Source organism: Theropithecus gelada, chromosome 5, assembly GCF_003255815.1.
Source record: "Theropithecus gelada isolate Dixy chromosome 5, Tgel_1.0, whole genome shotgun sequence".
NCBI classification, from domain to species: Eukaryota; Metazoa; Chordata; class Mammalia; order Primates; family Cercopithecidae; genus Theropithecus; species Theropithecus gelada.
Window position 1 is genome coordinate 137,721,340 of NC_037672.1, and position 72,089 is coordinate 137,793,428.

The 72,089-nt window shown below is 37.6% G+C and overlaps 1 protein-coding gene across 1 annotated transcript; it reads right to left on the bottom strand.

Moving 5' to 3' along the window:
• Positions 1 to 355: 355 nt before the first annotated feature.
• MGAT4D (MGAT4 family member D) lies at positions 356 to 57,380 on the bottom strand. Its single transcript, XM_025386188.1, has 11 exons — positions 56,231 to 57,380; positions 41,428 to 41,586; positions 38,605 to 38,742; positions 33,942 to 34,075; positions 30,915 to 30,961; positions 24,163 to 24,276; positions 21,208 to 21,283; positions 18,716 to 18,830; positions 15,052 to 15,182; positions 9,883 to 9,990; positions 356 to 1,544 (listed from the first exon to the last, which is right to left on the bottom strand). Exons 1-11 carry the CDS (start codon positions 56,322 to 56,324, stop codon positions 1,536 to 1,538), a joined length of 1,125 nt encoding a protein of 374 aa, XP_025241973.1. The 5' UTR covers positions 56,325 to 57,380; the 3' UTR covers positions 356 to 1,535.
• Positions 57,381 to 72,089: the final 14,709 nt, after the last annotated feature.

Consider the following 72,089-nt stretch of genomic DNA (forward strand, 5'->3'; position numbering starts at 1 on the left):
GCAGCATTCCCTTGGAATCATCTCAGCTTTCTCTTGACATTCAGCAGAATGTTGGAAAGGCTTTTTATATATTTATCCTAGCTTATGGTGCCATCGTTTAGGTATTTTGTTCTAGTCTTCAACAGGATAAGAAGTCCAAGTAAGCACCTTTTCAAGGAATGTTGCTCTTTTCAAGAAATACTATTCTGGGACTTTGTTTCAATTCTTCATATTATCTGGGACTATGCTCTGGCAGATTTAATTTCCAAAGTTCAAAATTTAAGTCAAATTTAAAATCTTTGTAACATACATACAATATCTTATTTTCTTCTCAAAAGTGAGAATGAAATGGAGACACAGAAGTAGTTCATCTTTCATATTCTCTTTATAAATTGGTATCTGATACAGTTCACACCAAGGCGAATGTGTGAGATCTTGGCACTCAAGAATAAGGCAACAATGTGAAATGAAGAATTTCACAATATTTGATTAAAGGATAACAAATATCGCTTATTATTGCTCAAAATAAATAATATCTTATAAAATAACATCAAGAAGAAAAATAGATTTTAATGGGCCCCTGTAAGAAACTGATGGATCAACCATGTATAAATTAGTAAGGAGTGAAAAGATTTCAACGACCAAATTAAAAAACCTGATATAAGAGAATCTTGCACTCAATAGATAGGAATATTTTTAAAAGATATTTTTAAAGCACAAAACCAACACTTTTAAAAACAAATGAATATAACATGTTTAAAAGGGAGTATACAGAAACTATACATTCTTTCCAAAGTCATGTGGAACATAAGGATTCACAACATTTCTCAAAATTTTATCACATAGGTAAAGTTCTATAACCACTATGCAAGTAATTTAGAAATTAACAATAAAAGATGGAGAAACCAATATATTTGGGAAAAAAACTCCCAAATAATCTGTGTGTTAAGAAGGCAATAATGAGAGAAACTATGAAATCTTTAGAACTAAATGACTATCAAAATACATATGTATCAAGATGTTTGATAATCAGTTCAAATGGCACATAGGGATAAGTGTGTAGTTTTAAATGCATTTATTAAAAGATAAGAAGACATTGTGGCATTGTCAGATCCAGGCTTGTTTAAATTTGTGCTTTCTATTTCTTTATTTTCTTTGTGTCTTAACAAAACGGGTAACAGCATATACCAGTTCACCCAAAACTTCTCCGCGACAATAGCAAGCTTTTGAACTTTTAACTGTTCATTGAAATTATGTGATGGTCTCACTATTGGAGTCAATAAAGTATGGTTCTTAATTTAAAAAAAAATCTCCCCTGCCTTTAGTATTTTTAAATTAAATTGCGATAGGGTAAAAGCAATATAAATCAATGTTCTATTTTTTTCTTGACGTAAGAAGTCATTTAGTACTTTCAAGTCTACTAGTTTATTGATTGTTTACTTATCTGCTAGATAATTATGTATTTTTATTACTACAATTTCTGAAACATGCCATTAGAAATCAAGGTTATCTGAGGTTCCAGGTATTATGGAGTTTCTTCTTATGCTTCTTTATCTTCATATTTTCTGAAATAAAAATAAAAAATATAACATATAGAAATAATATATTAATTCATAAAGATGAAATTATTTTCACAATTTCTTAATCATATTATCTCCTTGTTGTATCCTCTTTGACACCACCCACCCGTTTAATATAGGGAAGATAACTTTATATTAGGAGAAGATAAGATTCTTAAGATATATTAGACAATGCCAATTTTAATACTCTCATGCTGTTAAAATGATTGAAAACAGATTTCCATCTGTGGGATTCTAGGGAAATCTGTATAGTCAGACTATCATTGCAGCCAACAAAGCATTGTAGGTAATGTACAAATAGTTTAACTCATTTATTTGATTTTTATAACATAAAATAAAAATATAGAAAAGATTTAGGGTAATTTAAAGTGAAAACACAATAATCCTTTAATAATAATATATAAGAGAAAGCCAGAATTAAATATAAAATGAGGACTGAAGAAATTCTGGTTTTAATATAAGATTATATGGATACTACATATCATATGAAATGAGTTTTGAATTTCTTGTTACTAAAAGGGGAAAAAACCCCACACAAAACCAAATAAATCATGACAGTTTTTTGAGAAATATCTTTTCCTAGCATCAAATTCTAAAAGAGAATTGTTCCATGTATTTTCACACAAAAGAGAATCATAAAAATTTAAATAACAGTTTTGAAGAAAACGCAAAAATGTCATACAGTATTAACATATCATCCTTTAATAAAAGTCAAGGTCAGCCGGGCATGGTGGCTCACGCCTGTAATCCCAGCACTTTGGGAGGCCGAGGCGGGTGGATCACGAGGTCAGGAGATCGAGATCACCCTGGCTAACATGGTGTTACCCTGTCTCTACTGAAAATACAAAAAAAATTAGCCGGGTGGGGTGGCGGACGCCTGTAGTCCCAGCTACTCGGGAGGCTGAGACAGGAGAACGGCGTGAACCCGGGAGACGGAGCTTGCAATGAGGCGAGATCACAGCACTACACTCCAGCCTGGGCAACTGAGCAAGGCTCCATCTCAAAAAAATAAAGAAATAAAAATAAAATAAAAATAAAAGTCAAGGGCATGACCTTAAGTAGTAATTCAGTTAAAACATTTTTTTTTTAAACTTTTATTTTAGGCTCAGGGGTACATGTGTAGGTTTGTTATATAGGTAAATTTTTGTCACGGGGGTTTGGTGTACAGCTTATTTTGCTACCCAGGTACTAACCATAGTACCTCATAGTTATTTTTCCTGATCCTTTCCTTCTTCCTACCATCCTCCCTCAAGTAAGCCCCAGTATCTGTTGTTCACCTCTCTGTGTCCATGTGATTCTCATAATTTAGCTCCTATTTATAGGTGAGAACATGCAGTATTTGGATTTCTCTTCCTGTGTCAGTTTACTAACAATAATGGCCTCTAGTGGCATCCATGTGCCTGCAAAGGACATGATCTCATTCTTTTTTATGGCTATGCGGTATTTTGTGGTGCATGTGTACCACATTTTCCTTACCCACTCTATCGCTGATGGGCATTTAGGTTGATTCTGTGTCTTTGCTATTGTGAATAGAGGAACATATGTGCGCATGTGTGTTTATGGTAGAACAATTTGTATTCCTTTGGGTATATACCCAGCAATGGGATTGTTGGGTCAAATGATAGTTCTGTTTTTAGTTCTTTGAGGAATTGCCACCCTGCTTTCCATGATGGTTGAACTAATTTACACTCTGCACTGTGTAAGTGTTCTCTTTTCTCTGCAACCTCACCAGCATCTTTGACTTTTTGCCTTTTTTTTTTTTTTTAAATTGATATGGAGTTCTGCTTGCCTAGGCTGGAGTACAATTGTGCAATCTTGGCCCACTGCAACCTCTGCCTCCCAGGTTCAAGCAATTCCCCTGCCTTGGCCTCCAGAGTAGCTGGAATTACAGGCACCTGCCACCACACCCAGCTAATGTTTGTAGTTTTTTTAGTAGAGACGGGGTTTCACCATGTTGGTCAGGGTGGTCTTGAACTCCTGACCTCAGGTGATTCGCCCACCTCGGCCTCCCAAAGTGCTGGGATTACAGGCATAAGCCACCGTGCCCAACCCTATTTTTTAACTTTTTAAAGATAGCCATTCTGACTGGTGTGAGATGGTATCTCACTGTGGTTTGGGTTTGGTTTGCATTTCTGTAATACTTAGTGATACTGAGCATTTTTTTTCATATGCTTCTTGGCTGCATGTATGTCTTCTTCTAAAAATCATCTGTTTGTGTTTTTTTGTTGTTTGTTTTTTGTTTGTAACTTTGAGTTCTTTACAGATCCTGGATATTAGACCTTTATCAAATACATAGTTTTTAAAAATATTTTCTCCCATTCTGTAGGTTGTCTGTTTACTCTGTTGATAGTTTGTTTTGCTATATAGAAGCTCTTTAGTTTAATTAGATCTGATTTGTCAATTTTTGTTTTTATTGCAATTCTTTTTGGAATCTTCATCATAAGATCTTTATCAGTTCCTGTGTCCAGAATGGTATTTCCTAGATTATCTTTCAGGGTTTTTATAGTTTCAGGTTTTACATTTAAAGCTTTAATCCAACTTGAGTTGATTTTTATATATGGTGTAAGGAAGGGGTCCAGTTTCAATCTTCTGCGTGGGCCAGTCAGTTATCCCAGCACCATTTATTGAATAGGAAGTCTTTTCCCCCATTGCTTGCTTTTGTCAGCTTTGTTAAAGATCAGATGATGTAGATGTGTGGCATTATTTCTGGGCTCTCTATTTTGTTTAATTGGTTTATGTGTCTGTTTTTGTTCCAGTACCACTGAAAGCCTATCATGTGGTTTTTGTCTTTAGTTTTGTTTATGTGACAAATCACATTTATTGATTTACGTGTATTGAACCAATCTTGCATACCAGGGATAAAGCTTACTTGATTGTGGTGAGTTAGCTTTTCGATGTGCTGCTGGATTTGGTTTGCTGGGTTTTTGTTGAGGATTTTTGCGTTGATGCTCATTGAGGATATGGGCCTGAAGTTTTTTTTGTTGTTGTTTTGTCTCTGCCAGGTTTTAGTATCAGGATGATGCTAGCCTCACAGAATGACTTAGGGAGGAGTCCCTACTTTTCAATTTTTTGGAATAGTTTCTGTCGGAATGGTACCAGGTCTTCTTTGCACACCTAATAGAATTTGGCTGTGAATCTGTATGGGCTTTTTTGGTTCAGTGGGCTATTTATTACTGATTCAGTTTTGGAGTTTGTTATTGGTCTATTCAGGGATTCACTTTCTTCCTGGTTCAGTCTTGGGAGGGTGTATGTGTCCAGGAATTCATCCACTTCTAGATTTTCTAGTTTGTGTGCATAGAGGTGTTCATAGTAGTCTCTTATGATTATTTGTATTTCTGTAGAGTCAGTGGTAATGTCTCCTCTGTCATTTCTAATTGTGTTTATTTGAATCTTTTCTCTTTTCTTCATTATTACAATTAAGCTAGTGGTCCATATGTCTTATTAATTTCTTCAAAGAACCAACTCCTGGACTCACTGATCTTTTGAATGGTTTTTCATGTCTCAGTCTCCTTCAGTTCAGCTCTGATTTTGGTTACTTCTTGTATTCTGCTAGCTTTGGAGTTGGTTTGCTCTGAATTGTCTAGGTTTTTTTTTTGTTTGTTTGTTTTTTTAAGCTGTGATGTTAGATTGTTAATTTGAGATCTTTCTAGCTTTTTGATGTGGGTATATAGTGTTGTAAATTTCCCTCTTAACACTGCCTTAGCTGTGTCCCAGAAATTCTGGAATGTTTACCTTTGTCCTCATTAGTTTAAAAGAACTACTTAATTTCTGCTTCCATTATTTACCCAAAAGTCATTCAGAAGTAGGTTAATTTCCATGTAATTGTTTGGTTTTGAGCAATTTTCTTAGTTTTCATTTCTATTTTTATTGTACTTGGTCTGAGAGCATGGTTGGTATGATTTTGAGGTTTTGTTTTGCATTTGCTGAGGATTGTTTTATGTCCAATTTTGTGGTCAATTTTAGAGTATGTGCCATGTGGTTATGAGAAGAATGTATATCCTGTTGTTTTGGGGCAGAGAGTTCTGTAGGTGTATGTTAGGTTCATTTGGTCGAGTGTTGAGTTTAGGTCCTAAATATCTTTTGTTAATTTTCTGCTGTGATGATCTGTGTAATACTGTCAGTGGGGTATTAAAGTCTCCCACTATTATGTGTGGCAGTCTACGTCTCTTTGTAGGTCTCTGAGAGCTTCCTTTATGAATCTGGGTGCTCCTGAGTTGGGTGCATATATATTTAGGATAGTTAGCTCTTCTTGTTGAATTGAACCCCTTACCATTATGTAATCCCTTCTTTGTCTTCTTTGATGTTGTTTTAAAGTCTGTTTGGTCTCAAATTACGATTGCAATCCCTGCCTTTTATCTGATTTCCATTTGTTGGTAGATTTTTCTCCATCCCTTTATTTTGAGCTTTTAAGAGTCACTGCATGTGAGATGGATTTCTTGAAGACAGCATACCAATCTCTTGAAGACTTGCTTTTTTATCCAGCTTGCCACTCTGTCTTTTAAGTGAGGCATTTAGCCTATTTACATTCAAGATTAGTATTAATATGTGTGCATTTGAGCTTGTCATTGTGTTGTTAGCTGCTTATTACACAAACCTGTTTGTGTGGTTGCTTTATAATGTCACTGGTCTGTGTACTTAAATGTGTTTTTGCATTGGCCAGTAATAGTCCTTCCTTTCCATATTTAGTGCTCCTTTCAGGAGCTTTTGTAAGGCAGGTCTGGTGGTAATGAATTCTCTCGGCATTTGCTTGTCTGAAAAGGATCTTATTTCTCCTTTGCTTAGGAAGCTTAGTTTGGCTGGATATGAAATTCTTGGTTGAAGATTTTTTTCTTTTAGAATGCTGAATATAGGCCTCCAATCTCTTCTGGCTTGCAGGGTTTCAACTGAGAGGTCTACTGCTAGCCTAATGGGGTTCCCTTTACAGGTTATCTGCCCTTTCTCTCTGGCTGCCTTTAACATTCTTTCTTTCATTTTGACCTCTGTAAATCAGATAATTATGTGTCTTGCAGATGATCTTCTAGTATCTTGCAGGGATTCTCTGCATTTCCTGAATTTGAATGTTGTCCTCTCTAGCAAGGGTGGAGAAGCTTTCATTGGCAATATTCTGAAATAAATTTTCCAAGTTGTCAGCTTTCCAACCCTGTCTTATTCAGTGATGCTAGTGATTCATAGATTTGGCCTGTTTCCGTAATCTCATATTTCTGGGAGATTTGTTTATTCTTTTTCACTCTTTTTGTTTATTTTGACTATCTTATTTCAGGAAGGCAGGCTTCAAGCTCTGAGATTCTTTCCTCAACTTGGTCTATTCTACTGTTAATACTTGCAAGTGCATTAGGATATTCTTGTAGAGTGTTTTTCAGCTCTATCAGGTCAGATTATTTGTTATACTGGCTATTTTATCTGTCAGTTCCTGTATTGTTATATTTTGATTCTTAGATTCATTGGATCAAGTATCTGCCAGTTCCTGTATTGTTATATTTTGATTCTTAGATTCATTGGATCAAGTATCTGTCAGTTCCTGTATTGTTATATTTTGATTCTTAGATTCATTGGATCAAGTATTAACGTTCTCCTGAATCTTGAAGATCTTAATTTCTATCCATATCCTGAATTTTATTTCTGTCATTTCAGCCATCTCAGCCTGATTAAGAGCTTTTGTTAGAGAACCAGTGTGGTCATTTGCAGGACAGAAGACACTCTGATCATTTGAGTTGCTGGAGTTCTTGTGCTGATCCTTTCTTCTCTGTGTGTGGTATTCTTTTCAGTTAAAGCATTTTTATGGGCAGTATCCTTCTACTCCCTGTCCCTTCATCACCTCCAACTAGGCTTGTCAGATTTAGCAACAACTACTACAACAACAAAACAAATGAGACATACATGAAAAAAAAATCGTTATTTAACTGAAATTCAAAGTCAATTGGGTGTCCTGTATTTTATCTGGCAACCTTAATTGCAGTACATTTAAACAATTGGCCCTATGCCCAGTGCACTGTAATAAATGGAAAATGACTTTTTGAATACAATGGAGAAGTAGAAAATTATAGAATACACAATATTAGCTTATCAACTAAGAAAAATCTTTCTTTTAAGTATTTTATTTGAATTTTCAGAAAGTATGGTTTTGTTAACCAATGTGGAAATATGTTAGTTGTTTCCAAAAGAAATTTTTATGTTTATCATAGACCTAGAATATGAAATGATAAACAGCATTTAAACTGACAATCTAGGCAAATTTCAAAAAATTTAAAAACTAAGAAAATTCATCACTAAAAGGGCATATTTTTGTTTTATTAAATTATTATTTTTTGAACTACAAGCTGGATGACTAGAGATAAATAAAATTATTTTTCCGCTTAATAAAACTGTAGAAAATTTATCTTACAATTTAAAAAGTTTTACCATGGCTGGGCACGGTGGCTCACTCCTGTAATCCCAGCACTTTGGAAGGCCGAGGCAGGCGGATCACAAGGTAAGAGACCATCCTGGCTAACATGGTGAAACCCCATCTCTACTAAAAATACCAAAAAATTAGCTGGGCGTGGTGGCGGGCACCTGTAGTCCCAGCTACTCTGGAGGCTGAGGCAGGAGAATGGCGTGAACCTGGGAGGCGCAGCTTGCAGTGAGCCGAGATCGCGCCACTGCACTCCAGCCTGGGCGACAGAGCGAGACTACTTCTCAAAAAAACAAGTTTTATCATAAGGGTAAAACAAAATTTAACTGGTTAAAGAACACATTTTATCTAAAAGTTTTTAAAAAAGACTTAAAGAAATGAATATTAAGGGAAACACAGTAATAAAAGTTGAACATTCATAGAATGTAATTTAAAATAAAATTAATAAATATCTGATGTCTATATATCAATTTTCTTATACTTACCACTTTATTGAAGGATTAGTATTTTAAGTATTTATGATGTAGTCTCTTAAGAAATTTGAGAAATAGTCTAATCCTTATTATGCCATTATTTCCAAAGAATGATTTTGATACTTTTTAAAGAAGCTTTAGAAGCATGAAACTCCTAATAATAAACATCCTGTTAAAAATTTTAAAAATAATTTGAATATAAACACATTTGACATATTTTTAAATTGTTATTGACTTCTATTTTGTGTGGTATCAAGTATAAAAAAGGAAAAAAGCCAGCATTATAACATCAAAATATGAATGTTTGTGTCTACATTTCCTTAATATGCCATGAATTTACAAAAGTGAGGTTAAAATATCATATCTGGCCAAAAAGTATAATGAAAGAATCGCATTATAATAGCGTCGAAAAAGAGAATGGTATAGACCAATTTATTTCTGCATCATATCTACAGCTATGTATTCTGATGGTGTGATTTTTTGCACAAAGATTCACAACAGTTACGTTTTCATTATTCCAGGCACATATTTGTCTTGTTTGGCACATTTTCTTTGTTGGATTCCACCTTGCTTGATAGCCAACAGCTAACATTTACTGACTTCACATTATGTTCTAGGCATGGTTCCAAATCATGCATTACAATACACAAAGCAGAAAAAGCAGAAAGAGGGTGAGTCATGAATGATGGGAAGATGTATATGTCTATTTCTCATTCAGTTGTCAAAGGATTAAAGCAAGCATTTCTTTCATAGTGTAAAGACACTAAAGGTAGAGGTGTCGAGGGTGGAAGAAATCTTAAGGATCATTTAAACTCTTTGAAGCTTTTATAGATGAAGAAAGCTCAGAGGAGTGTTAGAACTTGCCCAGTATCATATATGTACTCCCTAGTTCACCAGGACTGAAAACTAGGTGCTTTGACCTTGAAATCTTTGTTTCTTCTACTACACTAGGGGGCTGAGTCAATTATCAATAATATTGTATCTGAAAATGATGCAAAATTTTAAGAATGACTAAAAACCAAGCAATGCTAAATTTTTCTTCATCTGGTAAAACAAACAGAGATCTGAAATAAAAATTCTGATACATTTAAATTAAATAGTAGAAGGATTTTATTTTTGAAATATTATAGTATAATTTTGAATTTTAGACTAAAATAGTGAATTTTATTATAATTTTCAAAACACTTTTTTAGTCTTCTTTGAATTGCACGACTGGGAACAGTAAGGCAAAATAGTTTATGTAGGCTGAATTCTTCTTACCATGATAGATAACTTGGGGCTTTAAAAGATGATTGCTTAATTTACAAATGTTCTTCACAACATACAGTTCTACCATAAGATGAATTCTGCTTAAGCAACCATATTTTATAGTCTCTTATGTCACCACTCTTTTTCTAAATCGTATTTTATAAGTTTATAAAATATCGTATGTTACTAAAGTTACATTTCAAAATCTTACTTTTTCATATCGTTCTTTTCCAGGGAATGATGAATGTATACCCACATGCTGGAAAAGAGAAGGTTTATACCGAATACGTATTTGCTTCTTTCTTTTTATACAGTTTCCCTGTGGAAAAAGAGAAACAACAATCTTCTGTAAAAACCCAGATATTGCTTTGTATTGCGTTTACTGATAGTAGAATTTTTATATATTAGTTTTTGCTAGAGTTCTATTTTCATATTTAAAAATATAAACAAAATATTTAATTCTTAGCTTTTTCTTCATAAGAATAGAGCAAAGGAGTTGGGGTAAAAAAGATTTTTGTTACAACGTGTATTTGCATGAACTCTGTCTTAGAAAACCAGCTTAGTGTTGTACCAACTATATTTCCTCTCTTTCTTTTAATTATAATAACTCAAATAAAATGCTTGGTATTTTTCTATCTATATCTGTCAGACTACAGTATTCTTTCACTTCCCATATTCATTGACTAATTTCTGTATTGAATTATAGCACCTCAATTTCTTCTTAGAGAGTAAAAATGTGATATTAAAACAAAGAACCAATTTATAGTCAATGAAGAATAATCTGGATAATTTTCTCAAAAATGAAAATAAGAAGGATGACCTATAGAACCACTCCTATTAAAAACAAACATTTGAAGCCTGGGCACAGTGGCTCATGCCTGTAATCCCAGCACTTTGGGAGGCTGAGGTGGGAGGATTGCTCAGGAGTTTGAGACCAGCTTGGGCAATATAGTGAGACTCCATTTTTAAAAAACAAAAACAAAACAAACAATAAAAACCCCACAAACATTTGGAATAATTATGATCGCTGAGAATTATTTTATAGGTTTTTATACATAGAAGATTCAGAAAAATAAATCTAAAATTTATATATATAGTGATTTTTTACATAACAGGTTTATTTAGATGCATTTCTACCCAGTACTAACACATAGGAAATATTAACAGTTTCTCTTTTAACTGTAAAGTAATTTAATGGTTTAGAGTTAATTTAATTTGAAATTAAATTAGCATCAGATAAAATTGGTTGAGGAGTTACAGTTTAGCATATAAAATAATGGCTTGGTAAATACACCCTCAAAACAAACTGTTGATAAAGCTGAGCTTATTTCATATTGCTGTAAGGACAATCATTACTTTTATGGAGTCTGGATAGTGTCTGTTCAAATCTTTTGCCCTTTTTAAAATTGAGTTGTTTGTTTTGAGAGTTCTATACATATACTGAATACATGTCCTTTGTTGGATATGAAATTTACAAATATTTTCTCCTAGTCTGTGGTGTCTTATCATCCTCTTAACGGTACCTTTTTGCAGCACAAAAATTTTTAATTTTGATGAGGTCCAATTTATCAATTTTTTAAAATGCTTTCAGTGTCATTTAAAAAAAATTTCACCCAGCCCTAGGTCCTGAACATTTTTTCTATATTTTCTTCCAAGAGTTTTAGTGTTTAGATAGATGATTTTTTGTATTTAGATAGATGATTTATTTTGAAATAATGTTTGTGTAAAGTGTGAGGTTTAGGTTGCAGTCTGGTTGAGAGATAGGGCACCAATTGATCCAGTAAACATTTGTGATAAGATTATTCTTTCTCCATTGAATTGCATACACTTCTTTGTAAAATATCAGTTGGTTATATTTTGTGGGCCTATTTCCGGACTCTATTCTGCTCCATGGACCTTTATGTTTCTCGTTTTGCCAATAAAGGTGGTTTGTCTTGAATACTGTAGCTTTATCGTAAGCTTTCAGATTGAATAATGTGATTTTCCCAACTTTATTCTGCTTTTTCAAAATTATTTTAGTTGATTTATTTCCTTTGTCTTCTCTTAAAAATTCTAGAGTCAGTTTTGGTAGAATACCTACCAAAAAATTTCTGCTGGGATTTTGATTAGAATTGTATTAAATCCATAGACCAATTTGGGGAACATTCATACCTTTACTAGGTTGAGCTTCCCAATCTATGATCATGGTATGTCTCTCTATCCCTTTCATTAGCATTTTAAGGTGTCCAGCATATAGACAATGTACATATTTTGTTAAATGTATACACATACAGATACATAAATATTTTATATATAATGTTTTTAAATATTGTAAGTAATTTTGAAATGTTGGTGAGACCATTTTTCTCTTTGTCCCCACCCAAAATTTCATGTCAAATTGTAATTCTTATGTTTCAGGGGAGGGAGTTGGTGGGAGGTGATTGGATCATGTGGGTAAATTTCCCCCATGCTGTTCCCATGATGGTGAGTGACTTCTCATGAGATCTAATGGTTTGTGTGTGGCAATTACCCCCTGGCTTTCTCTCACCTGCTGCTATATAAGACGTCCCTTGTCTCCCTTCACCTTCTGTCATGATTGTAAGTTTTCTAAGGCCTCCCTAGTCATGTAGAACTGTGAGTCAAGTAAGCCTCTTTTCATTATAAATGACCCAGTCTCAGGTAGTTCTTTATAGCAGTGTGAAAATGGACTAATACATTTGGTTTTCAACGTTTCATTGCTATTTTGAGGAAAAATGATGGATTTTTGTGTGTATAGACCTTGTATCTTGCAACTTTGCTCAAAGTCATTTATCAGTTCTAGGGTGTGTGTGTGTGTGTGTGTGTGTGTGTGTATTCTTTGTGATTTGCTGCATAGACAATCATGGCATTTGCTTTTCAATTCATGTGCCTTTATTTTTCCCTTTATTGCACTACTTTGAACTTCCAGTAAAAGGTTGAATAGGAGTGGTGAGGATGGATATGGTTACTTTTTTCTTAATCTTAGAGAGAAAGCATCCAGTTTTCAACAATTAAACATGAAGTTGGCTATGGGATTTCCCTAGATGCTCTTTAACATGTCAGAGAAGTTTCTTTCTATTCCTAATTGGCTGGGAGTTTTTATCATGTATGAATTTTGAATTTCATCAAATGATTTTTCTGCATCAATTGATATTATCATGTGGCTTTTCTTCTTTAGAATCTTAAATTGATGGGTTACACTGTATGATTTTTAAACATTAAACCAGTTTTGTGTTCATAGGATAAATACCAATTAGTATGGTGTATTTTTCTTTTTAATATGGCTAGATTCAATTCACTGTTACTTGGAAGATTTTTCTGTCTATATATTTGGGGGATATTTGGTCTTGGTTTCCTTTTTCGCTCTGTTTTTGTCTGGTTTTCATGTCATGATAATGCCGGCCTCATGAAAAGAATTGGGATGTACCTTTTCCTCTTCTATTTTGGAGAAGATATTATATACAATTGTTATTATTTCATCTCCATTTAGTAGAATACACCTTTAAACCCTTTGGATGTAGAAATTTCCTTTTGAGGATTTAAAATAATAATTTAATTTCTTTAGTAGATATAGGACTACTCAGGTTACCAATTTCAGTTTGGATGAGTTTTGGTAATTTACAATTTTTGATGGATTTCATTTTCAAGTTGCTCTTTGAATATGCAAGGAAGTGCCTGCAGTATTCCCTTATTATCCTTTTGGTATCTGTGGAGTATGTTGTGGAACTCCCACTTTCTTTCTAATGTTGATAAGCTGTATTTTTTTTGTCACTCTTATTAGAAACTTAGCAGTTTTATTGCTCTTTTTAAAAAAATTATCTTTGGGTTTTATTGGTTTTCTCTGTTATTTTTATGCTTTTAATTTTCTGTTTTCTTTTATTATTATTATTTTCTTCCCTCTCTTCCTTTACCTTTTGTTTTGCCCTTTTTTTTCTAGTTTGTTAATGTAGAAGTTGAGATTATGCATGTGAGATCTTTCTTCTCTTCTGAGATATAGATTTAAGTCTATAAGCTTTCTCTCTAAGCAGTGCTTTAGCTGCATTCCAGAAATGTTGAAACATTGTATTTTCATTCATTTCAAAGAGTTGTCTAATTTCCTTTAAAACTTCTTCCTTCATCTAGGGCTTATTGAGAAGTGTGTTGTTTAATTATCAAGTGCTTGAGATTTTTCAGTTATCTTTATGTTGCTGATTTCTAATTTGATTCCATTGTGGTACAAGAACATACATTTAAAAATTATTTCAATTTAAATTTGTTAAGCTTTGTTTTATGATTCCAGATGTGGCTATTTTGGTGAATGTTGTATCTGTTTTTTTTAGAGAATGTATTTCTTACTGTTATTGGATGTAGTGGTTTTTAACTGCCAATTAAATCCAGTTGACAGATGGTGATGTTCAGTTCTTTTATCTCCTTGCTGGTTTTCTGCCTATCAGTTCTGCTGATTACTGAGAGAGAGAAGAGTTGAAATCTCCAACTGTAATTGTAGATCAATGTATTTTTTCTTTTAGTTCTGTCAGTTTTTGCTTCACGTATTTCAAGACTCTGTTGTCTTCTTTGTAAATTAACCCTTTTATTATATATAATATCTTTCTTGATACCTAGACTGTTTTTTTTCTTTGCTTTTAAGTTTATTCTGATATTAATATAGCTACTATAAGCTGGGCATTGTGGCTCACCCCTGTAATCCCAGCACTTTTGGAGGACAAGGTGTGATGGTTTGAGCCTAGGAGCCTGAGACCAGCCTGGGCAACATGGCAAAAGCCTGTCTCTGCATAAAATACAAAAATTAGCTGGGCATGGTGGCATGCACCTATAGTCCCAGTTACTGGGGAGGCTGAGGTGGGAGGATCACCTGAGCCCAGGGAGGTTGAGGTTGCAGTGAGCTGTGATTGTGCCACTGCAATCCAGCCTGGGCTACAGAATGAGTCTCAATAAATAACTAAATAGCTACTACTGCAAATCTCCTTTGATTTGTGTTTGTATGGTGTATATTTTTTTCATCCACAGTTTTGACCTATCTATAATATTTGAACTGAATATTGACTTTAGTGGTGGCATCATTTAAAAAATTGACTCTGACAAACTCTTAATAGTGTACTTTAATCATTTATATTAATGTAAGTATTGGCATGTTTGAATTTATGTCTACCATTTTTTTCTGTTTGTTCACTCTGTTTTTGATCCTCTGTTTCAACTTTTCACTACATTTTAGGGGTCTCTCATTACTTCATTTAACAGGTAGAAAGATCAAAATTGGGGATATTAGAAATTTAAAAAATTGATGTATTTATCAGATTTGGTTTGGTAAACACATTTTAGGTAATTACATTAGATAATATTTTTCCTAAAATATTTTTTATTCGTAAAGTAAATGAATACTCACAAGATCTTCTCCTGTGTCACACACCTTTACCTGAAAAATGTCATTCAGGAGCCAGTCTATGGGTTTCTCTTTGTAGAACATTAAAAAAAACCGTACAAAGTGAGTTAAGTCCTCAGATCTAAACAGCTTTCCTATGGGAAAAAATATAATTAGATGCAAATAATTCATATATAGTTGTTCATTCCTTTAACATGGGAAAAAAGCAAAAGTTATTAAAATTTAAATATGTCCCATTCCTTAGCACTAAAGATTAAAGCACTACTGAAGTTGGACAATGATAAAATTGAACACTCTATCTGCTTAAGTATCAAGAATTACCACATCTGAAGGAGAATATAAGCAGGTTTAGAATAGTCAATACTCTCAGGAAATCAATTGTGATAACTAATGCGAATCGATTGCCTAAATCAAGTGAAAGATAAGTGAATAGAATGAAACATATAGGCGCTGTAATCTTTTACTTAATTTTGTACAAACTGTATTTTTTACCTGATTTTTGTAGCACTTTATTAATCTACCACATTTTTCATTTTTACTACTTAATTTTATTAAAGTACTCTCTTATTTCAATATTTGAGAATTATTTTAACAGGATGCTTTTTTCTTTATATATATTTATATTTATATAATATATATAAATATATATATTTTATATAATATATATAAATATATATATATTTATATTTATATATAAATATATTAAATATATAAAATATTTATATATTATATATATATTTATAAAAAAATATATATATATATATATTTTTTGAGACGGAGTCTCGCTCTGTCCCCCAGGCTGGGGTGTAGTGGCCAGATCTCCGCTCACTGCAAGCTCCGCCTCCCGAGTTTACGCCATTCTCCTGCCTCAGCCTCCCGAGTAGCTGGGACTACAGGCGCCCGCCACCTCGCCCGGCTAGTTTTTTGTATTTTTTTTTAGTAGAGACGGGGTTTCACCATGTTAGCCAGGATGGTCTCAATCTCCTGACCTCGTGATCTGCCCGTCTCGGCCTCCCAAAGTGCTGGGATTACAGGCTGGAGCCACCGCGCCTGGCCTATATTTGTTATTCTTAAAGATTTACTATATTTTAAAATATTATTCCATTAGGTCTAATAATTTTTTTCTAATATGCTGCATCTTTAATTTTAAAATGAAGTTGAAGGGATAAGATTCAGGTACATATTCACTTCAAAGTAAATAATGTAAAATACATCTAATGATTTGATAAATATGAAAGTAGGATGTAAGCATGCTTCATTCTTCACTAGGACTTGAGTTTATACGGGTCACTTACTAAAATGTATAATTGTATTTTAATGTTTTGCACCCATTTGTATAGTGACCAAAGCAAGTGATTTAATGATGTATAAAATAGCTGATTCAATTCCTAACCTGCTGTCACCATGCTGTAAAATTCTAGTTGGCAAGCTCATATTTTTAGCAAATAATGAATAACCGAATTATGATAACTAAAAGCAAAACTTTTGTAAGTTTAAGCTTGAATAAGATTTGGCATCCTGTAAATAGTGCACCTTGTTCAATGTGCTCTTGTGATCAGAATGTAAGTATTCTCTGTGTGTCTCCTACTTGACTTCGCTGAGAAAGTAAATTTTTTTGAGAATTTTAAGTTCTCAGACTAATCCATCAGCAAGATTATTTTGTCTCCATGCTTTTCATTGGGTATTATTGTTAACAAAAATTTTCCTTCTTATTTTAAAAAAGGCTGAGGAAAAACCTTTGGGCCCTTAAAATTTTACAGAAAACATGAAACACAAAAGTCATCGAGTGAGTATATGAAAAACAGATGGACCTTACCAGCAATCCCAGAAATGCTTTATACTGAGAATGGCAAATATATGCATATAATAATAGATAAAACCAAGTGTTGTCAAGCATATGGGGAAGCACGAACTTTTATGCACTGCTTATGAAAGCATAAACCGCTGGGCGCAGTGGCTCCCAGCACTTTGGGAGGCCGAGGTGGGCGGATCACAAGGTCAGGAGATTGAGACCACGGTGAAACCCCGTCTCTACTAAAAATACAAAAAAAAAAAAAAAAATAGCTGGGCGCGGTGGTGGGCGCCTGTAGTCCCAGCTACTCAGAAGGCTGAGGCAGGAGAATGGCCTGAACCCGGGAGGCGGAGCTTGCAGTGAGCCAAGATCGCGCCACTGCACTCCAGCCTGGGCGACAGAGCGAGACTCCGTCTCAAAAAAAAAAAAAAGAAAGCATAAACCATATAACCAATCTGTAAAGCAATCGGCAGTACTTAAAGCTATGTGAATCCTCAGCGGTCCACTCCAGGGGACATATACGTCACTTCATTTTTTCATAGTAGCAGAACATTGGAAGCAATTAAAGTCTGCCACTCAGGAAATAGATAAACCAAATGTGAGTGATAAGTGATAAGTCACTTCTTTCAAAGTTTTTTGGTGAGTGGTCACTGTGCATCCAGTATTCAGTCCACTTGTAGACAGCAAAACGTGTGGTTGTCTTGCCTTGCCTTCCGGTGATAAATCCACATGACATTTAACAAAAGTAGGTCATCAAAAGAAGGGACTGGATGACAGATGAAAGCACAGAAAGTGAACGCTGGAAGTGAATTTGGATGTGACTATAAGACAGCTGATCGTGGGATTGTTGACGTAAAGAAATTAAAAGCAAGTTACAGTTTTATATGCATGACCTCTATGTGCAAAACAGGTAGTCCTCACTGCACAATTCTGAATGCAGAAATTTCAGTGGCTATCATTATGCAGCACTTATGCAACGGTAAAAAACCAATAAACTACATGAACATAAAAAAACATGCTGATAGTTTAGAAATCAAGTTTTGAGGACAAAAATGTAAGGAATAGGAATATACAAATATGAAAAGCATCAAACATTTTACATGGATATTGTGTATTTATAAGTGTATTTTGAACATATTAGAGTGAACAATATATTGAAGAATGGCAGGAAGTGGGTGTAGGGATTGGGAATAAAAGAAAAGAATAAATAAGGAAGAGTTCCTGCATGAATCAATAATATCATGCACCATAAAATGAGGAGTATGGTAATTTAACTTGGGGCCTTGAAGTTCAAAGGAAAGAAAAAAGCATGGAAGTGAAGAAAGAAAAATTGAAGAATTTAAAAGGAAAATCTATGGAAGAATAGCAAAAAACAAAAAAAATCTCATTATGGGCACAGCATTTGGAAATTTTCTGCGGTGGATATAATTCCTCTTATGTTTTTACATTTTTAAAGACCGTCAGCTTTAGCATACTGGAAATTGCAGCAACTGAGTTAAAATCCCTTTCTCTAAAATTTTAATTATCTGAGTTTCAGTATTTTTATAAAGCAGAGAAAAGTGCGTCTTAGCCACTGAGCTAACATGTGTGCCAGACTCACAGCAAGCACTTAATAAATGGTAACTCTTTTATGCTTCTATAACGTAAGTGTCTAAATGTCAATTTTATCTCTCTAGAAAAAAGTTTGACTTAAGAAAACACATTATCTGGAATTCAGGTACTTGTATCTGATTATACTGTTAAGATATTCATGTCTTTATAAAAATCATGCCATTCTTTTTCCTTTAGTAATAAACAAACTGAAAAACTCTTTTAAATGTTTTAAATTATTGTGTGCTAAAAAACTTGATCCAACAAAGTAGATCTATTGCTTACCTATGAATCCAAGCATTGAAAACTCAATAAAAAACCAATTATTTGAACTGATGTTACCTACAAAATCTGTTATTTTTGTAAAGTACATCTCTTTAGCTATGATATCATCTTCTAGCTGAAAAAAAAACCCCAAAAGACATTAGTACCTTCGACGCTTTCATTGAGTAAGCTACATTAACTTGAAAATAAAAAATACAATAGAATATACTGAAGAAAATGTTTTTTATAAAATAATAATTTTATTTCAGTTTCAATTAATTGAAGGTATTTACAGTTAGTTGATCTCCTTTTTTTTTTTTTTTTTTGACAGGGTCTCACTCCATTACCCAGGCTGGAGTGCACTAGCATGACTGCAGGCACGTGCCGCCTGCCTAATATTTATATTATTTGTAGAGATAGGGATTTACCATGTTGCCCAAGCTGGTTTCGAATTCCTGGGCTCGAGTAATCCTCCTGCCTTGGCCTCCCAACTCCTGGGCTCAAGTGAGCCTCCTGCCTTGGCCTCCTAAAGTGCCGAGATTACAGGTATGAGACACCGTACCCTGCTCCATGTTTGATTCTGAGATTAACCAGACAAGAAATTATCTGTTTCTTTCCTAAATACTAAACATTCCATCTAAATCCCTCTTTGAAAGAGTCTCTTTATCTAAATCCACTTTCATCCTCACAAATACTTCAGTTTCTAGTTTAGAACTGTCTTAGTCCATTTGAGCTGTTATAACAAGATACCATACGATGGGTAGTTTATAAACAACAAACAGTCCTGGAGCCTGGGAAGGCCAAGAACAAGGTGCTAGCAGGCTTATGTCTGCTGAGGGCCCATTCCTCATACATGATGGCTTCCACTGTATCCCCACACAGTAAAAGGGGCCAGCTAGCTCTCTGAGGTCTCTTTTACAAGGGCACTAATCCCATTTATGAGGCTCTGCCTGCATAATCTAATTGCCTCCCACAGGCTCCACTTCCAAATACTATCACCTTGGGGGTAAGAATTTTAACATATTAATTTTGGGAGGGAGGCCAGGAGCTGTGGCTCACGCCTATAGTCCCGGCACTTTGGGAGGCTGAGGCAGGCAGATTGCTTGAGCCCAGGAGTTCGAGACCAGCCTGGGCAACATGTCTAAACCCTGCCTATGTAAAAACTACAAAAAATTAGTCGAGTGTGGTGATGTGCACCTGTAGTCCCAGCTACTTAAGGCTTCAGTGAGCCATGATTGTGCCACTTCACTCCGACCTGGGCGACAGAGCAAGACATTGTCTCAAGAACAAAACAAAACAAAAATGAAACGTTGGGAGGCTTTGGGAGAGATGCGAACATTGAGCCCATAGCTAAGACGAAGGAGCTTCATGCTCCTGATGAAGGTGCCACATTCTAGCTCCAGATATTGTGACTGACAAAGTAGTTCCCAGCAAAGAGAAGACAAAAAGCAACCGGCTGTCTCACCCACAACTCCACAACTAGCTGGTTAGAGTCATGGGGTAAGCCTAAAAATATCCTCCACAAGAAAGAGAGGGCAATGGAAATGAGCTTTCTTTTTTATTTAATATATATTATGCATAATCTGTAGACGAAGAGAGCCTCATAAGTAATAAAGAAAAATGTGGCCGTCCTCAGGCACACTATGAGGACACAGAATAGAACTGTGGTGTTTCAAATTGGGAAGAGTACATTGGCCGGATCTTGTGTTTTCATGACATTGCCACTAACTAGGAATCAAAAGGGACCTTTTTTTTTTTTTTAATTCCAATAAAAGAAAAGACCTTGCTTTAGGCCTTTCTCTAACTTTCTCTCTAGTCTAGAACTCTCTTCTGCAAATTCTTCCAATAAGTGCACATTGTCTATGTAGTGAGGTCCATACTTACTATTTAGAAACACAACATTATTATTTAACCATGTACAAGGATTTAGAAGGTACAAACTATATATAATTGATTCACTTTTACAAATACAGTAAGACACTGAGAACTGTGTTACTCATAAAGTATGAGTAAATTTAGGGTAGCAATGATACATGTATATACAATGTCTGACAAATGCTCAAAATGCATTTGCTTAATCTAGTAAAATTGTAAGCCAAGAAATAAATATAGGCGCTACAATTTCTTTTTTTTTTTGAGATTTTCGTTTCAGTTTGCTTCAGGTAACTATAATTTTCTCTATAACCGTGAACCTAGTAAGAATATTCATATATAATCGATTTTAAACTTCCTTTGCCTTTTTATTACAGTGAGTATTTTCTATTTTCTGAGCATAAAGTATGGTGGAGGAACACAATGAGGAAGAAGAAATTACAGGAAGGAGGGAGAAAGTAACACTTTCAATTTAAATTATATCTATCTACAGATATAATTGGTGTGTACATATATATGTGTGTGTGTGTATATATATATAAAATTGATTATATGTGAGTATTCTTACTAGGTTCACGGTATATATGTATATACACACACACACATATATATACACACACATACACACCCCAATTTCTTACCTGTAAATAATACTTGGCCTTGGGTTGGGCATACAGCATCAAAATGCAAAAATCCAATACTTGCTTGATTCGCCAACTAAGGGTAATCAATAAGATCTGTTAATATTTGTCATTATTATTTAATTTTTATTTATAATAATAGTAATTAAAAACTCTTTGGCAATTTACTAACAGAGTACTTGCTACAATTAAGTAATTAATTTTACTTAATTAATTTCAATTAAGTAAAATTGAATATATTTATACTAAAAAGTTTTCCATCTTTATTCAACGAACAGTGTCTATCATTGCTAAATGAGGATAAGCACAACCCATTTGTTTTACATTTTTATCTAGGTAAGTTTTGATCTAGATAATAGTGTTAATATTCTTTCTGATTTTAGGTCTTGTTTAAATGAAAGTATAAAGAAACTTTACTCTTTTTTTCAGTGTCTCTCCTAATAGCTTTCTTTATTGATTCTATCATCCAAGAGTTTTCTCCCCAATTCTTAGGGTTAACTATCTGCTACAGAGTATTAATATTCCTTTCTATGGGTCTTTAAACCAGTTCCCCTAAATCTTATCCCTCGGTTGACTTGGAAGGGAAAGGTTGCTTTTTTTGTTTTTATTTTGAAAGTAGTCTCCACAAGCCTCTGGAACTCTTCATGGCCTCTTGAAGAAACCCAATGTAACTCCCTTCACAAGTTGACTTTATGTTTGGCCACACATTGCCCCAACTCTCCCAATCCTAGGGAATGGAGTAATTATATGAATTACTACTCTCCAGCTGATTGATTGTGGCCAGATTTGGGGCAATTTGAACTCTAGGGAGTCAAATATTTTGAATGATAACTGAAAAGAATTAGAGAATTATAGAAAAAAATGGCAGATAGGAGACAGGACTAATGTGCATCTCCTGCTTGGCCAGGCAGAACAGTGCCTGGAGACGCACATTGTGAACGTTTGCTCTGAGAAACACTGCAGGAACATACCAGGAAAACCTAAAGAATTCACAGACTCTTTGAAAGAACTGACTTGACACTGCAAACTCCGTGAGATGGCAGAAAAACTGCAAGTTCCCAAAGTGTAAGGGGGGAAATGTTGGCCTCCATACACACATCCCCACTGGGGAACCTGAAAATCCAGATCACAGGAGAAGGATTTAACCTTACTCTAGTAGAGCTGAAATGGATTTAGGGAGCCAAGAGAAATATAAAAGTAGAAGCAGTGGGAAGAGCCCTGTAGGCACTCCTGGTCCCCAGCTCCAGACCAGGGACGTCATTCCTGGCCTTATCTCACAGAGTTCCTTGGGGAAGGGAAGGCAGCCAGTGGAATTGGGGATGGGCCACAGGGTGAAGGAAATTCCTAGCTGAACTTTGTAATAATTTTGACTGAGCACAAATTTTCTTGAGCATAATCTGGAGGCAGGGTGAATGGGGAGTGCAGATATGAGCACAGAAGCCGCTGCCGAAGGTATGGGCAGGCAGGGAGGGGTGAGGCATGAGAGCCCTGCTTGCTTTCTTAGTGGGGAGGCTTGTAGCCTGGGGCAAGAGCTCATCCCTGCTCATAGGGCTGCCTGGATATAAATTCACCCAAAGAAACGTTATTCTCATACAAAGCTAGATACCAGGCCAGGTCCTGAATATACAAAGAGCAGTACCCAAAGTCATTCTTGCCCTTCTGAGTCTCATAACCTCCTATGAAAATAGTAATAATAATAATAAAAATAATAAAATTACAACAATTGGATAAGTGCTATATGAAGATATCAACAATGTTGGCTATCTTACAGTAAGTTTTCAAAGATGTGGAAAGGGTAGAAGAGCATGCCACTTAATTTTAGGGCACAGAGAGCTGACAGAAAAAAGTTGATGATTGCAAGGTTGGCAGAGACCAGATAATGAATGACATTTTATGATATGTGGGAAACTTTGGACTTGATCTCATATGAGAAAATATTCTTCTGGGTATAGCGTGAAGAATGGATTGTAAGAGAGGCTAGGTTAGGCTAGGATTAGGGACTCTGTAATGGTGAAGGCCTGAACTAAATCCAAGCCAATGGAAGGAGGATGAGAGGGATAATGTGTAGAGAGATTTTAAGAAAGAAACAATGACAGAGATATAAAAGGCTGAAGGAAAAACAAGGATCCAGGATGACTTCCAGCTTTGTGACTTTAAAAACTGGGCATAATGTGGACCACTAATTAAAAGCAAAACAAAACACTTAAAAGATTACTAGATTTTGACACACTATTTATAATTTTAAAACAAAAGAAGACTAATCGGTTTCCTGGGATAAGGCCTTTTTCTAATTTCTGGCATGTCTTTTTCTTTATTAAGTTTTGAGGGACCAAATTATTACATTTCCCATAATACCTACCACAGTAATACCCCAAATTATAATCCTTTGTATGTGTATGGAGCTTTTAATTTTTTAAGATTCTTTCATAAACATATTTTATTCTCATAATGACTCTTGCAATAATGCAATGTAGGTGTCATTATACACACTAGAAAGTTAGGAAAGCTAAGGGAAGAAAAGGAGAAACTACTTGCCTATAATGACCAGCAAACAGAACAGCTGGGACTAGAATCCAGCTGTAATGATTTATAATCACAGGCTCCCCCCCCTTCTCATTATGCCTTACTAATTATCGTCTATAAACGTGAACACAGACCATCAGTGGTGTGCTGGTAAATATTTAACAACTGATTTGGGGGTGGAGGGATGGACATCTTGCTTTGTAGCCTTCGCCCATTTCCATGATGTAAATACTCCTACTGTGGTTCATGCTATCAACTCGATGTTATTGAACACAGAGTTGGGAAGTGATGCACATAATTGGGTCTTGCAAGCCAGTAGGAGCCAGCTCCAGATCACCACTGTGTCTTAAATAGTTTCTAGTATGAGCTGATTCCAAGATTTTATCAGATGAAATTAGTTATTTAAGGCTACTATTTTCTAATATGACATACCTGGCTAATTTTTGTGAGGCCTCAGCTAAGTGCTTGGCATTTAACATACTTGAGTATAAAAAGGCAGGTATTGAAATGACCTCTAAGGATCCAGACCTCACTTGCCTTTTGAATCTATAAATAGAAGTAAATGCAGACTTATAATTGAATATTTAATTTTCCAGAATAATATACTTAAAAATAATTTTCTTATGCATGTTTACATAGTATTTGATTTGAATTATATCACATGTTGATACATGATACCAGTATCATAAAACTAGCCAAAGGATGTTTTCTATAAATTAATAACAGACATATTAAAATACACAATGTAAAATCAGTTTCTTCTTATAAAAATTACAGGTACTTTGACTTTTTAAAGTTTCCAGTCAGATGTGTACTGTGACATTTGAAACAATGAAGCTCATGGGTTGTGATAACACAGTCACTGCAAGACAGCAAGAACATTAGATCATTTTTAAATGCATAATTTTGAATTGAGTAAGAGTCCCACTGAGTAGCAACGTGGCTCCTGAGACTAGATTATCACAGCAAGCAAGGATTCAGTCAGACTCTCGTCCACAACTCATTGGAGGACTATGTATACTCTTTAGCATCTTTGTTTTTAAACGTTAATGTTGAGAGACCAACAAAGACATCACTAAACTACATAAAATATGATTCACAAAAATTCCAATATAAATCTTGTACCATCAAGGTAAAGGATGGGAAACCAACTAGAAAATTTTAAATGGTCTTCCTTTAGAGATAATGTGATTTTAAATGAGATTGAAATTTAGGCATTACATTATTCATTAACATGTTAAAAGTTCAAGGAAATGTTTATTTTGTACTATGTAAAAAATATAAAAGGTTACAGTTTTATATGTGTAATCTCCCTTATGTGCAAAATAGGCAGTCCTTGCTTTGCACAATTCTGAATGCATAAATTTCAGTTACTGTGTTTTAGTTAAATAACACCAGTCTCCCGCAACAACACTGTAGTCATGATATATTATGAATAATTGTGTAAAGTACAAACTTCACTGCTAGCTCTTTAGTGCATATAAATAGCAGATGCACATCATCATTAGTGACTAATTGGATCACTTCTTTCAAAGTCTTTTGGTGACTGGTCTCTGTACGTCTGCTATTTAGTTCACTTGTTGACAGCAAAACATGTGGTTGCCTTGCCTTGCCTCCCAGTGATAGGCCTACATGATATTTAACAAAAGTAGGTAATCCAAAGAGGGAAGTGGCTGACAGATGAAAGTGCAGAAAGTGAATGCTGGAAGTGAATTTGGATGTGCTATAAAAGAGCTGATCATAGGAACGTTGACACCTCCTCTGTCTGAGAGACTCTAGAGATGCAACAAAGGGAACTTAGTGAAGGTGAACTTAAATGATGAATAAGAAAAATGGTTGTGGTGAAATTATGTCACATAGGAAATGATGCTGCTGAAAAACTTCACATTAAAGGAACTCTCAGAGATATTTCATGACACTGAAAACGCAAATGATAAAATGCTGTAACTGATCCAAACTTAGAAAGGAATATAACAATTTGCTGAAGCATAGAAAAGACATTTGCTCAGTGTTTTAAGTTCTATGATAAGAAAAAGGCAAGGACAATTTAAACGACTCTTGATAAAATTTTTAAAAGAAATCAAATACTTTAATACTCAATAATTTTAATGTTTTAAATTACAGTGTAATAAATTAGCTTAACAATATTTTAAAGTTTTCTATGTATTTATAGTTGACAGAGAGTAATGTTTTAACGCATGTTTAAATGTCATGGAACAATTGTGATTTTTTTCTCCATTGTTAATATTGGCTTGCATGGTTTAAACCTGCACAATCATTTTTATGGCCCCACGCTATCTTGCAAATCAAGGATTGCCTGAGCATGTATAAAGACACACAAACACAAATGGAAGAAAGCTCATGTTTTATAATGGGTATGTACCATGAAAATGGGGTTGGAGTAGCATACTGTGCTAGAGATAATATACGGGTATTAGACCTAGAAAAGTCTCTGTGCCAATTTTGCTTCTTTTACTTCCTAACTTCGAGCAAGTAATTTATTTTTTCTATCTTTAATTTCCTCATCTGTAAAACTGGAATAGCAACTTAAAAACTTTGGGGGGAAAGAACTGTTCAAAATACATGCTGGAATTCTTCCAGGCTCTATACATTAGTGGAAAAGTTTCCGGTCATTTATTTTGGTGGGAGTGTAAGTGGAGGAGTGAAAGGGATCAAAGTCTTACCGGCTGCCCTCTGATTTTATGATATATCAAATGAAAAGGTTTTTAAAAAATGAATTCTAATATGTTCCTTGGGGAATAGAAAATACTGGTATGGAAAAAAAGAATGGAGAGTTTGGTTGGTTGTTTTGTGGTAAAAGTTAGTAACATGATATCTAAATTTTCAAATGAATTTGTGTAACTTTAAACTACAAGATCTCGTGCAGCAATTTAGTAGTGGTAAAGGGAAATAACATCAAGTTGCAGCATACACAATCATCAAAAAGTTTAGATTACAGAAATACACGAATTTTGATCTCTAGAAAATTCCATCCAAAGTCCAAAAAGCACCAAAAGATACAACAATTTCTACTTTGATGATATAATTTCCCAGTCACGATGGAGAGAAAGATTCCAGTCTTGGTTTTATTCATTTGTTTTAAGCAAGATACTGGAAATTTTGTGTGTTGACACCTTTCTAGGACTCTAAAACTTTTATAGCTTGTTAGGTTATTTATATACAGCATCAAAAGCCCTTGACTTAATTATATGGGAATTGCTAGTTTCCAATGACTGGAGAAAATAATATAACTCTAGGTTGTTGCCATTGAAAATGAATGATTTTACCTTATAGTCATACAAGAGTAGAAATCTTACAACTCTATAGGTTTATGTAAAGTACATAGTTATATACAGTTTCATATAAGGTTATATACAAACATAGATGGGTCCTTTAAAAATTATATTTTCAATTTAGGACTAATCCAAACATAGAACAATCTCTCATTACCCTAATGAGAAGATCTAGGAAAAGGGTTTTTAGCTAAATTAAATAGTTGAGACACGTAAATTTAAAAGTTATATGTCTATATTATCTTAGATAATGTTTTAAATTGAATATTCACTAATGTGTTAATTTTAAATTATTGCTTTATTCTACTTTCACAAAAATAATTTTATTCCAACTGTTTATTCTGCATTAGTATTATCAATATAATTATCACCACTAGAATCACTTTTTGAATCACCTGACATAGTTTTCCAGTATCCTTGATTTTCAATTCTAATTACAATACAGCAATTTCTAAAACCAGTGACATTGTCTCTGAAAATTTTGTAGCAAATCAGAAGTATTCTCATACATTAGGTAACGTTTTCATTGGAGATCTTTACAAGTAACCACATACTCTAATTTTTTTAAGTGATCTTCAAAAGGCTTACAATGATGTAGTCATATACCCAGGAATCGTTTTACACCTTTGCTTCTTTTTAATTGATTATGTCAGGAGTCTCCTATAAGAATACCAAACTAGCATAGATTGAGGCCACTTCAGGATAATGTGTCTTCTCTAAATAGTAGTTTATTATTCAGAATAAAGCAAAATAACTGAGAAGGCATCCTTGACTAGGAGAAGATTTTTAAGGGTTCAAGTATAAGGTAACTTTTTTCCTGGGGAGTCTTTCAGGGGAAATACTAGATGTGTATGATGTTTTATTTAGTCTTTATTTAATCCCTCTCCCTTCACATAAATCACCTATTTCAAGCCTTCACTACCGTAAGTTCCTTCACTGTCAACAAATTCTTCCTTCTCAACACAGGGACTTACCTCCTTCACAGGGAAAAGAGAAATCTTTAAAAAAGGAATTTTAAGGTGATTACACTGTCTTTTCCCCAACAAATTAATTTTTCTACTCTTTCACCTGCTCTCATCTCCTCTTTGGTCTCAGTCCTGTCTAAAGCTCCCTCTGCCTGAGTCTCCAGTTCCCTCTTGCCTTGCTTCATCAGCCCCTCCTCTCTCTACTACAGCACAAGTAAAAACTCCAGGTGCTTCCACCTCAAAACCTCCCAAACAGTATTTGTCTCCCTCAAGACAGTGTGCTTTGATTTTTCTTCCTATCAGTTGAACTTACTGAGAATAGTCTACATTCAATTCTTTAAATATGTATTATAAAAACTACCAAACATCCACAAAAATAGAAATTAATGAACCCCATATCAGTTTCCTTCAATAAGCATTAATTTTCTGCCACGTTTGTTTCATCTATGCAGCTGCCCCTTTTTTGCTTATTTTAAAACAAGTGCTGAATATCATTTCGCCCTTACTTTCTTCAGTGTGAATATTAAAAAGGACATTTATTTAGATAACTACAATGCCAATATTCATACTTTGCAAAACTATAAATGATTACTTAACATCACGTAATACTTAGTCAATTTTCGAAAGTCCTCAGCCGTCTAAACAGTGCCTATTTTTGGGGAGTAGGTGCTCAAACAAGTACCCAAACAAGGTCGCTCATTGTAATTGATTATCCCTATTTTTTTAAAAAATGTATTATCTAGACCGGTAACCTTCATTTTTCTTTCTTCCCCCATCCCCATTCCACTTTTTAAAGAATCTGGATCAGTTTCCTACAGAAGGTCCCATATCTTGATTGTTTTGCCCCAGATGGCTTCCTTTAATTGCTGTGTATCCCGTAAACTGGAATTCAGCTCCTAAGGTTTGATTGCATTCAGGGTTTTTTGTTTTGTTTTGTTGTTTTGCTTAAGTCGGGAGAATAACTTTCAATAGTTCTTTCTTGGCATCATTTTCGTCGCCAGACTTTCAGCGACCCCGAGCTGCTGGAGGTGAGGGTGGGGTCCCTGAACCCTGGCTATTCTCAGCTCACACTGCACGTCGCACCCCTCTGCTCCGCAGTGCGTCCTGACCTGCGGGGCGCCCTTGCTAGCAGGGTACCGGTGGGCCTCTGCCTGCGGGAAGCAGTAAGTGACAAGGGACTGGAAGGCAGTAGAAGCCGAGGACGCTCCTCCTGTTTCAGCTCCCGTGGCGGCGGAGGTTCCAGCTGCTGAGGAGGCCGACCTCCAGAGCCTCCGATCCCCGGGTTTAACGCCTTCTCCTGCACGCTGCTCTGTGCTCTTTCTTCTCCCTTCTGCACTCTCAGTCCTCTGAAACTTGTTTTGACCAATTGTTTGTGTGAAATTCCCTGTTTCCTCTAGTTGAACGACCAGGAGTTTTCCTGTGCGGACACTGAGAGGCATAACTTCCTCGTAAAGTTCCCCCCACCGTCTGACTTAATGCCGTGCTTCAAAACGGTGATTCTCCAATTCCATTCATTCTACACTTACTAGCTGGAATCGTTTTGGCTAGAACAACTAACAGCCTCAGCCACTAGGGCTATTTGGTGAGGAAAAATAAAACAAGCAAAACACTTTACTGGCTAAACGAAACACGTGCCTGTCAGCCAGATTCAGCCTGAAGGCCACATTTGCAGCCCTGGTCTACAGCACAAAGTGCATATTCCTTAGCATGGTGCATAGGCCCTTCGTGACGTCATCAGCCCCTGCCTTATCTCCCACCAGTCCTTCCGCCTTAACTCCAAATACCCATTTCCAAAATAGACTTTCATGTTAAAAAGTCTAGCATGCTCCTTCTTTGGTCTCTCTGTCTTCCCCAGCAATTCTATTTATCGGGCATGATCTTTTTCCCCTGTCTGCCTGAAGAATGTCTACTTATTCCTTCAGACTCTGCTCAGTTATTACCTTCTCAGGAAAGTCCTTCTTGATATTTGCAGGTAGAGTTAAATACTTCTTCCTCTACATGTTGTCATATCTATTCCCCATTACCACTGGGACAATGCTAGCCTCTTCATTCCTTTCTTTATTTTATAATTTTTTTTTGAGACAGGGTCTCACTCTGTCAGGCAGGAGTGCAGTGGCATGATCTTGGCTCACTGAAGCCTCCATCTCCCAGGCACTGGCAATCCTTCCACCTCAGCCTCCCTAGTAGCTGGGACTACAGGTGCACACCACAGGGCTCGCCTAATTTTGGGGGCTATTTGTTTTAGTAGAGACGGGGTTTGGCCATGTTGCCCAGGCTGATCTCGAACTCCTGGGCTCAAGCAATCCACCCACCTCGGCCTCTCAAAGTGCTGGCCTTACAGGTGTGAATCGCCATGCCTGGCCCTCCTTTTCCTTTCCTTTCTCCTCCCTCCCTCTCTTCCTTCTTTTCTTCCTTCCTTCCTTCCTTCCTTCTCTCTCTCTCTCTCTCTCCTTTCTTTTTGTTTCTTTTTCAAGTTGTATCACCCATTTGAACATAGGATTTGGGAGGCAGGGTCCATTCCACAGCATCTTGCTTGATAAAGAATTTCATATTGGTTAATCCATATGTGTTTCGGCTGCTTACAGCTAAAGATTATAAGCAGAAGTGGTGAAGTAACTTCATACAGTAAAGGATACAGGAGTGTTTTAAAAATAACTCAATAGGCTTCTCTCATACCAATGGTTATCATGCAGGATAAACAGTATAACATGAAAAATATAAATTCTAATTGGTAGATATCCAGCAAAATTGGGGAAAACCATTAAGCCATACTTCATTACAGCTTAGAAAGGACTACAGGTTCTTTCTGCACAGCTATACTCATTAAAAGGAATATGATCACTAAGAAAATAATTATACAATTGGACAGAAAAAAAGACAGAAAAATGAAAGTGGCTAATTTAAAAATATACCAGACAGTACTTACTTTCTTGTAATCATTTTAACAACAGAATGTAAATAATCTTCATTACTCTAAAAATGAGAAACAATATTTTACTGATACTAAGCATGTCTCATAGTTCTATTAATACAACTTTTTTGCTACATATAAATCTAATTTGTGTGTGAAATGTTATTACATACTAATAATTTTAGTGTTTTTACTTTCTATTAAAAGATTTAAAAATATCCATGTTCTCAAAAAAATTTGACTTGAATACAGGAAATATTTCATTCTTTTCCCTTTGCCACAATGTGAAATATTACAATCCAAAATTTACCCTTAAAAGCTTACCCTTAAAATTATATGCCCTTTAGATATATAAGATTACATAAAATATTATATATCTAAATATGTTTTGGTCTAAAAATGGTCATCTATGAATGGCTTATTTCAAAGAACTACTCTTTTTGAAAACTACTCTTCCTTTCGTCAGTATTAAATGACAATAAGCTTACTTCAAAATTACATCATATTTCTCCAGACAGTATTACTCAGCTTGATTCCCATTTACCTTCCTGACAATAAACTTTGTGGGCCTGCTCTTCATTGAACAGTGTGCTAGATTAGATGACAGACTCCTGCAAAAAGCTTTTGATGGTTTACCCTCTTGGGATAATTTTTTAAAAAGTAACATGGCATTTACAAGATGTAGCCTCAGGGCCCATAAGCATTTCCAATACAAAATTTTGAAAATATTTTCAACAATGACAGTTCTATTGTTGAATCCGAGTACTCTGATAGGCAACTCTGGATGTATGTACTCAAGTTTCTTGTTTAAAAATATCAGACACGATGTAGATAAATCTATTATAGTACTGGAGGCTCTTAACCATAAATTGAATCACTGGCTATTTGTCACACACTGAAACATATTATATTTTAAACACAGCATCAAAGTCATACTTTGTAAGCATTTTATATTCCATTTAAAAATCTTCCTCCAATGTTTTATTAAACAAATCTGAACATTTTAGACAGACATGTGTTGTCCTAACAGCAAAGAAATAAACATGCTAATATATAAAATAAGGAAATAGGATGAAACATTTTGGAGATTATGTGCATGCTTTCTTTTAATATTAATAAATTAAACCTGGATGCAATGACTTGAATCTTTCATTTCTATTTTTCTAATAGTTCTTCTATTGCTTGTTTTGTTTAGTTTTTTCTGCATTCAAAGACATCTTTCTTATAGAAAATTCAAGCAACAGCAAAAAGAATAAAGAGGAGACAACAAAGATTCCTCTTAATCCCAGCATTTAGAGATAACCATTATTTATATTAATGATACATTTACATTATTCCAAAGTTTGCTCATTTTCTGTTTTCTTCGTATGTTTCATTTGTTTCTGTATATTTTTCCCCGCCCTCCATCTTTTCCTTCCTTCCTTCCTTCCTATTTTATATAGATAACATTATGCTAAACATGATGCTTTACAGCTTTTCTTCACTTAACAATAGGACATGAACATCACTTTATATCAGTGAGTATAGATATTCATTCTTCTTTCAATGCCTACAGAGTATTACATTGTAGAGATATATAACAAGGTATTTTATCAGCCTCTTATGGGTAGATATTTTGGTTGTTTCTAATATTATGCTTTCATAACACAAGGGTGCACTGAAAATCCTTGAAATAATTATGTATTGAGCACTTACTCTGTGCCACACATCATTCTAAGTACTTTCAATATATTAGCTAATTTCATCCCCCAACAACCTTATGATATAGGCAATATGATTATCACAATTTTAGGGATAAAGGAAAGTGAGGCATAGAGAAGTTAAGTAAGTTGCTCAAGTTCACTGGTTGGGTAGCAGAGAAGCTGGCATTTTAACCTTGGTCATCTAAATCCAGAGTCTGTTCTCAACTTCCATACTATACTGCCATATTTTTACTGGGTTTTTGTTTGTTTGTTTTTTGAGACAGGGTCTCGATCTGTAGCCCAGGCTGGAGTGCGGTGGTGCAATCACAGCTGACTACAGGCTCTATCTCCTGGGCTCAAATGATTCTCCTGCTGCAACTTCCCAAGTAGCTGGGACTACAGTTGCACACTATCACATCTAGTTATTAACTTTTTTTTTTCAGTAGAGATGGAGATCTCGCTATGTTGCCCAGGCTGATTTCAGACTCCTGAGCTCAAGTGATCTTCCTGCCTCAGCACCCCAAAGTGCTGGGATTACAGGCATGAATCCCAACCATTTTTCCTGTTTTTATACACTTGCCTGATTATTTCCTTAGGATAAGTTCCCAGAATTTGAATTTCTGAGATAAAGTATATACACATTTAAATTTAACACAGGTTGCCAAATTTCTCTCCAAAAAGTCTTATGGTGCTGACATTCACACAGTACTTTATACTTTTAAATGGTGTTAGGAACAAAGTGGAAATCTCTGGAGCCATTAAAGAGACCTAGGCTTGAATCTGCTGTATTAATTACCGGGCAAGTTACTTACCTTCTTTAAGCTCTAGGTCCATTATCCCTAAAATCAGGACAGTAATACTTACTTCACAGGGATGTAATACAGGTTATAAATGTCTATAAAAATCATCTACAATCTCTCAAGCATAAGAAAGTCTCTAATCATAGCTGTTGTTACTTAATACAAATTATCTCTTGATTCATATACAAACCTCTTATTGGACTGGGCACATTTTACTACTAGCATCGATTTTAATAATTTTAATTTTGTTTGTAAATATAACTTCTGAGCCACATAGTAGGCAGGGATTCTATATTAAATGTAATTCAAATTTAGCAATCTTATATTTCCCACATGAAGCCATTATGTTTTCCTTTTAGATTTACATATTTAATTCCTTCTCAGCAGTGTTGAGGAAGTATTAAGTATATTGTCTAGTATCCAAAAAAAGGCATCTATGGGTTGCTTTTTAAAATTAAGAAAACAGTTTTCAACATGGTACAATGATTATTACCATTGAGGAAGGGAATTTGGAGACCATAGGGTGAGAGTAAGGAGAGCTCCTTATTTTGTATACATACATCTGCGACCGAGACAATCACTATAGAATCCTTCTCTTCGGAGAGCGTCATCCTGGAGACAACAGAGGTCAGTGTCTGTTTCAGGTAACTATAATTTCCTCTATTAACAGTGGAAATACCCAGCGCAAAAGAAACTGCGGACATAGGAGTATGAAATCATCATTCCATACCACAGAGAAAAACAGAGTTTAGCATGCATTCTATGCTTATTCCTATGTTTGGGTTAGTCTTATGGTAATAAAATGAGTGTTTGAAACTGTATTACAAAAATAATCCAAACTGTGTTAATTTTTATCACATATTTCATTTTCTTTTTGAGGAAATTTGCAGTGGATTGTTAGTAAAAGCACTAAATAGACTCCAAGACGTTCTCATATTAAAAGATTTTGGTGTAGCGAAAATAAAACTAACCACTTTCCACTTACTATAGCTTCATCTAACTGGGTATAAAATGTCACATATTGGCAGATTCTCTCTTCTTTTCCTAACAAGGCACTGGGACTCAAAACAGGAAAAAAATCACTATGAAATATTTTCATCTGTGAAAAAAATGTATGAAGTAATTTCTAAATGATTTGATGGAATGAATCCATACCTCTAAGTAACTTTTGTTGCCCAAGAATAACTGGAGCACTAGAGCTCCAAGATGTACACATCTTGGATGTATGGGTGCAGCTAAGATTGAGGCTACCAATCCTAGCTATACCAGTACCTGGCCATATGGGCTTAGGCAAGATATACAACCTCTCCAGCCTGATGTCCCCACCTTTAAGATAGGGATAAGGACTTCCAGAATGGCTAAGTGAGAAGCTCAGAAAATCCTTTCTAGAAAGCAGTAATAAAACTGGAAAAAAAAAAAAAAAAAAAAAAAAGGTCAAAACAGCCATTTCAGTGCCCTGATAAACTGAGAAGTATTTATTTAAGAAAAACCGTGGAACTTTGGAAGGAACAGCAGGAATCAGTGTTTCCCTGGTTGCCACTGAGTTTGAACATATTTTCATATGTTTATTGGCTTTTTTTTTTTTTTTTCTTTGAGATGGAGTCTCACTCTGTCGCCCAGGCTGGAGTGCAGTGGCGCAATCTCAGCTCACTGCAACCTCTACCTCCCAGGTTCAAGCTATTCTCCTGCCTCAGTCTCCTGAGTAGCTAGGATTACAGGCGTGCACCACCATGCCCGGCTAACTTTTGTTGTTTCAGTAGAGACAGAGTTTCACCGTGTTGACCAGGCTGGTCTCAGACTCCTGACCTCAAGTGATCTGCCCACCTCGGCCTCCCAAAGTGCTGGGATTACTGGCATGTGCCACCGTGCAGGGCTACTTACTGGCTTTTGGATATTCTCTTTTGTAAAATCCTTGTTTAAGCTCTTGCCCATTTCTCTAATGAGTTGTCTGCATTTTTCTTGTTGATTGTATTGATACTCCTTATATATTCTGAATCCGAGCCCCTTGTCAGTTATATGTGTTATTGTTAAATATTATCTCCCACTCTTGGTTCCCTTTTCTTTGTTTTGCCCCTTGATGAAGAGAAATTCTTAATTTTTATGTAGTGCAATTTGTCATCCATTTTCTTTATTGTTTGGGTTTTCTGGGTCTTATTGAGAAATCTTTGCTTATCTTCAGGTCATAAAGACATTCTCCTGAGTGATTTTCTAATCGTTTATTGTTTGCCTTTCATGTTTAGAGCTGCAATCCACCTGGAATTGATTTTTATGGATAGGTTGAGGCAGGAATCAAGTTTCAAGCTGTAAGCTACAGTATAAAGGCAATTCCTGGAATGGCTTACATTGCATTTACAAGAGTTTAAAAGGCTCTTAGTGACCTGGTCCTGATCTATCCCTTTTTTTCAACTACCCACACTTTTCGAATTGACCAAATACCACTCTCACCTCGAAGCCTTTGCACACGCCATTCTTTTTGCCTAGAATACTCTTCTTCGTCTAGTTTCCTTTGATAATTCTACTTATTTCTCAGGATTCAACTAAATATTAGTCATTGGATCACAAATTGTTACTTAATCCTTTCACCAGCTATGCATTCTTACCTTATCTTTCATAGTACTCATCACCCCTTCGGTTGTTACTCATTCCTATCTAGAATGTCAGCTTGGTGACAGCAGAGACACCTTCATGTGTGCTTACATTATAAATCCAGCACTAACATAAAGACTGCCACATGGTAATGATAATAAGTTGAAAATGAACAAACAATAAATGGGCAAGCCCCTTTATTATTTGGCCTGTGTCCATGGTCTTGCTACTTATACCCTCCAGCCCCAATTGTGCATGTAAGACACACATCCTTTCTAGGCCTTCTTACCACCTGACTTTTGCACGTTTCTTTTCCTCTGTCTGGATGACCACCCTCTACTTTCCGCTGTCCACCACCCACCACTTTCTTATTCTATTCCAATTCTTTTACCCTTCGTGTCGCTTATATGACACTTCTTCCAGAAAGCATAGCATAGGATTTTGGCTCCACCCTGGTATTTCCCTTATCACAGCACTAGTCACTTTATATTATAATTACCTTATCATTTGGCTCTATGAAGGTGGGGTCTATGTCTTGTTCACCCCATATCCCAGGGCCTAAGAAGTGCCCAGAACAGTGTAGAAGCTCATTAAATGAGGAGACATGGAAGAATTCACAGAGAAGTTGTCATTTAAGCTGAAAAGTCATGTTGGATAAGGGAGTCACATTACAAATCAGTTATGGTTTGCCAGAGGAGGTATGTTCATTATAGGCAGTGGTTAGCACATGCAGAATATATGAAGCGTGTCCTATCTGTTCTCAAAGAGCTTGGCCTATCTGTGAGAACTGCAAGTGGTTTGTGGTTTCTGGAAAGGAGAGGCATGGCAGAGACTGAGATTTGAAAGATATAGTCTTTTGTGCATATACTCTGCCAAGAGGCTAACTTCATCTCATGTGCACTGAGGGTCTACTGAAGGATCTTAAGCAAGAGTCAAGTATGATCTGTGATGAATTTTACTAACATATCTTTGAGGAAAGTATGAAGAATGGATTGATTTTGGTGATACCAAAATCATGAGAGAAATTACAAATATGTTTCCATAAACCAGGCAAAAAATGATGATGGGCTCAATAAAAAATAGTTATAGAGGGGCTTCAGAAGGCAGAAATTATCTGAGATCTATTCAGAATACAGAATAAACAAGACTGATGATGGATTCCCTAGTAGACCTTGCCACAGGCTTCAATCCTCTTACATATGTTTCATGTGTTAGGAGTTTTTTAGTTGCCTATAACAGAATCTTCCTTAAATTGCTTCTGGTAATTGAGAAGAGCCACCAAAAGGGCCTCCAAAGAAGGATAAATATATACATCATGATGGAAGATCAGGAAATAGTTGGGGAATTAGAAAATTTTTCTGGATTTAACACAGCTCCGATAACCGGATTACCTCAACCCTCCAACTCCCTATACAAGAAGGTCTATTGCTTCTCCCAAACACCACCCTGTCTCTCCCTCCTTCCTTTCACTCTGTGTCATGGGCTTCCACTTACATTTGATGATGCTTATGCAAGGCTATGCTTATTCTTGGTATCTAATATCTTATCACTTCTATGCATTGTTCTTCTTGCTTGCGTCTTTCAACTTTTCATCATCCTACAAACTGTAGCTTTTGTACTTTCTCATACATTCACACACACGTATGCATGTATTTGTATATACAGGTAAAGAGTTTTACAAGTATGAACTCAAGAAGTTTCTTAATTTCTCTAAGCCTCAGTTTTTTCAGGCGTAAAAAACAGATGACAATAATAGGCCCTATTGCATTGGATTGTGAAGATTAAATGAGATGATGTAAGAAAACATAGAACTCAGTAAGTGGAACACAGAACGCAGTAGATAAACGATGTCATCAGAGGCATATGATACAAAACAACACTACTTATTCCTCTGGAACTGTCTAGAACAGAAGTCAGCAAACTTTTTTTTTTAAATAAAGGGGCAGATAGTAAGCATTTTTGGCTGTTGGGTTATACCATCTTCGTTGCAACTACTCAACTCTGCCACTGGAGCACAAAAGCAGACATAGACAAGTAAATGGATAAGCATAACTATGTTCCAACGAAACTGTGTGTTAAAACATGGAGCCGATGGGCCTGGCCTAGAGCGACTCACTCACTGGAATGAGTGAGGTTTATAGGAATGGCAGGTATCCTGAGGCTTAGCTTAATATTCCTGCTTCAAACTCCAAAGCTTCTTGTATTGTATACCTGGTGAACCTGAACTTATGTGTCAAGGCTTACCTCAAGCATCACCTGTTCTATAAAGCTATTACTGACCTTGGTCTCCAGAAAGACTGGGAAATAGGAAAATAACCAGGTAAGCATAGATTTACCAAAACCAAGGAGAAAAAATTTGCCAGACATTTGGCATATGCTTAGTTATATTTGACTTATATTTCTTATTTTCAAAGCATTTGCATTACACTAAATTTGAATTTAAGTCACCAAATGTTTATGAAACTATTATTTTCTGCCAGACAATATACTGACTTCCAGTAATCCAAATTAATGCCAGATAGGCTGGTAGTCTGCGTATCAATCTAAGATATTAATGGGTTACATCTTAAAACTTAAAAGTATGTCCCCAAAGATCAAAATACCTGTATTTAATTTTCCAATTCTAAGTTTTCTTACCACCAGTTTTCCCTTTGCCAATGATTACATCAGGATAAATTCTGCCTTCTTTCCTTATATGAGGAAAAAAAAACTTTAAGTCTTCAAATGTATTAGATATTGTTTCATTTTTATTTAATATGTCTGCTTTCTGTGCAACTGAAAGAAAAAAAAAACAATGCTTCTGAGTATATGATTATAAGGATTTTTCTCCCTCTGGAATAATTTTTTTAAAGGGGTGTTAATAAACTCACAGATTCATTTAGCATTCAATATATAAAAGAAATACTCCAAAATGTAAATTGTCAAAATAATAATGCTAAAAATAAAGCTCAACTATTATTGATTCATATTTATTTATAAAGTAATATTTAATTTAAGCCTAGAATTATAAGATACACGGAGGACAATAGAACTGTCAGTTCCAAATGAAAAAAGTATAACTGAAACATGCTGTAATTGGTTTACTCTATTACTTTGATTAATATCACTTTATTAAATTTGTATCTTTACAGCTTTGCTTTGTAGTCCCTAAAATTTAATGACTGTATTTGTAACCTTCATTAGAATTTGCCTCTACAATTTTGAAAAAGAAAATGTTAGGGGACGCACATTGTCCAATTTTAATTCATAATAAATAACAATGTAGTAAAAACAGTGTCATATAAAAATTAGATATATAAACTATGGAACAGACCATAGAATACAGAAGTAAGTTCACAAAAATATGGTTGACTGACGTAAGACAAAATTGCAAAGGTAACTGAATGCAGAAAATATAGTTGATAAAGGTGCTTGAACACTTGGACATCTATGTGGAAAAAACTGAACACTGACTCGTTTTTCATGCTGTTTATAAAAATTAACTTAAAAAGTTCATAGACATAAATGTAAAACATAAACCTATGAATTTTTAAAAAACAAAAACAAAAAAGAAAACCTTCATGACCCTGAGATAGGTAAAGAGATCTTAGATACAATATAACAATACAAAAAACAAAATACATAAAAGAAAAATTCACAAATTAGACTTCATCAAAAATTAAAAATGCTTGCCCCTGAAAGCATCATAAAGAGAATGAAAGAGTGTCACCAACTGGAAGAAAGTATTTCCAAGTCACATATCCATCTGATATGTATCCAGGATAATGTGTAGCACTCTCTTAAAACTCAGTGAGAAAACAAAATCACCCAATTAAAGAAACTGGCAAAACAGGAGTTTGAGAACGGCATGAGCAACATAGCAAAACCCCCATCTCTAAACACACACACACACACACACACACACACAGTGGGGTATAGTGGCATGTGCCTGGAGTCCCAGCTGTTCAGGAAGCTGAGGTGGGAGGATCCCTTGAGCTCAGAGGTGAAGGCTGCGGTGAGCCATGATTGTGCCATTGCATTCCCCATTTGAACGGACATTTCACCAAAGAAGACATCTGGATGGCAAATAGTAAAAATGTTCAACATCATTAGTTTCTGGGAAATGCAACATAAAGTTATGAGATATCATGGCGTTAGAATGGCTATAATAGGACAGGCATGGTCCTGTAATTCAGCACTTTGGAAGGCTGAGGTGGGAGGCTTGCTTGAGGCCAGGAGTCCAAGATCAGCCTGGGCAACATAGAGAGACCCCATCTCTACAAAAAATAAAATTAGCCAGGTGTGGTAGCACATGACTGTAGTCCCAGCTACTTGGGAGACTGAGATAGGAGGATTGCTTGGGCCCAGGAGGTGGAGGCTGCAGTGAGCCATGATTGCTCCATTGCCCTCCAGCTTGGGCAACAGAGCAAGAGCCTATTTTTAAAAAATGGCTATAATAAACTGGAGTGACTAAAACTCTCATACATTGCTGGAGGGAGTGAAAAATGGTACAGCCACTCTGTAAAACAGTATGGCAGTTTCTTATAAAGTTGAACATATACTTACCTATGCCCTATCAATCCTACTTCTACATATTAATTCTAAAAAAATTAAAACTTATCTTCATACCAAACACATGTCATGGATGCTTATAAGAACATCTATTTTTAATTGCCCAAACCTGAAAACAACCCAAATACCGTTCAATTGGTGAGAGGATAAACAATATGTCCATTGAACATTGATACAATGAAATCTACTCAGCACTAAAAACAGAACAATTGGTCACAGGACAAGTTGGGTGAATTCTATGCTAAGTGATAGAAGCAAGTTTCAAAGGGTTACACATTGTTTGATTGCATTTGTATGGCTTCTGGAAAAGGCAAAGCAATAAGAACAGAGATCTAATCAGTGGTTGCCAGGGATTAAGAGTAGGGGGAGGACTGGAGTACAAAGGGGATGCACAAGGCAGGAATTTTTGTCCTGGAGAAATGGAAAGCCACTGAAGGTTTATATGAGAAAAATTAGCTGTATGTTACTAGTCACTCAGATAAAGCTGGAAGGTTGCCTGACTAATGTAGCAGAAATGATGATAGAAAATGTGGACAAATTTTTGAGATAGATAGAATGGTGAATCAACCAGGATTGCTTATTACTGACATGGAAGTATGCAAGAGGCAGAGGGAGGGGTCAGAGATGATCCTCAGGTTTCTGGTTGCATCTATTGAATGGATCGTGGATGGTGGTGCAATTCACAGAGCCGGAAAGCACAGGAGACTACTTCCTGGTCGAGATGAGAGAAAGTAGGTCAGTGATATCTCTTACCTGATTTTTGCATGTCTCACAATAAAAGAACCAGTACTGATTTAGTTAAGTTTGTAGAGAGAAGATGCCCTAAAATCATAAGACATTGAATCTACATTTCCAAAAACAAAACAAAACAAACAAATCACAATATACAAAAACAAAATCAACACAAACCTAAGTTTCCTGACAAATTTTCTCTCTTTGTAATTTCATACTTTATTCGATTCAAAACTTTCATCATCTCTTGGCTATTTTTTTCAGTTTTGTTTCTTAAGTGTAGCATATTTTCTTTAAACTCCAAAATATGGTTTCTACAATTAATTAATCGATTATCTGCAATGAAAATATATGTATATATTTGTACATGTAGCAATGGTGTCACACAATTTTCTATAATAGATAAGAATGTAAAATACAAGTTTCAATATAGTTATATATAGTACTATATATGTATTATATGTATATATATACACAATACAATATACATATAGTATATACTACATGTGTAAATACATGCATAGGTACAAATATAAAAGACTGGAAAGAAAGAACAAAATGTTAAATATAGTGATATGCGGAAGATGGGGTTATCAATGATTTTTTGCTTTATTACTCTGTGCTCTTTTTTTTCCAAATTTTCCGTGGTGTGCGTATATCAGATTTGTATTAGAGTGTAATCCCATTAACCCCCCAAAAATACATCTAAGAAATTATCTGAAGAAAATTATGAGGAATATGTACACAGATTTGGACTAAGGATATTTAACATAGGCCATAGTATTTAGCAATATTTTTTAAAATTGGAAATGACCAAAGTGCCCAACAGTAGGAAATTTGCTAAATAAATTACAGAATATTCTTTTAAGAGTTCTGATGGCTCTGATGTCAAATCATGTATAATATGTTTAATATTTGTGTTATCTGGGGAAAATTACTTAATTTTTTTTTGACTCTGCTCCTTTTGGTGTAAATGCATACATAAAAATCCCTGCCTCAGAGCTGTTGTGAAGAGATGTAATGATGATGCACGTAAACTAAAGTTTCAGGATACAAAATCAACAGTAGAGTTTCTATCCACTGACAACAAGCTATCCAGGAAAGAAATCTATTAAACCACCCCATTTACAATGGCAACAATAAAATACTTAGGAATAAATTTAATCAAGGAGGTGAAAGAGTAGTGCACTGAAAACTATATAATCTGGGTGAAAGAAATTGAATACACAAATAAATGGAAAGATATCACATGTTCATGGATTAGAAGAATATTGTTAAAATGTCTATACTACCAAAACAATCGACAGATTCAATGCAATCCCTTTAAAAATTCCAATTACATTTTTCACAGAAACAGAAAAAGAAACCCTGCAATTCATATGAAACCACAAAAGCCCCCCAAAAGCCAAAACAATCTTGAATGAAAAGAATAAAGCTGGAGACATCACACTGCTTGACTTCAAAATACATTGCAAAGCTATGATAATCAAAACAGCATGGTACTGGCATAATAAGAGACACATAGACCAATAGAACAAAATAGGGAAACCAGAAATAAATTCACGCATTTACAGTAACTTGATCTTTGACAAAGTTGCCAAGAACACACAACAGGGAAAGAACAGTGTCTTCAATAAAACTGTGTTGAGAAAACTAGATATCCACATGCAGAAGAATGAAGTTAGATCTTTATTTTAACCCACATACAAAATCAACTAAAAATGGACGAAATGCTTAAGTGTAAGATCTGAAACTGTAAGATTTTTTTTTTAAATTTATTTATTATTATTATACTTTAAGTTGTAGGGTACATGTGCATAACGTGCAGGTTTGTTACATATGTATACTTGTGCCATGTTGGTCTGCTGCACCCATCAACTCGTCATTTACATCAGGTAGAAACTGTAAGATTAATAGAAGAAAACATTAGGAAAAAGCTTCATGACCTTGGTCTGAGCAATGATTTTTCAGATATGACTCCAAAATCACAAACAACAAAAAACAAAATAAATGAATGGGATTACATCAAGTTAAACAAGCTTATGCACAGCAAAGTAAACAATTAACAGAGTGAAGAGACAACATGGATTGAAAATATTTCAACCCAAGAGACAATCTATGGGTTCAAATTTGTCCAGTGGGAGAAAATATTTGCAAACCATACATCTGATAAGAGGTTAATATCTAAAATATGTAAGAAACTCAAACACTCAATAACAAACAAAAAAAACAGTAAAACATCGGCAGAAGATTTGAATAGATATTTGTCAAAACAAGACAAACAAATGGCCATGTATATAAAAAAGTGCTTTATACCACAAATCATCAGCGAAATGCAAATTAAAACAATGAGTTACCACCTCACACCTGTTAGAGTGGCTATCATCAGAGACAAAAGGTGAGAATATGGAGAGAAAGAAACTCTTGCACACTGTTGGCAGGAATATAAATTGGTGTAGCCATTGTGGAACACAGTATAGAGACTCCTTAAAAAATTAAAGGCCGGGCGCGGTGGCTCAAGCCTGTAATCCCAGCACTTTGGGAGGCCGAGACGGGCGGATCACGAAGTCAGGAGATCGAGACCATCCTGGCTAACACGGTGAAACCCCGTCTCTACTAAAAAATACAAAAAACTAGCTGGGCGAGGTGGCGGGCGCCTGTAGTCCCAGCTACTCGGGAGGCTGAGGCAGGAGAATGGCGTAAACCCAGGAGGCGGAGCTTGCAGTGAGCTGAGATCCGGCCACTGCACTCCAGCCTGGGCGGCAGAGCGAGACTCTGTCTCAAAAAAAAAAAAATAAAAAAATAAAAATAAAAATAGAACTGCATAATACAACAATCCCACTGTTGGGTATGTATTCAAAGGAAATAAAGTCTGTATGTTGGATGGATGTTATGGTTCACACCTGTAAACCCAGCACTTTGGGAGATCAAAGTGAGAGAATTGCTTGGGCTCAGGAGTTCAAGGCCACAGTGGAGCCGTGATTGTACCACTGCACTCCAGCCTGAACAGGGCAAGACTCTGTCTCAAAAAAAAAAAAAAAAAAAAAAGCAATGGTGATACATTTGGGTTGAAACATTTAATATTTTTTCATTCATCTGTTTTGTCTGAACCAGAGTGCACAAGTGGATAGCCTGTGGCAAAACTTGGATAATTCCTCTCCCCTGCTCCAAACCCTCCAAAATATTTCTCGTCACACTTAAAAAAATAACCAAAGTCCTTACCATGACCCACAAAGCACTGTGTGATCAGTCCTTGAGTTCCTCCCTGGTCTAATTTCCTACCCTTCCTGCCTCACTCTGAGGGAGCCCAGCATCACCCACACTGGCCTCCTTGCTCTTCCTCACATGAACCAAACACTCTCCCACCTTAGGGTTTTGGCGTTTGCAATGTTCTCAGCACTGAATGCTCTTCCCCGATATCCTTTCATTGTTTTATTACATATCCTGTTGTGGCAGGAGGTCCCTAATTTCATTCAGTTTTCTGCTAAGACATTACCACCTCAGGGAAGCCCATCCTGCCATCCTTTGTAAGATAGCACACCCCTCTCCTTCCCTTATTCTTTTTTTTTTTTTTTAAATACTTTAAGTTCTGGGGTACATGTGCAGAAGGTGCAGGTTTGTTACAGAGGTATACATGTGCTGCAACCATCAATCCGTCATCTACATTAGGTATTTCTCCTAATGCTATCCCTCCCCTGGCCACCCACCCCCCGACAGGCCCTGGTGTATGATGCTCCCCTCCCTGTGTCCATGTGTTCTCATTGTTCAAATCACTTATCACCACCTGACTTCATATTATGTATTGACTGCTTTGATGTTTCACTCCAGAGATTTCTAGAATGTAAACTTGAGAGCAGCAAGAACTTTTTACTACTAAATTCCAACGATCTGAAACAGTGACTTGCATGTAGCTCTTATATGAATATATGCTTAATAAATAAATAAATTAACGAAATGAATGGACTTGTCAGTATAAGAACTAATTTTAGTGATTCTTAAACTGAATCATGTTTTAATCAAAAGAACTGCACCTATCCAGACAAGCTTTAAACATTCATATTGTAGATACTATTTGAAGATGCTTACAAACCTCAGAGGGGGATGTAGTTTAAGCCCATGATATTAGGGTTTCCCAGGTAATGTTCTATTTGCAAAATGGATTGTGTGTTCTGAGTTGATATATCATGGGTGATGCAACCTATGTGGGATTCTACATTGTAGGTCAGTCCCTAGGGATCAATTTAGTAAACACGAAAAGAAAGTTTTCTCTAGAGGAAGCAGTATTTACAGCAACAACCATAAACAAATGTTAAAGGACATAATCTCTAATCTCAGATCTGCTTCTTGTACATTTTTCCCTGGTAATTCATTCATCAATATTCTATTTAAAATATTGAAATTACTTGCATATTTACTCAGGTATTTAGTGAGGATGAAACGTTATAACACTGTTTTGCAAAGGTTTGAAATAAACAATAATGAGATGCTTTGAGTCAATTGGGCATCTCTGTAGTGAAACTGTGAAAACAAACACCAGTTCAAGTGTGCAGTGGGTGAATGTGACTTCTGCACATTAAAAATAGGTTCCAGGCTAGATCCTAAGTGCCACTGCTTTGTGCCTCTCACAGCAAGGTTCCAAGGCATTGTGTTCCAGTAGAAATAAAATGCAAGCCACATCTGTAATTTAAAATTTTCTAGTAGTCACATTTTAAAAAGTGAAAAGAAACAAATGAAACAAGTGAAAGTAATTTTAAACAATGTATTTTATTTAATACAATAGATCCAAAATGTCTCAACATAAAAGTAAACAATGGGCTATTTTACGTGTTTGTACTAAATATTCTAAATCCTGCATGTATTTTGCACTCACAGCACATCTCAATTCAGATGCTAACTTTTAATAATTATAGTGAAATGTAATCCTACCAAACCAGTACAGTTTTGCTTAATGGAGAAATATTTTGCACAATTCAGTTGTTAAATGTAGACTCAAACTAGTTAAAATAAAATAAAAATGCAGTTTCTCAGTTGCACTCACTAGCTGCATTTCGGGTGCCTCAAAGCCACCTGACTATCATGCTGGATGGCATAAGTCCCCGGCATCAGCTATGAGCTTGTTAGAAATGCAGTATATCAGGCCTCACCCCAGACCTACTGAGCCAGATTGTGTGTTTTAATAAGATTCCCAGTTGACTGCTATGCACATTAAAATTTGAGAAGGACTGTGACAGACCACTTTCATGGTTTTCTCTTTATCATCATTGGTACTACCATAGTTCAAGCTTTATTGCCTTTAGCTGTACTATTATAATTGCCTCTTAATTGGTCTCTCACCTCCAATCCCTGATTAATCTTCTGGAAACACTGCTCAAAGACTATAAATAGTTCCCTGAGTGCTTACTTGCCTTGGTCTACCAGGTCCTATACAACATAGCCATGAACGTGACTTGACCTCACTTCATTCACTAAACACCTCCAGTAACAAGAAGCATGCTGAGATTTCTATTCTTCCATTACATACTTGCCATGTGCTATGTGGTAGGTAAATAAACATGAATAAAATCTGGTTCCTGCTCTAAATTAAATTGGTGCGAATAAAATCTGGCTCCTGACAATCAGGCTGCAAGGAATGTGGGAATGGTGCATATTTTTAAACTTGACTAATTATAATATATTGTTAAAATGGAATTATTCTCAAAGTGCCACAGGCACAGGAAGGCAGGAATGATTAATTCTTAAGGAGAACTGAGGAGTAGGGCAGGTGGAGAAGGTTTGAGAGAAGAAGGAAGACTTGAGAACTTGTATGTACAGAAGCTTGCCTACAGCAGAAGGAAGGGAAGGGCATTCCAGCCTCAGAAAAAAGCACCGTAAGTGCATAGAGTGTGAAATAGTATGGTACGTGATATAGTTTGAATATATGTCCTCACCAAATCTCATGTTGAATTGTAATCCCCAATGCGGGAGGTATTTGAGTCATGGGGAAAGATGATCCCTCATGGCTTGGTGCTATCCTCATGATAGTGAGTTCTCTTGGGATCTGGTTAAGTGTGTGGCACCTCCCTGCCACTCTCTCTCACTCCTGCTTTTGCCACGGGACATGCCTGCCTGCAGCCTAGCCTTCTGCTATGAGTAAAAGCTCCCTGAGGCCTTCCTAGAAGTCGAGCATATGTCAGCACCATGTTTGTAGGGCCTGCAGAACCGGGAGCCAATTAAACCTCTTTTCTTTATAAATTACCCAGTCTCAGATATTTCTTTATAGCAATGCAAGAATGGCCTACTACAGTTTATCTTGGGGAACGTATGTCAGTCACTCAGGGGGTAAATAGAAGGGCAAAAGGTATAATGTTAAAGCATTGGCCGGTCACTTTAAAGTTGTTATTAGTTTACTTGTATCCAATGTGGTTCCAAATAAAGAATATCTAAGGCAATTACTAGAAGATGAAACTAAAAACATAAAGGACATTTCAGATTACTCCCCCTATGTATGCTTTGCAATAATCAAATCAAACTATGTACTAAGCCCTTTAAATTCCCTGTGAGTGGCTCCTGTATGCATTAGGTTTTATTGTGAAATATATTAGACATTACAAAGAGTATATAAACAGTTTAAAGGATAATAATAAAAATGAACATCCATGAACCCATCACGAACTACCTTAGCCTTAGATATTCTACCTGTTTCCTTCCCAGATCCAATTCTCCTTCTTCCCTAGCCCCAGATAAGCAGAATCCTGAATTTCGTTTTAATCATTTATTGCTTTCCTTTATAGTTTTACTATTTTTGCAAGCTGACTTACACTTGGCTTTATACATTAATAAATAAAACTCTGTACTTGCTTTTTTAGCTCAATCTATGCTTTTGAGATTTATTTATATTGATGACTCAAGCTGTAGTTTATTCATTTTTACGGATGTAAAATGTTCCAGTGTACTGAATATACCACAACATGTTTGTCTCTTCTGTTGGTGGTAACAATTATAAGATATGCTATCAAGAACATTCTGGTACATATCTCCTAGTAAACATGTTCAAGAGCTTCCCTAGGATATATCTGGTGGTAGAGCCATTATTTAAAATATTTAGCCTCATGTATGGTATAGGTGCTGATCAGTAAGAACAGATACTGGCCATAAACCATTGATAAGGCTGTACACTAATTTCAACCCTACCAGTAGTGGAATTCCTAAGACATAGGAAAGGCATATTTTTCATAACAGACGTGACTGAATGTATACTCCTCCAAGAGAAGTTTGAATTCCCAAAGCTCCATATTCTCATTAAGTGTCTAATTTCTTAATTGAAGGAACAGAGTAGCATGAACTGGTAACTCATGTTTTAAACTTGCATTTTCTCAATTGCTAGTGGTTTTTCCATGTATATTCAACATTTATGTTGCACTTTGTTTTAGAGTCTACTTTGCTGGTATTAATATAAGTAACCACAAGACCAGCCCAAACTGGACCTACTTTGTTGAAAACTGTCCAGTTAGCTTGTAGGTGTAACAGAGCCAAAAACTGCAATTCATACAGCCTGGGCAAGTGCAATAGCAAAAACTTTGACCTCCAACCACACCCAGAACCAGTGAATCCTCCCTCTGAATCAAGAAGCCTGGGACATGACCAGAACCTGAATGCTGGAACTCTTTCAGATGGGAGGGGTCTGTTGGCCCAGAAGATCTGGAGCTGAAATTTGCCTCAACATACCTTACCATCAATGGCCAGATTGGAAGCCCTCCAATTAGACCCTGCCAAGCCAACGTTCCTAAATCTTTTCCCTTGTCCTGTGATCCCTTAAAACTTGGCCCAGACCCAATAAGAGACACAGATTTGAGTCTGAGTCTTATCTTCTTGCCGGCTGGTTTTGCCAAAAAAAAAAAAAAAAAAAAATTTCTTTTCTCAAAAGCCATTGTTAAAGTTACTGGCTTCTGCATGCACTGGACCATGGGCCCATTTGCTTGATAACATAATACAGCTACATCAACTTCATTTTGGTTTGGGTTTGTGGGTATTTTTCCATCCCTTTTCTTTCAAAATTTCTGTCTTTAAAATTCAAATATGTCTCTTTTAGTAATCATCAAGTTGAATTTTGTCGTATATCCAATCAGGAAATATTTTAATTTCTTTTTTGGCACACTTAGTGCAATTAGTGATATAGTTATGTTATTTTACTTTATTTTAGTGGTTCAACTAGATACTTCAACATGAATCCTCGACTTAATAGTCGAATACCAATTCTTACATTCTCACTTCTCAATAGTTCTACAAGTCTAGTGCAATTTAACTCCATTTCCTCTCTCTTAACTTTTCTTGTAATTGCTGACGTGCATTGTTGTTGTACATATATTTTAAATTCCACAAGACATTTCAATTATTCTCGGAAATAACCCACATTTGGACTTTGGATTCTGCTGACTTACAGCTGCATCTGGGAGCTCCTCCTCTGTCCCATGGACAGTAATAACCATCTATTTTGTTGGCATATTCCCACAAGGTCATACACATTGGTGAAACCCTTCCCCAACTGGATGGGGATGAGGGCGTTTTCCCTCCATCAAGGGAAGAGAGAAAGATCTCCAGGAAATAAAGTTGGGTGCTCTAGCATGAGCCCTCTTGTCACTAATTCAGGGGCTGAAGAACATTTTTACCCTGAAAATTGTGGAACTGCTAGACCTACCAAAATTCTCATGCTGCCAGATGAAAAGAGGCAGGAGAAAGAAAGAGACGCTACTAAGCCAAGAGCGGGATCATATGAAGTAGCCTGCAGGCATGCAGCTTGAAGCGGCAAAGACATATGAGTCGGCTGTGGCTCAAGTGAATATTGCAGGCCATGTGCAAGAAGGTCTTCTGCCAGGCAGAAGATTCCCAGCACCAAGGGGCTGTGGCAAAGGCAGAGGTAGGGAGGAAGAATTCAAGCAGAGGATGGATATCCCTTCAGGGAATAGATAGCAGAGACACCACAGCAGGTGCTCAGAAGCAGCCACAAACTACCCCTACAAGAGCATTAGGTGTCCGCCACATCCAAGTGTCTTCCAGAGAAATTGAAACCACCAAGCTGCTGTCATGGAAGAAAGCCTCCGCCCCCCCAGCTCTTTCCCACCCTAGTACCACAAGGGAAGCACAAGAAAGGAGGAAGGGGGTGCAGCAGACTGTTTCTCCAAAGATGACCTCCAGGCCAAATGGTATTGTGCACTTTGACCTTCCCAGTCACTCCTGAAGAAGTCAATTTCTCTACCTTCTTGAATCTGGGTTCACCCTGTGACTGCTTTCACTACAGTAATATAGAGCAAAAGCAATGGAGTACTAGTTTGGGGTATAACCTTTAACTGGCTTGGCAGTTTCAACTTCCTGCCTTTTAAAAGGTAGTTGCCTTGTAGGGGGGAAAAAAGGTATCATTTTGCTAAGACCATAATGTTGTGAGGAACAAACCCAAGCCATGAGGAGAGGCTTTGGAGGATGCACCACTGCGTGGGGAGAGGAGAGAGAGATGCCAGAGCTGTGAGGGAAAAAGACTTCTTAGTAGTAGAGTCTTCAGCTCCAAATGTCCCAGTTGACACCACCTCGGATTATAGACAAACTGCCCAGTGGAGCTCTTTGTGAACTCCTGATTACTAAATCAAGAGTTTTTAAAAAGAGATTGTTCGAGGTCAGATCGAGACCATCCTGGCCAATATGGTGAAACCTCGTCTCTACTAAAAATACAAAAATTAGTTGGGCGTGGAGGCACGCACCTGTAGTCCCAGCTACTCAGGAGGCTGAGGCAGGAGAATTGCTTGAACCTGGAGGCGGAGGTCGCAGTGAGCCGAGATCATGCCACTGCACTCCAACCTGGACGGCAGAGTGAGACTCTGTCTCAAAAAACAAACAAACAAACAAACAAACAAAAAAACCAAGTGATTGTTATAAGCCACTAGTGTTTGTGGAAGTCTTGATATTTTCTCATCTGCCATTCCATTTTCCTTGAAACACAAGTCTTTCCTGTCCAGCAGGGAAAGGAAAAGAAAGTTTCAAGTTGACTAGGAGATTAAAGTTCTAAAAATAATAAAACACGGTTTTAAAAACAGGAATGAGACTGAAAAAAAGTGACCAAAAAGTGACCAAAAAGACACAGAATAAGTGTTCATTGTCTCTCTAAACCTCTAAGCAGAAAAGAGGGCTCAATAGAACACATATGAGGAGTTATTGGAAAAATAAAAAGTCATTTGCATTTACATCCCAAGTTGAACTTTTTCAAAAATGACATTCTTATTGTTTTTACATCTTTAAGTGAACTGGGTACTGTAGGTCTATCATTTCTTGCTTCCTTCTATACAATTTTTTTTAATAGATTAAAAAATTATATATACAAAAGAAGACATGTAATACATAGGTAAGTTCTGCAACATAACATAACATAAAATTAATAGCTTATCACTCAAACTAATAACTGAAAGTTATCTGATGCCTCTGCTTCCACCACTGATTCCTCTCCCACCCCATCTCATGATGATACTACAGTACTCTCCCAAACTGTATCTGCTTATTGTTCCTTTACTTTTTAAAGTGTAATTTTATCACACTTATGGATGTCCCTATATAAGATGCTGTTTAGTTTTCTTTGTTCCAGGACTTTCTAAAAATTTTGTCTGTTGACACTCTGTCTTTATAGGCCCCTCTAAATTTCCTTTGTATGATCAAAACTAGAAACCTGTTACTTGTCCCAGATTTCCTTGCAAGTGCTATTCTATTTTGCCAATGGGAGGCAGTTGTGCTATATTAGAGGGTGCATGAAAGGAGGTAGTATTTCTCCTTTTGGTGATTCCTCCACCAAACTGCCAGCCTTTGCTGGGGTGTCAGACATTGAGGCAGTGGCCAGAGGCAAGAGTAGTAGCAGGGCAGTCACATGACCAGGATTGTCAATGGTAGTAGCAGGCAAGTACTGGCTTTTCCAAGGAAGGTAGCTAGCAGATGACTAGGGGCTCCTGGAGTGGTTGCATTACCCAGGAAACACTCTCAAAGAAGAAAATCTGGAATTGGTTACCTGATGTACCTGGGCTTAAATGCAGTGACAACCTACCACACTGCCCATGGAAAATAGGACACTAGAATTCCATGACATGCACTGGCAAAATAGTTACCTTAATTATCATCTCTGGTTAACTGGAATGAAGTACCTACTCAAATTGAGACCCTGGAGATCAAGGGCCTGCTGCATTCATTAAGAATGTGGGAATGATAACTTCAAAGATTGTGGGTGAGATGGCTTTTCATTACAAGAGAATGTTCTTTCACTATATTTGATACTATTGCACTCTCCTTCTTGAATTATCTTCTTGGTTTAGTTCTTTCAGTTTTCTAGCTTTTCCTTTACTTTGAAATACTGAAATTCCCCAAGACTTATTCCTTTCGTTCACTACCTAGGTGATCTCATCCCATTTCATGGCTTTATATGCTAACAGTTCTCAAGTTTATACTGCTAATCCTGATGCAGGCTGATATATCCAACTGCCTATTCAACACTCTCACTGGGATATCTAATAGGCACTTCATACATAAGAGAAATAGTGACTTTACCCCCAAACCTGCTCCTACTCCAGCCTTTGCCATTTCGGTAAATGGCAGCTCCATTTCTCTCAGTATTTAAGTCACTCATTCTCAACCAGGGATGACTTCTCCCTCAGGAGACATTTGCCAATGCCTGGAGACATTGTCACAATGGCAGAGGGGTTGTTGCTCCTGGCATCTCCTGGATAGAACCCACAGATGCTGCTAAACATTCTACAATGTATAGGACAACCCCCTCCCTGCAAAGAATTACCCAACCCAAAATGTCAACAGCACTAAGGTTGAGAAACCCTAGTTTAAGTTAAAAATTCTTGGAGCATCTCGTGATTCTTTTCTTTCTTTCATAGCACACATCCAATAATCATTTAAATGTATGTGTGTAATCATGTTACTCCTCTGCACAAAACTCTGATGGCCTCCGATCTTATTCAGAATAAAATTCAGAGTCCTTACTATGGTCCCCATGATATAATACTTCTATCACTCTCCTCCTTGTTGGCATTGGCCTCCTGGCTGTTTCTCAAACAATCAAGGAGATTCCACCACAGGGCCTTTGTACGGGCATTTCCCTTTGCCTGAAATACTCTTCCCCCAAATATCCACACATGATGCTTCCTCGCTTCATTTGAGAATCTGCTCAAATATAACTTGCTCAGATAATCCTTCTCTGACAGCCCTTTCCTTTAAAACAGCACTTTGCTTTCCCTAACCCTGCCAACATCATATAGTAATTAGATCATTTGTTTGTTGTTTATTTCCCCTATGCAAAATGTAAGCTTCACAAAAGGGAGGGGGTGTCCTTTGATGTTGTTCACTTGGTGCCTACAATATGTATAGGTAGTTATTAAACTCATTGATTCTTTCATTATTTCAAACATTCATTCATTGAATATTTAGCATGCTCATTACATACCATGTAGTTTTCCACATGCTGGGACACAGTAGTGAACATAACAGGTAAAAACAGAAAATACATTCTGTCCTCACAGAGCTTGCATATTTGTTGATCAAATTATGAACTGCTAATACTACAAGCTTATAGAAGTGAACAAAAAGGTTACCTACCCATAAAATTTTGTTAATTTAATTTTTTTGTTTGTTTTTATTTTTTCCAAGATGGAGTCTTGCTCTGTCACCCAGTCTGGTGTGCAGAGGCGCTCTCTCGGCTCACTGCAACCTCCACCTCCTGGGTTCAAGCAATTCTCCTGCCTCAGCCTCCTGAGTAGCTGGGATTACAGGTGCACCACCACACCCGGCTAATTTTTGTATTTTTAGCAGAGACGAGGTTTCACTATGTTGGCCAGGCTGGTCTCAAACTCCTGACCTTGTGATCCACCCACCTCGGCCTCCCAAAGTGTTGGGATTACAGGTGTGAGCCATCCCACCGCGCCCGGCAAAATTTAGTTGATTTTAAAGAGGGAGAAAGAATAAAGCACTAGGTGGTGGCCATCTTTCTAATAAACGTTCCCAAATTTTCAATGATAGAAATAACAACTATAGATTAAATTTTTAAGACATTGGGACTATCTCTGGTGCTTTATAAAAATCATTACTTCAGAAACTAAGTGAAGTCTGTGTTTTCTTTTGTTGATGTAAGAACAGCTCATTATAGGATTGATATCCTAATTATCTTAGAGCTAAGTTCCACAGAAACAAATACCTAAAAAATGAAAAAATCTGATTTGTGTGTTGAGTATTTCATTCTCAAGAACAATATCTTGTTTCTGAACTTGAACATATAAATGATGAAGATATAAATGCTTCGAGGAATCAAACTTCTTTTTCCTTGTCGTAACTAGAAAACACACCAAAATGATTGTGAGGATCTCAAAGTTTACAGTTTCAATATAAAATCATTAATGATATTAAACTTCTGAGGTTAACATTCTAAATTACCTTCCAAAATTACTAGACTGGGTGCGGTGACTCACGCCTGTAATCCCAGCACTTTGGGAGGCAGAGGTGGGTGGATCACCTGAGGTCAGGAGTTTGTGACCAGGCTGACCAACTTGGTGAAACCCCATCTCTACTAAAAATACAAAAATTATCCGGGTTTGGTGGCACATGCCTGCAATCCCAGCTACTCAGGAGACTGAAGCACGAGAATCGCTTGAACCTGGGAGACAGAGGTTGCAGTGCAGTGAGGCGAGATCGCGCCACTACACTCCAGCCTGGGCAACAAGAGCGAAACTCCAACTAAAAAAAAAATTATTATAAAACTTTACATTTTGTTTTCTAATTACAAGAAATTATTTATATTTTGTTATAAATGTGCTTATTGTTCATTGTGCTAAAATAAATAAAAAGACATTAGGATAATGTTCTTTATAGAAAATGAAGAGGAGGGAAACTTTGTCAAATGACTATAAAGATGAGTAGATATACTATAATGCAGATAAATTAATATACATTCCTTATCTTTGAAACAAGCAGCATATAGAATATTTTGTGTATGTGAGGATAAAATCTAGTCTTAACTGGAGAGCTAAAACATGAAGCCACTCCCAAACTTCAACCTCAGCACTCTTACCAAGATTGCCTTGTGTGCACTTAAGTCACACGTGTAAATAAATGAAAATTTAACTGAAAACAACGTAAGAGCAATCGTGGAATGCTGGGATCATAATTTACAGGGTTCCTAAGTCTTAAATTGAGAAATTCAACTACTTGAACGATAAAATTTTATACCGCGGACAAACAGGGTTGAAAGATCAAGTATAGGATGCCTGGTTAAATTGGAAACTAAAATAAAAAAGATATAAATATTTTAGAATAATTATGTCCCATGCATTTTTTTATACCAATATATAATTGTTTATCTGAAATTGAACTGGGCAATCTGTACTTTTGTTTCCTAAATTGACACTTCTATAGGCCAGGCGAAATGACATCTTGAGTGTGTGGGAGCGGAACGCAGGCCGGCGGCCCATCGGAGAAGTCCAGGCTGTGGGCCGGCGCTGTAGGCGGTCAGTGACATCCCTCTCCTTTCTACCACCTCTTTTCAGCTATGCCAAAAACACTCCAGGGAGGAGGGAGGCACGAAGCGTGGCCTGGTGATGTAACCCGGACCACAAAGGAGGAAAGATGCGGAAAGACGCTGGCTGTATAAGAGCAGTTCTTGGGGTCAGACAGTTATAGTTTCGAGAAGGAAGAACAGGAGAGGGGAAAAGCAGGGCACAGATGGGGCCCTTGAACCTTTGAGGAAAAGGGAGCGGTGGGGACCCCGGGCCAGATCCGTTAGCGCGCGCACAGGCCGGTTACAGCCCAGCCGCCGCTGACCGGAACGTGGGCACCGACGCGGGCCTCCCAGTGTCAGCGCAGGCGGCCACCGCCAGCTTCCCGCATCGCCCCCGCACCCGCCCACCCGCCCCGCCTGCATCCCTGCGGCCCCGAAGCCCCCGAGGCGGGAAAGGAGGCGGGAGGAGGGCCTGCCGCTTACGGGTTTGAGTTATCCTGTAGATGCAGAAACAAGAGAAGCTGAAAAGCGCGACGGCGACCAGGGTGATCAGCAAGTTCACCTGCTTGGTCCTCATGGCGCTGACCGGGCTGCGGGAGGCCGGCGGGTGGAGGCGGCGAGCAGTGCCCGGGACCGAGTTGAGCGCGCAGAGCCCCCTTCCCGCGGTGCCGCGTGGGTGGGTCCCCAGCACACCGCCCTGGGAAGCCGCCTTCCCGCAGAACTTCTGCACCCTTTGCTTCCTGCTCTAGGGCTCAGCGCGTGCTATAAACCGCTGCCAGGTCGTTAAAAGCGATAAACTAGGGAAAGCGCCCCATTGCCTGGCACGTGGTGGGTGCGCAGTACCTGTTCGGTGACTTTCCTCGAGTAGCTTATCAAACTTTTACCCAAGCTGAGAAACACTAGAACATCAGTAGCATGAGACTCTATGGACTCCTTGATCTCTCCCCTCTAATCTCTCCTCTCATTGAGGACTCACTGGCAGTCTGGTTATAAACATTCTACTTCAAATCAGCCCTGCAGGTTGGAAGGGCTCGCGTCTGTCCCCTTGAGAGGGAAGAAAGATTTGAAGATACACCAGCCTGAGGATGCCATTACAGCCTACGTGTTCTCATGTGCTAATGGCTAGGAGCTGTGACCTTCCATTGGGCGGGGACCCAGCCAGATCTCAAAACAAGGAGCCAGGAGAAAGAGACACCTCAACTATGTTCTCCTTCACCGCTCCAATCTGTTGCCAGTGCTTGCCTTTGACTGAACTCTACTGAAAACCGGAAGACAAGGAAGTTCAGCTTGATGTACTAGATGGTCCAAACTTGGTTTCTAGGCTGTGGAGCAGGTTGGAGAAAACGTAGGGAAGATTAGGGTGGAAGAAGGAAGCTATTCAGCACAAAGGATGTCTCCACACTCAGCATTTCACTGCCTTCTTACCTGAGGTCCAGTTTTGCATATTCAGTTGCCTACCCAGCCCTTCAGCTTGAATGTCCCACATCAGCTTCAAGATGTCCAAACTTCCTCACCAAGCTATTAATAGCTGTTTTCCCAGAGTCCCTTGATTTTATCAGTGGCATCATAGTTCTTCTTACAATCATTTTGACTCTGGTTCATTATATCTCATTATTTATAAAATCTTTACTTACCTAAAGGATTGTGTTTCTGTTGCTACTTACTATCCCCAATATTCAGATGATCACAGTGATATTCAAACTGGTCTCACTGTCTGCAGGATCTACCCTCTGCAGTCCACACTTCAGTACCAGATAATCTTCCTAGTTCACCACAGTCAGCTGTTATTGTTGTTTACATAGCTCCACTTCTCCTGAATGAAAAAGGCCCCTTTCAATCAGGCCCCTCACTGCTTTCTCATCTCCCAGTGTGCCCTTACATGCCTCTGGCACCTGCCAGATTGTTTTTTCAATCCTACTCTGAACATGTCATGTTCACTTCTCTCCTTCTGTGCCTTTTCTCTTTATGTCTGCCTCTTGCCCACAATGTCCAGTGTCCTCTCTGACCACTGCAATCTTTTCTAAATCTTCAGGTCTCATGTTTCATCTGTTTCATGAATCAAAACCTGGCTACAGCAGACCACTCTGACTTCCCCTTCTCTGAATTTCTTTAGTATGTAGGGCAGGGATGTTCAATCTTTTGGCTTCCCTGGGCCACATTGGAAGAATTTTCTTAGGCCACAAATAAAATACACTAACACTAATGATAGCTGATGAGCTAAAACACACACACACACACACACACACACACACACACACCCCTCACAATATTTTGAGAAAGTTTACGAATTTGGTTTGGGCCGCATTTGAAGCTGTCTTGAGCTCCATGCTGCCCGCCAGCCATGGGTTGGATAAGGTGATGTAAGGTCTCTGCCTTTCATTTTGATATGTATCCCTAGGTACTTGTGGATAGGAGCTTCCAAAATGATCCTAAGTTACACCCATGGTTGAGGGAGAAATATATTCAAAGCAGATTGAATTACTGGTAGTTGTCCTAAGAAATGTAATTACACGTGTTAGCATCAATGGTTATGGAGGTCTAGGGAAGGATAGTTGCGGTAGATGCCTGAGAAAAGAGGGTTCCCATATTCCTTTGCTGTGTAGTCATGCATGATAGACAAGCTCTAAAAAGACCTGGCTGTGGGCAGAAGCTGACGTCCCATTTCTACAAGGGAGCATGGGAAACAGAAGGAAAAGCTGCTTAAGAATTAATCCTCCCAACAAAGTTTCAGTTAGACAGGAGGAATAAGTTCCACTGATCTCTTGCACAGCATAGTGACTATAGTCAATTATAATGTATTGTACATTTCAAAAGTCCTAAAAGAGTGGACTTGAAATGTTCTCACCACAAGAAATAAGTACGTGACATCACGGATATGTTAATTAGCCCTATTTGATCATTGCACAATATATACATGCAGCAAAACTTCACACTATACCCCATACATATACATAATTATTGTCAATTAAAAATAAAGAAATTTCTAAAAAAGAACTAATGCCATCAAGTAAACAATAAAAAATTGAAACAAGGTGGCACACATAATGCTGGTAGAGTCAGTACCAAACAAAATTTTAGTAAGCTTAATCATCTCGATAGCTTACAAGGCCAATGTTGTATTAAAGAAAAACTGCAATGTAAATAGGTTTACTAGGACAAGTACATATACCTAAAAAAAGAAAGTTCTGGGATCATTTCCACTGCTAAGTTAAGGAAAATTAATTTAACAATCAAGAGCTTCTGGTTATTAAATCTTTCTAAGTAGCTTCTGAGTGTCAATAGATTTTCTAATTGCTTCTGAGTGTCAATAGATTTTCACTGGTATCAGAGGGAGAAAACCAGGAGAATTATCTAAAGCTAGTGCTTTAATTTATCCACATAGTCCATCTCTGTTGGAAAACCTGAAGAGACCATGGTGCTAAGCACAGAAGAATAATTAATCAAACCACTGAGACTTTATGTGACAAAACTCTTTAAATGCAGAGACACTGTAATTGGATCAATACTTTTAGATCCAAAGGGTGGAAAGGAAAGCTTACTGGTTTTAAAAACTTTTGTATGTTTAGCATTTTAATATGAACTATATACCATTATAAGTCAAATCTTTATAACTAATACAAATCACAAATCCAAATAAACACATTTTCTTCATATTTGTTATTTATTTGCTTCCTAACTTTGATTCAAACATATCAGCAACTAATTAGTTAATACCTGCTCCAGGAACAACTAAACTCCTAAACCTCCATGTCTTAATAGAGTTTTTTTTTTTTCTAGCTCAAGTAATATCTAATCCCAGAGTTTCCGGTTGGTTTGTAGCTTTCCACGTGATCAATCCGAGGCACAGCCCCTTCCATTTTGTTGCTTCCCCTCTCCTCCAGGGTTTAGAAATCCTCTTCATTCCAATAGAGGATTAGGAGAAAGCATGTGGAGGAGAAAGTTTGACCAGAATTGACACAACTTAATTCTGCTCAAATTCTATTGGTGAGAAAACTAGAGGCAAAAGAAGTGGAAACTAGTTCCTGGTTGGCTAGCTGCTTCCCCTCCACACTCTACCACACGAGCCGATCACAAACATTCAGTGGTCAGCCATCCATCTCTGACACATCACCTTAACTGAAACCAAATGATAATGTTTCTCAAAACATCCATCGCCCTCTTTCCCAAATAATTCAATTACTAGTTTCTGGATTCAAGAAATTAGTATAACTAAGGAGTACAGTGCTATTAGAAAGGAAAATAGAATGTCCATATTAAATATGTAACTATTTTTTACACTGTGTTTGAAGGTAAACAGTGCCATCATTCACCAGCAACATAGTGTTGGGAAGAGTTTTTAATCCTCCCTAAATTTGGATTCAGTAAGAGGGGATGGATAATATCTGTTCAAGTTGGCAGAGATTAAATAACATTCATAATAACTTAGCAATGGAATACTATTGGGCCATAAAAAACAATGAAATCATATCATTTGCAACAACATGGATGGAACCAGAGGTCATTGTGTTAAGTGAAATAAGCCAGACACACAGAAAGACAAATATCCATGTTTTCACTCAAATGTGGAAGCTAAAAAAGTTGATTTCATGGAGGCAGAGAGTAGAATGATAGATACCAGAGGCTGGAAATGGTAAGGAGGATGAAGTGAGGTTGGTTAATGGGTACAAACATACAGTTACATAGAAGGAATAAGTTATAATATTTGATAGCAGAGTAGGGTGACTATAGTTAAAAATTGTGTATTGCATGTTTCAAAATAGAAGACATGAAATGTTCCCAATATATAAAAATGATACATACTTGTGATGAATACCCTAAATACCCTGACTTGATCATTACACATTCTATACATGTAACAAGATACCACAAGTACTCCATAAATACGTACAAGTATTCTGTATCAAATATATATACATATGATGCAGCACACACACACAAACACACACATGTACATACACAACTACGTTGGGAGGAAAAGGCAAAATGTTAACACTGTTTAATTCTTTAAAAAATGAACTTAGCATACAAATACTTCTTGTCCTAATATAAGTGCTCAATACGTTTTTGTTCTTTTTTCCTCTGTTGCTATTCACACAAAGCAGTTATAATTTTCTCATTTACTTTATTACTTCTTCTACAGCAGACTACCTGTTCAAAAGTCCTTCTGTGATTCCTTCTGAAAAATCAAAAGTGTTATCCTAGAATCCTGGGTCTTCCATAGACTGGTTCCATCTGTCTTTCCAGCTGCATATTCCTCTGCTGCAGTACTCAAAAGTTCTACTCTGCTCAAATTCACTAAATACCATGTTTTCAAAATTCAGAAAAGCACTTTCCTCTGACATTTTAAGGTTTTTGAAATCAGAATGTGTCTTCCAATCAATGTTTACATTTAACATATTTCTTCTTCTGTTTCCCCAAAAACAAAAAACAAAAAAATCTGATACTCAACCAATGGGTCAATGGTTTGTCGATGAGCCAGGACACATGATATTTATTGAGCATCTACTCTGTGCCAATCATAGAATGAGGTGCTGGGGATATAAATATTCACCTGCTGGTTCTTGACTTCAGCTTCCTCTTTATGCTCAAATGTGGACTGCACTGCAAACACATTCATATTCCTGCCTATCAAAACTAGTCAGGACTGAGCTGAAATGGAACTTCCTCCATGAAGTGTTTTTTGAACTCCTATAGCACTTGGACCCTTTCTCAGAGCCCTCAATCTGCATTATATATAATTGTTATACCCATGTTTTATTTCCTCTACCATGTTATGAGCCCCTAGAAGACAGAGATCATGACATTTTCCTTCCTTCTTTTCTATTTTTTTTTGAGATGGAGTCTTGCTCTGTCACCCAGGCTGGAGTTCAGTGGTGCAATCTCAGCTCACTGCAATCTTTGCCTCCAGGGTTCAAGCGATTCTCATGCCTCAGCCTCCTGAGTAGCTGGGACTACAGGCACGTGCCACTATACCTGGCTAATTTTGGTATTTTTATTAGAGATGGGGTTTCACCATTTTGGCCAGGCTGCTCTCAAACTTGTGACCTCAAGTGACCCGCCCACCCCAGCCTCCCAAAGTGCTGGGATTACTGGTGTGAGCCACCGTGCCTGGCTGACATTTTCATACCGTATTCCACACTACATATTTCAAGGTGCTTTACAGATCAAAGGTATTGATTGAAACACAAACCTCCACCTACAATCAACCTACCTACGACCAGTTAAGCCAACAGTAAATTTTAGTCCAGGAAATCCAGATAGACAATGCAGCAGCATCCTCAAAGACCTTCAGAATTCTCCCTTGTGATGTTTGTCTAAATTAATGTTACATCCAGTCCATGGGAAGTTGAGAACTGCCAGGCTAAAGATAAATATTTGCTAAAATAATAGAAATGGAAAGAGTATCCTCTGAGGATATTATCAGTGTTACAAACACCCATCAAGGCTTCTTTAGTTAACCTTAATCTAAATGGTGATCTCATAACTATTATTAGCACAGAAAAGTAGACTTAGTGGAGACAGATCTTTCTAGTGTCATCTATATGCAGGATCCTGAAGGTGAAAACAACCTGAAAGACAATGACTTTGGACAGCCACTCTTCTCACACTTCAGCATGCATAAGAATCACCTTGTTAAACACAAGGTGATGACTGGGCCCACTCTCAGAATTTCTGATTCAGTAAGTTAAGGTTGCGGCCCCAAAATGTGCATTTCTAACAGGTCTCACATGCTATTAATACAGCTGGTCCCGGAGCACACTTTGAGAATCTCTGCACAATAGCATTCCATAGAATCATAGATCAGACCTAGAAAAACATTTCATTATATCCTTTGGACATCATATTCTGGAAGTGAATAATATTTACAAAAATTTATCTCTGCTATCCTTGGACATACCAAGACTGGCCTGATTAGCTGAAAAAAGACACAGTAATTTTAGAGGCATCAGATTCTAGGATTGTCCCTGAATTGAAAGGCTGAGCTGCAGACAAAAGGAGGATGCCCCTTCCAGCCAGCAGAACGTGTGATCCAACAACTGAATGAACAGAAACAGGAATAGGGTACAGACCAGTAATAAGCATCAGAGCGTCCAACAGAGAGTGACACGAACTGATTTTTTTTTTTTTTTTTTTTTTTGACAGAGTCTCACTCTGTCATCCAGGCTGGAGTACAGTGGTGCGATCTTGGCTCACTGCAACCTCCGCCTCCCAGGTTCAAGTGATTCTCCTGCCTCTCAGCGTGCTGGGTAGCTGGGATTACAGGTGCACGCCACCACGCCAGGCTAATTTTTGTATTTTTATTAGAGATGGGGTTTCATCATGTTGGTCAGGTTGGTCTCGAACTCCTGACCTCATGATCCACCTGCCTCGGCCTCCCAAAGTGCTGAGATTACAGGCATGAGCCACCGTGCCTGGCCCTGATGTGGTCTTTTAACTGTCCTTCCTGCTGTAACATGACTTTGGTTTTTCTTAGGGGAACTGTGGTAGTTAGCTAACAATTCTTCCCATCTCTGTATGCTGCTCCTCCCATGAAGAGGTGAAGTCTCCGTGCCGACCTTAAAATTTGCCTTGATGAATAGATATTATCAGAACAGATGTTCTGGGACTCCTGAACCAGGCTTTAAGAGGCCTGGAAACTTTTGCATCTTCCTTCTTGGAGCCCAACTGCCATGCTATGAAGAAGTACAAGCCAAACTACTGACTGATTAGAATCTTCTTGGAGAGAAGCACTGTGATGAGAGGTCAACCTGACTACTCCAGCACCAGCCAAGCTCCAACTGAATGCAGTTGTGTGGGAGACCTCCAGAGAAACCAGCAGGAAAATTGCCTACCTGAGCTCAGCAAACCCACCTACTTATAAGAAATTGTTATTTTGGGCCACAATGTATGGAATGGTTTGTTTTGCAGCAACAGGTGAGTGATAGAGGAACTAATGCCCTCTCTGCCAACTTTATGCAGAAAGGGTTCACATACAACCGAGCTCTGACCAAGCATCATAGTCTCTGACCCTTTACACAGAGATTAGTTCAGCGCTTGACTCAAATCAGCCAAAAGCGGCTCAATTATGAGACCTTTCAATCTAGACCGGGAGTTTCTAGGGCCATCTTGCCTATAGGAAGGGAGAACTTGCCAGAGGGTAATGCTGACTAGGGTGGAAGCAGCTCTGAAGGATTTCATTTGATTACCTACCCAATCCAGTCATGCCTAGATCTATATTAATCTATGGTTATTTTAGTTGTATGAGTCAATGCATTTCTTTCATCAATTAAATCAGCTTGAGGTAAGGTTTCTATAGGTTGTAACTGAAAGACTTCTGACTAATACGGGGAACCTAGCAGGTAAGTAAAAGACGGTAATAGAGAATCTAGAAATAACAGACAACTTGGAGATTCAGCTAGGTGCAGCCAGCACCAGGAAGAAACAAACACACGCAATTTCCAGCAACATTGGCATTCTGAAGTAAGACATCAGGCCCCAGGATCACTGAGTATAGTTATATGAGTTGTGTCCTACCAAAGGGGCCCTGAAGGAGGGCTAAGGTGAAGGCTAAAGATCGGCACTTGCTCCAAATGAACTGTGGTGCAGGACTGTGTCTGTTTAGAATAAGGAGTGCATCTTTTTTAGATTAACAAAACAGCATTGTGTAGGCTGAAGCCTCAACTGTCCCTGGAGGCAATGGGAGAAGCCCAAGGCACAGTCCTGCTCCCAGTGAAGGCTAGGAAAACACATAGAGTACCTAGAAAAGAACTAGAAAAATAAGCATAACTCATAAATCACAACTGAAAAAACAGTGCCAATCTGCTACCATTCAGGCAGGGGTTCAGGGATCCTGTGTCACAGTTTTTCTCTAGCTTACCCATACAGAATTTTCAGGCCAAACATGTAAATCAGCTTCAATTTGATTTGGGAGGAGAACAGTTCTGACGGTTTATTCCATCATCAACCATGATGTGGCTTTCCACCTGAGCCACAGGTCTATTATTCTCTCACCTGGAGACACTCTAGGGGGCTCAGAGTGACAGTACCTTCCCCAGCATCATCATTTATTTGTTCTCCTGTTTTCTTTCTCTTAATATTTCACCTTTTTTCCCATTTATCACCTGTCAGAACATAGATGTGGTCTGCCAGGCAGGGGCCTCTGGTTCAGACATACTGTCAATCCATAAAGAAGACAGCAGTAGGAAACGTGCCAGGGCCTTGCCTTTTGTCAGTTCTTGGGAAGAAGTGGCAGGGCTGCCTCAGTCAAGTACAACATAGCTATATTCCCACTACATGGGGTGAGTGGAAAAGTCAGTGTACTTATAGCTAATCCTTGTTTGGCCACATGATATGAAGTCACTACCCAGCATAGGGGTTCCCTGAAAAATATGTACATGTATGTTCAAAGCAATAGAAGTTTTGTCTTGGGCAGCAATTTTTTCTTGCACTGGATCACCCAAATGCAAGAGAGACAGAGAGAGAGAGAGAGTTCTAGTAGAGCAGCATCCTCCATCTCTTCCCTCCTCTAGCACTAAAAAGCCTTTTTAAATCTGTTTCTCCCTTACTTCCCCTCATATGTGGACAGAGCACACAGTCACCTGAATGAGCCAGCCAGCTGTTCATATCCTGTGTTTTATATTGTATTTTCAATAATAAATATTTCAATTATCTGTTCTCATATCAATTTGACAGTTACTCCATCGGTGGAATATGATATTGACATGTCCATATCATGTTAGGATACTTTCTGGGGAGGGGGGCTACTTCTGCACAGTGGCTACATAGAATACCTTCTTTAGTACAGTGAGATGTATGATAGGGAACCAAATGGCTGTATAATACACTGTTCCAAGTCCTTGATAGTGTTTGTGTCCAAGATGACATATGCATTAAACTTATTTGAATCCTCTGGTGGGGGGGGGGGTGGCTACAAGTAGTAATCCTATATAGTTCACTGGCCCATTCTGTGCCCAGGAGATTTTCCCAAATGGCATTTTTAAATGGCTATTTTTGGGTTAGCATTCATTCGTGTCTTGCCATATTAGTGGCTTAGGTAAGGAACAGGTGGAATATATAACTATTTCACACATTCGTGCATGGCTTTGGCACCACCATGCCTACTTAAATTGCCAAGGAGACTACTTCTAGGGAACGGCCGGTGATCATCTTCACATTTTATTCACCTTTTGAATTGATATGATTCTTATCGTGGGCATCTGTTTGACCCACTATCATCCTTCCTTGGGAATCCCACAGGGCCTTCCACAGTCAAATCCCCTGCACTGGGGTATTCTTAATGTTAACCTATCAAGATTCTCAGATTCCTGGGCCTGGTGGCTCATGCCTATAATCCTGGCTACCTGAGAGGCTGAGGTGGGGGGAGTGCTCGAGCCCAGGAGTTCAGGGCTATAGTGAGTTATGATTGTGTCACTGTACTCCACTCTGGGTGACAGAGAAAGACAACATTTCTTTAATAAAAAACAAAAAAACAAATTCCTGACCACATAGCTAGACTATCGGTTACTATCTGACTCTGTAAATATCCAAACATTGCTCTGAGGTAAAAAATGAAGCGGTTCTTCCTCCACTGTCATGAACATTGCTCTCAACTCAGCCCACTGCATGAACTTACCTTGTGTTGTCTGACTGAGTTTTTACCGGGCATAGGCAAAGAATAGCAGACTTTTATATTGGCATTCCTGCTATACAGGAACTCTCATGGATAAACCAAGAAACTTGTTCTATTTGGTGGAGAGTCATGAGGTTTAGATCATTCAGCAACAGAAGCGATCTCCTAATTAGTTTTAACGCAAGAATGCTACCTGCTCACGTATGAATTATAACTCCCCAGAGATACCTCTCATGACATGAATTCTTTTGAAAATTGTGTTGTGCAGATTCCTCTTTATTACAACCTAATTTTTATATCACTTGTGATATAATAGGTAGTTCAAGTCTTAATATAATTTGATGGTCTTAAGTTATGGGGACTGTTTTCAGCGGAGTCCAGTAGCATGCCGGCAAATGGGCTCTCTAGCCCCAGTATCAGGAACTTCTTGAGTCAAAAAAAGTCTCAGTGGCTGCCACAAGGCAGTTTGCATGTACTGTATTCCAGTGTCAGAAACTTCTAAAATCATGTGTGAATGTGCTAGAATCCTAAGGTCCCACTAGCATACTTGGGTTACTGCCCATTACAAATTTTCACAGCTTGTCACACTGTCCCTCAAGATATTGTGTCTTCTTTTTATTGGCAGGGTCCTAAAGGGAACATAATACTGTTTGTGGAATATCTCTGGTGGCCCAAAGTTATGTTCAGAAATTTTACGGATTGGGCTAAACTCGGAATCTCAGCTGGATTGATGAACCATTCTACTACTCTTATTCGCCACTGTAGCCCTCGACTCTCTTTGGGTTTTTTCCTCAAAGCAGGAAATCATCATAGTATCATCAATATAATGAATTAACTTCATTTTGATGATGATAATGTTGAAATCTAATCTCACCAAATTGTAGCAGTGAGTTGGAACAGTTGGAGATCCTTGGGGAAGGACCCTAAAGATATATTACATTCCTTCTCATGTACAAGCAAACCGTGCTTGACTTCTCTCTGAGTGAGATCAAAAGGATAGCATTAGCCTAATCTAGCACACACAAAAAACAGTCATATTTATCTTGCTGTACCTCTTGTACAGCTTGTACGATGCCTAGCACAACAGACACTTGTTTAAATCACGGGAACTACCTTGTTTAAATCATGATAGGTAACTGTTCTCTCCAAAGCCTGCTCTTTTTCTCCTGGGTCACATAGGATTAATAGAAAGCATTAGTGGGGATTAGCACTTTCCCTCCCATTGTTTCTTAATGAAAGATAAGATTTCTTGTGTCCTTCCAGAATCTGACACTGCCTGATTATTTACTACAAAGGAGGGTTGGTGTGTGTCTCAGGGCTTCCATATTGCCTGACTAATTAAAACCAAGTGGAGGGCAGATTTCTCTATCTTTTAAAGACATTTTTCTTGGCTTTAAGCTGGTAAGGACAAGATCTTTCATCACATCCATTCTCATTACATATCCAGGTGTAGACCAAAAATAAAATTCTAAGCCCCTGCAAGCAACTGAACGGACCCCTCCTCTTGGCCAAGGGGATGTCAAAGAAACCTGAAAAACTGGGGGCGGAGCAAGATGGCCGAATAGGAACAGCTCCAGTCTCCAGCTCCCAGCGCGAGCAACACAGAAGACAGGTGATTTCTGCATTTTCAACTGAGGTACTGGGTTAATCTCACTAGGGAGTGCCAGACAATTGGTGCTGGTCAGCTGCTGCAGCCCGACCAGCAAGAGCTGAAGCAGGGTGAGGCATCGCCTCACCTGGGAAGCGCAAGGGGGAAGGGAATCCCTTTTCCTAGCCAGGGGAACTGAGACACACAACACCTGGAAAATCGGGTAACTCCCACCCCAATACTGCACTCTACCAAGGGTCTTAGCAAATGGGCACACCAGGAGATTATATCCCACACCTGGCCGGGAGGATCCCACACCCACGGAGCCTCCCTCATTGCTAGCACAGCAGTCTGCGATCTAACGGCAAGGCAGCAGCGAGGCTGGGGGAGGGGCGCCCGCCATTGCTGAGGCTTAAGTAGGTAAACAAAGCCGCTGAGAAGCTCGAACTGGGTGGAGCTCACAGCAGCTCAAGGAGGCCTGCCTGTCTCTGTAGACTCCACCTCTGGGGACAGGGCACAGCTAAACAACAACAACAACAACAAAGCAGCAGAAACCTCTGCAGACGCAAATGACTCTGTCTGACAGCTTTGAAGAGAGCAGTGGATCTCCCAACACGGAGGTTGAGATCTGAGAACGGACAGACTGCCTGCTCAACTGGGTCCCTGACCCCTGAGTAGCCTAATTGGGAGACATCCCCCACTAGGGGCAGACCGACACCCCACACCTCACACCTCACACAGTGGAGTACACCCCTGAGAGGAAGCTTCCAAAGCAAGAATCAGACAGATACACTCGCTGTTCAGCAATATTCTATCTTCTGCAGCCTCTGCTGCTGATACCCAGGCAAACAGGGTCTAGAGTGGACCTCAAGCAATCTCCAACAGACCTACAGCTGAGGGTCCTGACTGTTAGAAGGAAAACTAACAAACAGGAAGGAAACCCACACCAAAACCCCATCAGTACGTCACCATCATCAAAGACCAGAGGCAGATAAAACCACAAAGATGGGGAAAACGCAGGGCAGAAACGCTGGAAATTCAAAAAATAAGAGCGCATCTCCCCCTCCAAAGGAACGCAGCTCATCGCCAGCAACGGATCAAAGCTGGACGGACAATGACTTTGACGAGATGAGAGAAGAAGGCTTCAGTCCATCAAACTTCTCAGAGCTAAAGGAGGAATCACGTACCCAGCACAAAGAAACTAAAAAGCTTGAAAAAAGAGTGGAAGAATTGATAACTAGAATAATTAATGCAGACAAGGCCATAAACAAACTGACAGAGATGAAAACGATGACACGAGAAATACATGACAAATGCACAAGCTTCAGTAACCGACTCGATCAACTGGAAGAAAGAGTATCAGCGATTGAGAATCGAATGAAATGAAGCGAGAAGAGAAATCTAAAGAAAAAAGAAGAAAAAGAAATGAACAAAGCCTGCAAGAAGTATGGGATTATGTAAAAAGACCAAATCTACGTCTGACTGGGGTGCCTGAAAGTGAGGGGGAAAATGGAACCAAGTTGGAAAACACTCTTCAGGATATCATCCAGGAGAACTTCCCCAACCTAGTAGGGCAGGCCAACATTCAAATTCAGGAAATACAGAGAACGCCACAAAGATACTCCTCGAGAAGAGCAACTCCAAGACACATAATTGTCAGATTCACCAAAGTTGAAAAGAAGGAAAAAATCTTAAGGGCAGCCAGAGAGAAAGGTCGGGTTACCCACAAAGGGAAGCCCATCAGACTAACAGCAGATCTCTCGGCAGAAACTCTACAAGCCAGAAGAGAGTGGGGGCCAATATTCAACATTCTTAAAGAAAAGAATTTTCAACCCAGAATTTCATATCCAGCCAAACTAAGTTTCATAAGTGAAGAAGAAATAAAATCCTTTACAGATAAGCAAATGCTTAGAGATTTTGTCACCACCAGGCCTGCCTTACAAGAGACCCTGAAGGAAGCACTAAACATGGAAAGGAACAACCAGTACCAGCCATTGCAAAAACATGCCAAAATGTAAAGACCATTTAGGCTAGGAAGAAACTGCATCAACTAACGAGCAAAATAATCAGTTAATATCATAATGGCAGGATCAAGTTCACACATAACAATATTAACCTTAAATGTAAATGGACTAAATGCTCCAATTAAAAGACACAGACTGGCAAACTGGATAAACAGTCAAGACCCATCAGTTTGCTCTATTCAGGAGACCCACCTCACATGCAGAGACATACATAGGCTCAAAATAAAGGGATGGAGGAAGATTTACCAAGCAAATGGAAAACAAAAAAAAACAGGGTTGCAATACTAGTCTCTGATAAAACAGACTTTAAACTATCAAAGATCAAAAGAGACAAAGAAGGCCATTACATAATGGTAAAGGGATCAACTCAACAGGAAGAGCTAACTATCCTAAATATATATGCACCCAATACAGGAGCACCCAGATTCATAAAGCAAGTCCTTAGAGACTTACAAAGAGACTTAGACTCCCATACAATAATAATAGGAGACTTCAACACCCCACTGTCAACATTAGACAGATCAACGAGACAGAAAGTTAACAAGGATATCCAGGAATTGAACTCATCTCTGCAGCAAGCAGAACTAATAGACATCTACAGAACTCTCCACCCCAAATCAACAGAATATACATTCTTCTCAGCACCACATCACACTTATTCCAAAATTGACCACATAATTGGAAGTAAAGCACTCCTCAGCAAATGTACAAGAACAGAAATTATAACAAACTGTCTCTCAGACCACAGTGCAATCAAACTAGAACTCAGGACTAAGAAACTCAATCAAAACTGCTCAACTACATGGAAACTGAATAACCTGCTACTGAATGACTACTGGGTACATAATGAAATGAAGGCAGACATAAAGATGTTCTTTGAAACCAATGAGAACAAAGATACAACATATCAGAATCTCTGGGACACATTTAAAGCAGTGTGTAGAGGGAAATTTATAGCACTAAATGCCCACAAGAGAAAGCTGGAAACATCTAAAATTGACACTCTAACATCACAATTAAAAGAACTAGAGAAGCAAGAGCAAACACATTCAAAAGCTAGCAGAAGGCAAGAAATAACTAAGATCAGAGCAGAACTGAAGGAGATAGAGACACAAAACACCCTCCAAAAAATCAATGAATCCAGGAGCTGGTTTTTTGAAAAGATCAACAAAATTGATAGACCGTTAGCAAGACTAATAAAGAAGAAAAGGGAGAAGAATCAAATAGACGCAATAAAAAATGATAAAGGGGATATCACCACCGACCCCACAGAAATACAAACTACCATCAGAGAATACTATAAACACCTCTATGCAAATAAACTGGAAAATCTAGAAGAAATGGATAATTTCCTGGACACTTACACTCTCCCAAGACTAAACCAGGAAGAAGCTGAATCCCTGAATAGACCAATAGCAGGCTCTGAAATTGAGGCAATAATTAATAGCCTACCAACCAAAAAAAGTCCAGGACCAGATGGATTCACAGCTGAATTCTACCAGAGGTACAAAGAGGAGCTGATACCATTCCTTCTGAAACTATTCCAATCAATAGAAAAAGAGGGAATCCTCCCTAACTCATTTTATGAGGCCAACATCATCCTGATACCAAAGCCTGGCAGAGACACAACAAAAAAAAGAGAATTTTAGACCAATATCCCTGATGAACATCGATGCAAAAATCCTCAATAAAATACTGGCAAACCGGATCCAGCAGCACATCAAAAAGCTTATCCACCATGATCAAGTGGGCTTCATCCCTGGGATGCAAGTCTGGTTCAACATACGCAAATCAATAAATGTAATCCAGCATATAAACAGAACCAAAGACAAAAACCACATGATTATCTCAATAGATGCAGAAAGGGCCTTTGATAAAATTCAACAGCCCTTCATGCTAAAAACTCTCAATAAATTCGGTATTGATGGAATGTACCCCAAAATAATAAGAGCTATTTATGACAAACCCACAGCCAATATCATACTGAATGGGAAAAAACTGGAAAAATTCCCTTTGAAAACTGGCACAAGACAGGGATGCCCTCTCTCACCACTCTTATTCAACATAGTGTTGGAAGTTCTGGCTAGGGCAATCAGGCAAGAGAAAGAAATCAAGGGTATT

Bases quoted from the DNA above. Each gene is read 5' to 3' on its own strand.
- MGAT4D (XM_025386188.1), bottom strand. From the start codon at position 56,324: ATGAGGACCAAGCAGGTGAACTTGCTGATCACCCTGGTCGCCGTCGCG. The intron at 24,277-30,914 runs GTAAGTACTGTC...TTCTATTTATAG, and splicing joins GTTAAAATGATTACAAGAAA to ATTCAAAAGGCAAGTGAGGT. The intron at 21,284-24,162 runs GTATGTCATATT...GATTACCCTTAG, and splicing joins GCCTCACAAAAATTAGCCAG to TTGGCGAATCAAGCAAGTAT.